Source organism: Ooceraea biroi, chromosome 1 (assembly GCF_003672135.1).
Source record: "Ooceraea biroi isolate clonal line C1 chromosome 1, Obir_v5.4, whole genome shotgun sequence".
Lineage (NCBI taxonomy): Eukaryota > Metazoa > Arthropoda > Insecta > Hymenoptera > Formicidae > Ooceraea > Ooceraea biroi.
The window spans coordinates 3,212,594-3,265,456 of record NC_039506.1 but is presented as its reverse complement, the minus strand read 5'-3'; the positions used below and the strand labels follow the sequence as shown (position 1 = coordinate 3,265,456).

At 40.8% G+C, this 52,863-nt stretch overlaps 8 protein-coding genes across 15 annotated transcripts; 4 read left to right on the top strand and 4 right to left on the bottom strand.

The window, feature by feature from the left end:
• Window positions 1-815: 815 nt before the first annotated feature.
• Window positions 816-4,822, top strand: LOC105280382 (major facilitator superfamily domain-containing protein 6). 2 transcript variants are annotated; one of them, XM_026974167.1, is made up of 11 exons: window positions 816-1,188; window positions 1,510-1,618; window positions 1,697-2,055; window positions 2,149-2,259; window positions 2,340-2,610; window positions 2,682-2,875; window positions 3,032-3,351; window positions 3,440-3,615; window positions 3,699-3,866; window positions 4,396-4,503; window positions 4,577-4,822. In XM_026974167.1, exons 2-10 carry the CDS (start codon window positions 1,555-1,557, stop codon window positions 4,464-4,466), a joined length of 1,734 nt encoding a protein of 577 aa, XP_026829968.1. In that variant the 5' UTR covers window positions 816-1,188; window positions 1,510-1,554; the 3' UTR covers window positions 4,467-4,503; window positions 4,577-4,822. The 2 variants fall into 2 exon arrangements, with proteins under 2 accessions (XP_026829968.1, XP_011339197.1); XM_011340895.3 differs by having other exon boundaries at window positions 818-1,188; window positions 4,396-4,822.
• A 722-nt stretch (window positions 4,823-5,544) lies between these two features.
• LOC105280381 (hamartin) lies at window positions 5,545-10,820 on the bottom strand. 2 transcript variants are annotated; one of them, XM_011340894.3, is made up of 15 exons: window positions 10,702-10,820; window positions 10,010-10,285; window positions 9,657-9,922; window positions 9,110-9,340; window positions 8,837-9,030; window positions 8,638-8,750; window positions 8,229-8,476; window positions 7,837-8,166; window positions 7,554-7,751; window positions 7,188-7,476; window positions 6,887-7,113; window positions 6,678-6,803; window positions 6,359-6,595; window positions 6,149-6,245; window positions 5,545-6,062 (listed from the first exon to the last, which is right to left on the bottom strand). In XM_011340894.3, exons 2-15 carry the CDS (start codon window positions 10,116-10,118, stop codon window positions 5,545-5,547), a joined length of 3,183 nt encoding a protein of 1,060 aa, XP_011339196.3. In that variant the 5' UTR covers window positions 10,119-10,285; window positions 10,702-10,820. The 2 variants fall into 2 exon arrangements, with proteins under 2 accessions (XP_011339196.3, XP_026829957.1); XM_026974156.1 differs by having other exon boundaries at window positions 8,229-8,470.
• Window positions 10,821-11,009: 189 nt separating this feature from the next.
• LOC105280380 lies at window positions 11,010-12,421 on the top strand. Its single transcript, XM_011340893.3, has 2 exons — window positions 11,010-11,729; window positions 11,963-12,421. Exons 1-2 carry the CDS (start codon window positions 11,673-11,675, stop codon window positions 12,302-12,304), a joined length of 399 nt encoding a protein of 132 aa, XP_011339195.2. The 5' UTR covers window positions 11,010-11,672; the 3' UTR covers window positions 12,305-12,421.
• A 2,597-nt stretch (window positions 12,422-15,018) lies between these two features.
• LOC105280377 (nuclear pore glycoprotein p62) lies at window positions 15,019-17,042 on the top strand. 2 transcript variants are annotated; one of them, XM_011340889.3, is made up of 5 exons: window positions 15,019-15,172; window positions 15,284-15,541; window positions 15,663-16,029; window positions 16,162-16,402; window positions 16,526-17,042. In XM_011340889.3, the coding sequence occupies exons 2-5, from the start codon at window positions 15,313-15,315 to the stop codon at window positions 16,886-16,888; spliced, it is 1,200 nt and encodes a 399-aa protein (XP_011339191.2). In that variant the 5' UTR covers window positions 15,019-15,172; window positions 15,284-15,312; the 3' UTR covers window positions 16,889-17,042. The 2 variants fall into 2 exon arrangements, with proteins under 2 accessions (XP_011339191.2, XP_011339192.2); XM_011340890.3 differs by having other exon boundaries at window positions 15,022-15,172; window positions 15,350-15,541.
• Window positions 17,033-18,322, bottom strand: LOC105280378 (checkpoint protein HUS1). Of its 2 annotated transcripts, none has more exons than XM_011340891.3 (3): window positions 18,014-18,322; window positions 17,535-17,941; window positions 17,033-17,461 (listed from the first exon to the last, which is right to left on the bottom strand). In XM_011340891.3, the coding sequence occupies exons 1-3, from the start codon at window positions 18,084-18,086 to the stop codon at window positions 17,096-17,098; spliced, it is 846 nt and encodes a 281-aa protein (XP_011339193.1). In that variant the 5' UTR covers window positions 18,087-18,322; the 3' UTR covers window positions 17,033-17,095. The 2 variants fall into 2 exon arrangements, with proteins under 2 accessions (XP_011339193.1, XP_011339194.1); XM_011340892.3 differs by having other exon boundaries at window positions 18,124-18,320.
• Window positions 18,323-18,549: 227 nt separating this feature from the next.
• LOC105280375 (myb protein) lies at window positions 18,550-44,903 on the top strand. 2 transcript variants are annotated; one of them, XM_020031995.2, is made up of 10 exons: window positions 18,550-18,909; window positions 37,000-37,186; window positions 37,841-38,005; window positions 39,071-39,386; window positions 39,520-39,841; window positions 39,959-40,353; window positions 40,541-40,854; window positions 41,050-41,142; window positions 42,693-42,818; window positions 43,120-44,903. In XM_020031995.2, exons 1-10 carry the CDS (start codon window positions 18,890-18,892, stop codon window positions 43,255-43,257), a joined length of 2,076 nt encoding a protein of 691 aa, XP_019887554.1. In that variant the 5' UTR covers window positions 18,550-18,889; the 3' UTR covers window positions 43,258-44,903. The 2 variants fall into 2 exon arrangements, with proteins under 2 accessions (XP_019887554.1, XP_019887553.1); XM_020031994.2 differs by lacking the exon at window positions 18,550-18,909 and adding an exon at window positions 24,443-25,209.
• LOC105280376 (RING finger and CHY zinc finger domain-containing protein 1) lies at window positions 44,403-49,058 on the bottom strand. Of its 3 annotated transcripts, none has more exons than XM_011340886.3 (5): window positions 48,562-49,058; window positions 48,154-48,471; window positions 47,751-48,029; window positions 47,581-47,671; window positions 44,403-47,509 (listed from the first exon to the last, which is right to left on the bottom strand). In XM_011340886.3, the coding sequence occupies exons 1-5, from the start codon at window positions 48,763-48,765 to the stop codon at window positions 47,403-47,405; spliced, it is 999 nt and encodes a 332-aa protein (XP_011339188.1). In that variant the 5' UTR covers window positions 48,766-49,058; the 3' UTR covers window positions 44,403-47,402. The 3 variants fall into 3 exon arrangements, with proteins under 3 accessions (XP_011339188.1, XP_011339189.1, XP_011339190.1); XM_011340887.3 differs by having other exon boundaries at window positions 44,403-47,503; XM_011340888.3 differs by having other exon boundaries at window positions 47,399-47,534.
• Window positions 49,059-50,584: 1,526 nt separating this feature from the next.
• LOC113562728 lies at window positions 50,585-52,317 on the bottom strand (the record flags this gene model as incomplete). Its single annotated transcript, XM_026973055.1, has 1 exon — window positions 50,585-52,317. A coding segment is annotated over exon 1 (1,527 nt), but the record flags the coding sequence as incomplete, so codon positions are not given.
• Window positions 52,318-52,863: the final 546 nt, after the last annotated feature.

Below are 52,863 nucleotides of genomic sequence, written 5' to 3'. Positions count from 1 at the left end.
ACAATCAACATGTCACAAAGTCAGTTTAACATTCTAAAAGAAGTTAAAATAAATCTTCAAATAATCATGAACTTTGACATATAAAATAATCAAATTTACTAAAATTAAATGTTTCTATCAAAAATAATTTAAGTTGAAATAATTACTATCATGTGTTAATATAACATAAAAAGTAAATGTTCATATTGTATAAACGAAAATGCTCTATCAACTTTTCTGATGAGTTATTGTAACTTCTCTTCCATGTAGTTTTCAATTACTTTGTATGTTATTTTTACATCACACTTAAAGTTACAATAACAAAAATAAATGTAAAGTATTGTGTTAATTACTTAACATTTCTAGTTTGTCAAGAAGTAACATATGACGAATGAGTTACTTTAACTTAAAATTTAGAGTGGACTTTCTGGGACATGCAAAAAATGTTAAAATTAACATTTTATTTTTTACTGTGTACATGCCTATATATTCTACTTTAAGTGCGCGTAAAAAATGCAGTTCTAAAACAAGCTAGTCTCTTACGCAGATTTATCATAAAGTTCATTAATAGAAGAGTTACAAAATCAGAGAAATTTACAACAATATCTTTTCTTCTTTCTTCGCGCATCTATACGTAACAATATAACAAGATATGCTACGAGATGTTTTTTTTTAGCTAGTTGAATAAAATGCGTGAATTCTGTGAATGATACTTGACAGATGCAACCCCAGCACAATCGGCAAGTAATACGATGCACGGTTGCAGAAAAAAAAGAGGCGAACCTGATATGCAACGTGTTCGAAAACGCATGCGACGAGGCTCGGGTATCCGTGCGCATGTTGAATATACCGCAAATGAGTTCAAACGACGGACACGAAACGCACGAGGATCAAAGCCGGCTTGTGATCGGCGTGCCAATTCCGCGAACGAGGTTACGCAACGGGCTGATAAAATGACAAAAAAGTAATCATCGTCGGAGCGATACATCTGCTCCTTATCTGCCGCGTTCGTGATTCACTCGATATCGTGAAGTACGTACTTGGTGCGCGCAGCAGGTTATTGGAGGGACCTGTCGAGTGCTGTCGAGTAACCTTCGTACAAAGTGCAAAGCTCGCGTGCAGGTTTTGGGTTAAGCGTGCTCACCATGTGAGATGGTGGATTTCGGCACGCTCAATTAGCACGCCCGTCGCATAATTGTTAGGTTCCAGGTATGTGAATCAACAGACGCGACTTTCGTTCTTCGTCGCTGCGTCCAGCGTCGCCCGTATAGGTTGTGTCGTAATGACGAGAACTTTTGTACCTCGCGTTTCATCGTATCCGTTCCCACGTCGCTGTCGTGGACTTTACATGCGTGTTACGATGATTTATTAATCCTTTTATTTAGTTTTTATTTTATATGTTATTAAATTTATTAATCAAGATGTTGCGTTCCTGAAAGGAGGTTCCTGTTATCTTGCTTAATTGACTATGACATAATTTGCTCTAATGAACGTGCACGTGACACATTACGGTTTCTCCTGCTGTTGCAGGTGCAAGTTGAATAACCACGCTGGTTAATCACACACTTTTACATCATGTTTCAAAATATAGATAAGGAATTAGTTCCCATAAAGGCACATTATTTTCTTTACAATGCTGGTAAGTCCAAGCACATGTCGATTGTTGTTAAGATACCCTCTGCTCCTCGTGTTAATTGTTGTTCATTGATATTTGCAGCAACGGGACCAGTAGTGCAATTTTTACCGCTAATTGGCAGACAACTGGGTTTTACTGCGACATTAGTCGGAACGATATACACAATATTACCGATCTCCGGTCTCATCGCGAAGCCACTATTTGGCACTCTGGCCGACAAGTTCAGATTGCACAAGACTTTTTTCTTGTTATTCCAAGCTATACTGGCGATAGCCTTCTTCACTGTTTACTTTATACCTGAACTAGACAGGAGCGCGAATATTATTCTTGTCTGTGACAAGAATGTACCATTCTTAGAGATTTGTCCACAGCACGAGTTCTCAAAGGAAACGTTGGACGGTGTGATAACGGAAAATATATATTCCAGTTCACTTTGCAGGGTACGTAAGTCCTGCAAAATTACACGCAATAAATATAGCGTTATTCTCTCATGTTGAATGAGCGACAGAAATGATAATTTTTGCTGTTTGCAGTTGTCCTGCAAGGGAACACCTAATGGCTACATAGAACTGTCTGGCAGGAATATTTCCATTAACAGCACATTCGAGTTTGGTGCAGAGTTTGACATATCACAAGATTTACTTGTAAGTTTGTTCACCGCGGACTCTTGCCTCGTTCGATGTAGGAGCAACATTAAGTTTGTTAATCAGGAAACGACTTACAGACGAAGGGCTGCGTAGACGTAAAGGTGCACAAGATTTTCGATACCACTGCGCATTTTCCAGTATGCGGTAGCCAGCTGAGGACTTCGTGCGTGGCAACGTGCCACAATAATAGCCAGTTTAATAACCTTCTGCGAGAGGCGAAGGACTCGCACAGCGATACGATGCATTCCACGTATCAATTCCAAATGTTCCTGTGGGCGGCCATAGTAAGCTGGGTCGGTATGGCTGTCGTGGTCAGTATAGCCGATGCCATCTGTTTCGATCTTCTTGGTTCGTATGGTGCACAAGTCGCATTAACCAGTGCTTTAACTGGCCATCCGTTATCACACGTTCCGCCTCAGGTTACGAAAGGAGGAACAATTACGGGAAACAGAAGATGTGGGGTAGCATCGGTTTCGGTATCTTCGGTATAAGCACGGGCTACCTGGTGGACGTTCTCAGCGAGGGCCAGAGCAAGAAGGATTACACGTGCATATTTTACATCATGCTAGTAGCCATGATCCTCGACATCGTCGTCTCCGCGACATTGAGAAAAGTATGAAATGTTTCTTCCCCACTTGCACGTCACGCGCGATCGGGCTTTACGTTTAAACTTTGAGAATCGGGATCGTGTACGGAAGTCTTCCTTACTTCCATTTATCAAGAGAATCCAAAATTGGCAGGTAATGGGAGAAAAGCAGTATCGTTACAGAGAAATGCAGAACGCTCCGCGGAACCGTCGTTATTCTGGGAGCTGTTGAACGTTGTCAAAGAAGGAAGGGTATTGTCGTTTGCCTGGTGGTGCGTAGGTGCTGGCATGTGTACAGGTGTCATATGGAACTTTCTGCTCTGGTATACCGAAGACCTCACCATCGGCTCGCACGTCGAGTGGATAAAAACTTTACAGGGCCTCATGACTGGCGTTCAGTGCTTCCTAGGGGAGCTACCGTTCAACTTTATGTCGGGCATCGTGCTGAAAAAGCTCGGCCACATCAACGTCATGAGTCTTGTGTTGGTTACTTACGCAATTAGGTAAATAAGTCCTTAATTAAGTCTTAGATTTAGTTAAATATATACGATGTTCGCGCAATTCGTTAAAGACATTGATTCAATCTCGCAGGTTTATGGCGTACAGCATCGTATCAAATCCTTGGCTGTTCTTAATCCTCGAGTTGCTCCACGGACCCTCGTTTGGCTTGTGTTGGCCGACAATGGTATCCTACGGTGACAAAGTAACACCGTCTGGCACAAAAGCTACCATGCAAGGCTTCATTGGTGCCGTTTTCGAGGGAATTGGTCGGTTATTGGTTTGACATAGCTATCAAAATTGTTCATCTTACTTAATTTGACTCGTCAAACTCTTGCATTATCCATTTTAGGAGTGGCAAGCGGCAGTTTTATATGTGGTCGGTTGATAGACGCATATGGAGGCGTCGTAACGCTGAGAATTTTTTCAGTGGGTGCACTCTTGTGGTTAAGTGTATTTTGGTTGGTGGAACTCTTAATGAGGAAGATGAAGGCCTATCCGTTGGCTCAAGGCCATAATCGTGAGTAACGATTATGTGGATATATAAATAATGAAGCAAAAAGTTAGGTGCACTGTTTTAGTTTCTGTTAATTAAAAAAAAACACAGTCTTATTAATCCGTAAACGTGCAAGAGATTATAAAATATTTCGAAACAATGTCTCAAAATTCGCGACGCATTTGAATAACAGATGCTCTAAATAATCAATTAGATCTTAATATTTTCTTCAATTATAAACGATTGGCGCAGATAATAATGAAAATAAACGTTTTAGTTAGTTTATATAAAATTTACTTCGATAGAACTTTTTTCAAACTTAATTATAAAAATACGTGTTAAATGTTAGAAAGTTATGTTAAATTGTTCTCTAAAAAGAATCTCGACTTCGGTTTGATTGGAAAAATCTCATTAAAATTCAGTTCACGAATTGTGGATGCTACATTATATACATTTGCACACATTTGTACTTTAATTTAATTCAACAGTTATCTTTTTGCATATTCAACATGAACATGATTAATAATCCGTGTTCTCCTTGTTTTTTTTTCAGATTTAGCGAATTATGCCAATCCAGATGACGCTATTCTCATGACGATAAGTCAAGAATTACAAACCTATTAACAAAAAGCTATATTTTAACGAATTCTTATTTATGTGTATATATATATCCATATATATGTGTATATATATGTATGTATGTGTATATATATATATATATACATATCGTATACATATATATATGACGTGAAAATATTGTCATAATTGGAATTGAACAAGTTTAACATCTTTCACTGATTGAAAGTGTATACTCAAAGAAGAGAACTCTTTATCATCGTGATAGCTTTTTGCAATATTGAGAAGGAATTTTCATTAGTCAGTATTATATCATAACTGTAAATTATGTTGCGTACATGTTTTCATTTGTAATATATACTTTTAACTAATATATACTTTTCTAAACTATGTATATATATATATATATATGTATATTTTCTCTTCATTTGCCTCTTTTCATGTTTCCACGCAAGAATGATAACCACAGGAATTGCAATTTAGCAGAAATATTAATATTACTGTATGACGTAGTGTGTATACATATGTACAAAACGTTGACGTGACAAGTAGATTCTGAAATTCATGCGTTACGTGAGTAAAAAGAGTTTAGTTATTCTAGTGTTCCGAAAACGTTGAGATTGTTGAATCGATAACGGTGAATAATTTCAATGATCCCTCAATCGTGCTAGACTAGAACACATATCGACGGCCATTGCAGGCTTTAGCAGCATTGTCAAAGCTGTCAAAGAAAGAGCGGCAGGAGCGCCGGAGAAGAAACAGCCGGGAGTAGCATGCCGAGCGCGGAGACAAAAATGATCAAAAGTCGGTCAGCAAAATATCTCAACCAATTTATTCACTGTGAATCCATTTTTTTCAAGAGCAGAGATATACCAATGCTAACAAACTTAGCATGCCAGTTCGATCGCAATCAGCCGATTAGCAACTTTCTTATGAATCTCGTCTACTCTATCGATAAAAAGCTACAAATAACTTTCTTCCCGTTCGTACCGCAGCACCAAGTAAGGATCGCGCATCTATGTATAAGTCTCGATATATCGTTCCCGCATATATCGTTCGTTGATGGTATACAAGGGGCAGAGGGGGAGGGGGGGGGGGTTACGTTGCAGCAGATATTTCCGTGCCGTTAGTCTTGCTTCAGTGATCGTTGAGAGACGAAACGCGATGGCGGGATGGCTCGACTATTACTTGGTACGGGTTCTATCATGGCCTGTAGGTTGGAGATCTCGCCGGTCGCGGTATCGCAGCAGTCGTTCATAATTATCCCGGCGCCCGAATGGATAAACGCGAGGCTGCCTTCGCTGGACGACGCTAAGCTGGTCGACAGAGGCGGAGATCGTTCCTTAGGCGATGCCGAGGAGGCGGGATTGGCCATGGGTGAGGCGTTGACGCACGTTACCGTCTCCAGTTTACCGTGCAGCTCCAGAATACGGCCCTCCAAGAGCAGATTAATCTCCACTTGCGCTCGATATTTTGATTCGACAGCTTCCAGCTCAAACGCGTGCTGCTCCTTGGTTTCCTGTAGGAGCCGTTGCAGATCCACCAGCTGCGCCTCCTTGCGCGCTTCCTTATTCTCTAGCTCGCTCAAGCGCGCCTTTAGCGCTTCCAGATGCGACGTTCGTGAGTCCAATTGTCGGCGAGTATCTGTAATACAAGCTCAATTAGGAAGTACTCGTGACTCGCATTTCGCGCGTACTTTTTTTCGGATTCGCCTGTACACGGAAACTTACTATTCACTTCTTCTGTATACGACTTCTGAAGCTGCGTCGCTTCTTGCTTAAACGTTGGTGAAAATGTACCTGTGTTTTCTTCTAGTCTTAATTGAGCCTGCAGGAAGAAAATAATTATGCTCGTAACGCACAGTAACATTAATTTCTTACAGATAATTTTACTCTTTTCGAGGACTACATTTGCCAATTATTTTATTCGAAAGAAATTACCTCTCCTAGAAGCACGAATTTCTTCTGCATAGTATCCAAGATGCGCTCCAGCTCTTTCCCACGATCCGCGGCTTTTAACGCCGCCTTAAGTTGTTGTCCCGCGTTGAAAAGCTCCGCTTCCGTCGAGCGGAGCTGCTGCTGTGTTTCAGCCGCCTTCTTTTGCTCGCTCTTTAATTCCAACTCGAGACACTCCAAACGATCTTTGAGCGTGTAGCTCTGTTGTTGTTCTTCGATACACTGTACGCACGGAAACCAGTTACAATTAATTTTTACGACATATTCTCGTAACAAAGGTGAAACAAGAGTAAGGAAACCATACTTTAGCTTGCCAATGATGCATAGCTTCTTTATATTGTTCTTCGGCTTGATGCGTCTCCTTCTTGTTGTGTTCCAATTGCACTTTCAATTCCTCTGCTTCTTTCTCTATCATCTTCAGACGGTCAGTCTGCAAGAGAAACAATGCCAGATCTGTCAAGTCACGTAAAACCTTGACAAACATTATTGCAGGATAGAAGAATATGAACGAACCAAAGCGAGATTATGCTCTTCCGAGGCTCGCGAATCCCTCAATTTACCGAGCAGACGACGATTACGTTCAGCATGTATTTCTCGCCGTTGCCGCTCGAATTGTAATTGCATTTGCATAAGCTGAAGTAACTGGTTAGCGCAGGTTGAGTCCACATCGTCGTCTCCTCCGTCTTCCTCTCCATCATCCTCCGCTCTCTTCTTTTCTTTCTGCCTGGCATTGTGTGGTCCTTTAAAGAATCGATATTTTACCTCGCTCGCCGGAAGCAGTAATTGCATTATATTAAATTATATGATGACTTACTTGTTTTGCTGTTGTTGCTAGAAAAATTGTTCGCTCTTGTGCAAGCCTCGATATACCGATCGAGCATGCTGATCGGCGACAGTCTTGAATCGGAAGCCTCTTGGCTAAAGTTTTGGCTACTTTGATCCAACATTCCCAGCAGCAAGTGCTCGTACGGAAACAAATCGCACGTCTGAGTGCCAATATCCTCGCATATTCTCGCCCTTCTCAACTTCACTTGCTCCGCTGTGTCCTCGCTGCTGCATTTTTTCTGCACTGCCATTTCCGGGCAAGATTTAGAGCGTTGGATCTGGAAATACGTTTTCATCGTTGTTACAAATGCAAAGTCTCGAGTGTGGCTTTCCAAGATTTCCCGAGATACTCCACCTTGCGCAACACGTTTGAGTTGGAGCGTTCCGGTGGAACGTGACGCTGGGAGTACAACCGCAACTGATAAATCTTTTGCGACAGATCGGCGAAAATGCCGTACGCGTTCTTCTCGTTTCGCGCCTCCGCGAACTGTGGTACAACATACTTGGGCATCTCAACCGCACCGTTACCATGCGAGCTGACAATCTCCAACACCTGCATCACAAAGTCACACGGTACAATACGGTTTCTACATTTTAGTTCGACGCAACAGCGAACGTATATTGTAAATTGCACGAACCTCTTGATCCTCCTGCCAACAATCGTTCTTCCCATTCTGACTTATGTCCATGTCCAAGAGCCTTCCGTTCTCCTCGCTGCTAATCACTAATTTTTGCGACTGTTGAACACTTTGTCTGTCCGTCATAATTTTATTAATTCTATGCGAAAAAAATCCGTGTGTATTCACCGCAGTATCCGCGCTTCTCACTACAATACCAGAGGAGTTTATAGGAGCGTCGATGTGTATAGTGGGCGTCGACGGCCGGGAAGATGCACCGTTGCCCAATACGTTCAGAGCGCGCACTGCGCCGGACCCCGAGGACACTTGTCTCGATAACTTTCGTAGATCCTACACCGAGTACGATTTCATTAATTTTTTCCCATGCAACGGAAGAGTCATGTTTCCCGTACCTTAACAGGAGTTGTTTCAGGGGTGGCCTCGATTGCCGCCTCGGGCGGGGAAGTACCGCTCCTATTGTTATTAGGCGTCGGCGGGGCTGAGCGTGGCTCATGAGATGCGTTTTGAAATGACGGACTATGCGGCGGCACTGCCATGCTCGGTGACCAGAATGTATCGTCCTCCCCGTTCCTAATCTCCGTAGTCGTTACTCCGCCGCAAATGTTGATCGGTGCGCAGCTGACGGAAGATTGATCTGCAACTACGTAAACGAAACGTGTAAACTATCCGTTGCATTTCTTAAAAGGAGAAAGAGTTCATCATTTAGATCACGCGGAATTAATTTCTCTTACGCGACAACAAACATAACGTAAACGTCATCTCGAGCTGAGAATCAAACATGAATATGGCGATGGTGCTCACCTAGAGGTGGAGTGCACCGAGAATTAACTACGCTTAATATCTCTTCTCGACATTTGTCTAATGTAAAGCGGCCGCATTCTATCACAATATCGTGATGCTCCATCTTCTTCCACCTATCACGCAATAAAAAGAATAATTTACCATGACAAGCCAAGTTTATGGAAAATTTTTAAAATATGTAATAAGTGCATATGTGTACCTAGTGGCTGAAATTTCCGCATCCTTGGACGCTGTAACAAGTAAAGGGTGCATACGCACAGAGTCCAACATGGGCCTAATGGTATGAGTAAACGTAGCCAATTGATCGCGCTGAACGTATTGTTGTTTCAGATATGATATAAAATTGCAAGGGTACATTGCATACAGTCTATGAAACAAGCTGTATAATCCTACCTATAAATGGTAATGTGATAAGTGATTCTGTTAGACCCGCTAGACTTACTTCGCTCATAAAATGATGGTAAATATTCACCTGCAAATGTATGAGGTACAAGTGGTCCTTATCAATGACATTTGGTACTGTGGTCGAGGTGAAAGGGGTAGAAGGAGAAAGTAAGGACGACTGATGATGATAATAAGAAGCCAGACGGCCGAATACCTCAAATATTTCTGGTAGGTATGGCCCTAGAGCAGCAGGTAACATTGGTAACAACATTACTAACAGAAGAAGGGCGCTCATAAGTGGTAACACATCTGCCTCCACCTTGAAAAATACAGTTTTGTAAAACTGTATCTATTTAACCCCTTCCAATATTTAAAGTTACTTCTGGATCAAATACAAATATATTCTAACATGTAAAATAGTCTTCATTTCCGAGTTACGTGAAAACTTTATCGGACGAACGACGATTGGCATATAAAATGTGTATTTACGTGTATATTCAGCGTAAACCAGTTACAATGTGCATTCGCTAATTATATAATAAGGTATATACGACGAATTAATAAAGATAAGCTTACGCATGTACACATAAATAAGTATATACACCAATATCCAAAAGAGGGGAGAAACCGTTTACCTTAAGTAATCTGAGTAGATCTCTGAATAAAGCATGATTGGCTAGTTTGTATAACCAAGTAGGTTGACGTCTGGCTATATGCCCAAGCAGTGTGAGTGCCTGAATTCTCTGTCCACTATTGCCAGATTTTGAAAGTAGATCTGATAAACGATCCAATAGGTGTTTGTCGTGCGGATCCCGGACTCCAGCCAATACTTCGGCAGTCCTTAAGGAAGTTGTGGACAGATAATAATCGAATAATCCATTTACCAACCAATTGTCCTTTGCTGCAAATCATCCAATACAGTTAAAAGACGTCTAAACCCGCGTCTACGAGTGAAGTAGGGTGAAGTAGGATGCAAGCGATTACTCACTGCATAAGAAATGATCATGGAATACTTTCTTGATCTCCTCAACCTCCCCGATCTTATTAGATTCTAATAGATGGAACAGATCGGCGACACCCGCGAGACCGACGCTCATCTTGACGGTGAACGGTGAACGGCTCGGTTTGCAAGGTGCTATTCTATCATGATCGTCCGATCACGCGGTGGAAGTAGAAGTCGGTTTAGTATCGTCGTCGCTTTGGGCCATCGGTTGTCTGTCATGCAAGACAGGCATCGTACGGTGTGGCAGAGATGCTAAAATACCTGCGAGAAGAAAACGGATCTGTCAAGGGGAGGCAATCCTGACTCCACCGTGCCAGGTAGGTTTTACGGTTACTCGAGTATCCCAGGCTCGCGGGCTGCTCCCGCGAATCGACAGAGCAGCACGGGAGATCGACCGTTCCGCGCAGGCAGGACGCTCGACGGCACGATCGCGCGATCAGTCGCACGCGAATCACCGTCGGATTTACAAACTGTCAGTGCATATTCTTCTTTTTTTCGGTCGACGAAAAAAAGTGTCGGCCTCGGTAACCCACGGTGTAACCGCAAAACCAACGTTCCTCGGCAGTGACCGGTAGGACAGCGGAGTCGCGCGAAACGCCGCGACGGGCGTTCATCGTGGTGCCGGATAGCCGCGACGTGCCTCGCGCGCATCCGGACAAATTGACAAGACAACTCACCCGAATTTCATCGAGTATTTCGAGCAGATTCCTGTGAGTTCTATGGCGACTCGCGAGCTCGGGTGGCGGTGGGGTTGGGGGATGCGGGAGACTTCCATGTATCTTTTCCGGGCCCGCTGCGTGCTGCCATCTGATCATGCACATTAATTTGCATAGACCTAGATCGATGCGCGTTGAAAAATCCTTGAACCGCGATCGCGACAGTTTTTTTATATAATTAATTCGATTTATAGGATATATTGATAACTGATTAATGCAGTCGAGATTGATTTTGCATGTGCGTGTATTTAATGTCATTGATATTTGTTTATTCTTCATTTTAAATTAAGTACATTCGAGTCGGACGTATTCGCATCTAGGTATTGTTATGTATCATGGCCTGGAACTGTGCTGAGAATGTGATAAGCATGGAAGCTAAGCATAAAGTTGAGAAGTTAGATAAGAGGTTATACAATGTTAAAACAAACCATTAAAGTATAGATTTTAATCTCTCGCCCAATTGTTATGGCAAATAAATAATTAAACACGATCAATTCAAAAGCTTCTAGACTCGGACTAGCAACCTGTCATTCGACTTTGAACAACGGGTTGTCACTTTGCAGGGATTAGTTGATGGCTCACGAATTGCAAACTACAAGCAAAAGAAACTTCTCTTATTTAGAATTAATTTATTATTTACATATAATAATCTCTTACATAGAATTAATTTCAAGACATATATAATATTTATTTTATATCAAATACTGTTCACTTTTAAATGCTATTTTCTTCCTAGTTTCTTCCCCGAGATTGCTTTTCGTATTGCAATGCATTGGCGCCACTTATTTGAATCGACGCCATATTCAATTTTAGTTCGCTTGACGGATATCGTAGGTATGAGGGCACTAAAAACGCTTGTCGCATGAGGTAATGCAGGTTTTTTTGTTTGTTTTATACAATAAAAAGAGGTAAACAGGTACGTACATACATACATGGAAGATTTGGTGGCCTCAGTCGAAGGTGATTATCTGGAAGATCCAACAAAATACGTAAGTATATATATTCTTTTAAAACTCTAAATTTATGTTTTTAAGTCTATATTTTTCCCAGTGTTTCCAGTGATAGAGTTCATGGATAATTATTATCTATATATCTCATTTAGAAGCCGTATCTTTCATTTGGCAGCATGCTCAGTCTCAATTCTCTCATAGAATTCTAAAAGATCACCAATCTTCAACACAAACATCCCGTTTTGTAAAGTCAACGATTTATATTTTATAAGGTCGTACGAGAAATGGAGCCGGGACCATATTATGGATCTGATGAAGAAGAGATCCTACCACATGTAGCCTCATTATCGATGCATCCAAGACCAGATATGCTTTCAACTGTTCCACCGGGGGTTAAACAAGGAGACATTATAATTCCAGCCCAATACATATATGATAAACTAAATAGTATTGAAAAGAAGATAGACTCTGTTATGAGTAGTCTTTCAGATATTGAAAAACGACAACAGGCTACACATGATATGATGATCATCCTACAACGCTCGCTTCCTCGTTACACTACTCCAGCTATTTCTCAACATCGTTATCCTATAATCGAGCGTCGCCTACAATAAAATAATATAAATATATTTATGAACTATTGGCATAATAAAAATGTGATCTAAATTGGTTGTGGTTAGAAATTGATGAATATCAATATATTTAAATTATATAGTGTTTGTTTAAAAAACAAGTTCACTGCACGTTTACTAGACTCAAGGCCCGTAAACTACTCCTTTATCTCCACCATGCTTTTCCTCAACATTCCATGAATATATTTCCTTTACTTCAAGATCCTCCTCCCTAACTTTATCGTCTTCTCTACGCGGTTTTTAAATCCCTGAATGTGACCATTTGAATGTTCCCTCTTTCCCCCTCTGCGCGGCCTGCGGCTGCGCGCACCCTGAAGAACACCGATCAACATGGCCGAATTAGTCCATCCGGACCTTTGACTATATACCTATGGACGCTAATGGGCAGCCATTGTGCGATCCAAGATCTCAGCGCCACCAGGTACCAACGGCCAAACCAAGAACTAATAATCATATATTTCGTGAACATTGTTTTAAGGATATAATATTCACATTCTCTTATACTACAATATCAAACAAAATATTCATGGTCATTGTATTAATATGATTTTTTAAATGCTTTTTGAACAGTAAAATTGTTGCACTTTTCATGTTAAATTGCAAAATAACTTCAAATTCTTTTCTTACTTACAATAAAGCATTAGGTACATGAGAATGTAGTACAATAAAGTATACTTGAAAGGAAAAAATTAAGAAAATAAAAACGTAATCTTAAGAGACTAGAAATCAGTTTTATTATACACTAGCATCCCCCGTCACGCGGGCTCCGCCCGCGATATTATGTGTAGAATTAAATAAAAACACATTTTACCCCTTCTCACCCGTTAGGGGTGGAATTTCGGAAAACCCACCCTTAGTGAGCACCTACGTACTAGTAGGAATATACCCTTAAAATTTCAAGTCGATAGATGCAGTGGTTCGGGCTGCACGTTGATGAGTCAGTGAGTGGTATTTGGCTTATATACAGGGTGGCCCATTTTAATTTATACAGTCGATTTTTTAAAAAACTAAAAGAGATACGAAAAAATGTTTCAGACAGACATGTCACGATTTCGAGGGGGACATAAGATGATACCATTGGTTTGACCTTGAATAGTCGTTTGAAGGTCACGCGAAGATCACCTTCAATTTCTTAAATTGAAACCCCAACTTTTTATTGCAGATTCTTATTCTCCATCGAAAAGTAAGTAACTTTTGTCTGAAACATTTTTCCGAAAAATGTCATCTTATGTCCTTAAAATGTCCTCAAAACTCATCTTGAAGATCATTTTAAGGACATAAGATGACATTTTTCAGAAAAACGTTTCAGACAAAAGTTGCATGTTTTCTCGCGTAGAATCCGAATCCGTAATAAAAAAAATACCATGTCTCATTAAAAAAAAATTTCAGACCGGAAGTTAGAATTCTGAAATTTTTTTTTAATGAGACATGGTATTTTTTTTATTACGGATTCGGATTCTACGCGAGAAAACATGCAACTTTTGTCTGAAACGTTTTTCTGAAAAATGTCATCTTATGTCCTTAAAATGATCTTCAAGATGAGTTTTGAGGACATTTTAAGGACATAAGATGACATTTTTCGGAAAAATGTTTCAGACAAAAGTTACTTACTTTTCGATGGAGAATAAGAATCTGCAATAAAAAGTTGGGGTTTCAATTTAAGAAATTGAAGGTGATCTTCGCGTGACCTTCAAACGACTATTCAAGGTCAAACCAATGGTATCATCTTATGTCCCCCTCGAAATCGTGACATGTCTGTCTGAAACATTTTTTCGTATCTCTTTTAGTTTTTTAAAAAATCGACTGTATAAATTAAAATGGGCCACCCTGTATATATAGACTACACTTACTGCCCTTTGAACAAAATTAGTTTTGTAAAATCTTTACGGACATATTTTACATGTAAGTTACGTGTCAATTCTTTGCCAAACCAATATAACTTTATTTTCAAATAAAACTCTATTATTGTTTTTATCATTTTATGTTTGTGATTTTCTAATAAATCATTATTTAATACGTGCGCGTCAAAATTGGTAAAAAGATTTTGGACATTTATATTTCTTATTACGTGCAAAGTCATTCTTTGAAATGCGTGTTTTATTTTCTATTCTATAAATATTAAATATTTTTTCTGTAGTGCTCGTTATTGTATGAGGTATGACCTCAATGATTAATCGACGTCCGTTCGTAAGTAAGTAAGGAGAAACTTTTCAGATTCAAGGATCTGTGCATCAACCATCGGAATTGCGGACCGATAATCGCAGAGAATTTAAGGAACCAAGTGTGAATTCTTTATTTCGAGACGATTTTTGTATTCCTGTTTTGGCTTTGTATCGTGTGATTGTACATGATTTGATACAACAATAACGAACCATTTTGTTTTCACTTAGAATTTGTCACTTATAACGCCTTCGGCAGACCAGCGCGACGCGGTTCGCGATGCGCGATACGCGACGTGCGATATCCAATGAGCGTACAGCTTTTCCATAAACACTGTACGCTCATTGGATATCGCACGTCGCATATCGCGCATCGCATGTCGCGTCGCGCTGGTGTGCCGGAGGTCTAACGTCTCACATGCGTCATGAAACCATAGAACAAATGCTTCAGTCAAAGGTATATGTACGACTATTAGTTCTTGGCTTGGCCGTTGGGACGTGGGTGCGCTGAGATCTTGGATCGCGTCTTTTACATTACCCAAGTGGCAACGTAGCAGTCCATAGGTATATAGTCAAAGATCCGGACTAGGTGCCACTAGAGAGGTGATTATCTGAGATTATTCTCCGACGCTGTAAAGCAACTATCTTCTTGCGGATGGTTTTCATATCGGAGCACCTACTTCTATGACAGGTAGAATTATATTCTGATGCGTTATAAAATGCTTCTCTGCTTCTGCCAAACTTTATGATACATAAAAGGCACATTCAACGTTTATTAAAGCATTATAATATATGTGCAAAGATTTACCGGCTTGACTTTTGGTAAACGCTATGGCCACTGGAACTGGGTTTGGACTTGTCAATACAGTTGCAACGACCACGGCCACGGCAGCTCCCTCAACTTTTAATCTTGTTAGTAGCACTGCTCCAGCAGTTGCGACACCAGGGCTCTCGTTCGATGCCTCCAAAGTAGGTTCTACTACAGCTGCGACTGCAGGATTCGCTCTTGCGACCACTACAACAGGTGGTTTTAGTTTTGGAGCACCCAAATCTATGGCAGGTATAATTTTTTGTTTAATGTGTCATGAAATGTTTCTCTGCTTTTTCTGATGATCTTTGTGACGTACAACAGGCATGTTCAGTGATCTCGTTTATTTAACACATTATGATGTATCTGTAAGGACCTACTGGCCTGACTTTCGGTACTCCAAATGCCATGGTCACTGGAACTGGGTTTGGTCTTGGCAGCACAGTTGCAACGACAACGTCTGCGCCAGTTGCTTCAAGCTTCAATCTCACCAGCAGTACAGCTCCGACAGCCGCAACGGCGGGACTCTCGTTCGATGCTTCGAAAGCAGGTGCTACCACGACCGCAACCACAGGGTTCGCCCTGGCACCAACTACGACGGGAGGATTTAGTTTTGGGGTTGGAACGCCGACAACTACTTCGGCAGGGTTTCCCTTGAGCAAAACAACTTCGGCCGCTATCTCAACGAGTTTAACACACAACACACCCTCTACTCATACTGCTTTAGGAACCACCACTACGTGAGTATCAAGTATCATGAAATTCTTGTCTCGCAATGATTAATCTGGATATACACACCGTTAAATGACGATGAAAATTCAATTAGCTAATATTCAGTCGTTCATCAAAATTGTTTCGTTATATTGTCATAGTGTCAGTTCTGCGACTGGTGTTCAACCAGGAGCGATCAATTTCTGTCAGCTCGAGGAATCGATTAACAAGTGGACCTTGGAATTGGAGGAGCAAGAGAAAGTATTTGTGAATCAAGCAACACAAGTTAACGCATGGGATAAATTGTTGATCACAAACGGCGAGAAGATAGTGACGCTGAATCAAGAAGTCGAAAGAGTGAAAATTGAACAGCAACAATTAGAACATGAGCTGGATTATGTTGTAAGTCACACGTATTATATAGACTTAAGGTTCTAATTAAATAAAAGATAAGGTTCCAATTAAATAAAATTACGATATCAAATTTTTGTTGAATTAAATTGAAATATGATGGTGATTTTCCAGGTTGGCCAACAGAAGGAGTTACAAGAGTGCTTGGTGCCGTTAGAGAAGGAGCTGGCGTCTCTTTCCGTCTCGGACTCCGATCGGGAGTACACTTATCGCTTGTCGGAGAATCTTGATACTCAATTGAAACGTATGTCCGAAGATTTGAAGGAGATAATAGAACACTTGAACGAGGCGAATCGCGCCCAAGACTCTAGCGATCCCATCGTCCAAATCGGGAAGATCTTGAACGCGCACATGAACAGTTTACAATGGTTGGATCAACAGACAGCCCTGCTGAGCCAGAAGATACAGCAGATCGATCAGATGCATCAAAGTTTTAGACAAGAAAGCGAACAAAACTTGCACCTAGCGTATAATTAATCCCCGTCGTCCGTCGCGCATCATCACACGTTGCGTAATACAAATTTCCTTATGTAAACTTGAATTGTTCTTCGAATTGTGATTCGTATGCTGCGATTACCTTTGTCGGAGAGTGAAAAGGGTGAGTGAATGAAAATGAAAACGTAAAAAAATATATATATTTTTTGCATTTCAGTAATATCCCTAACATGACTTTTTTTTTATTCCTCAAGCAGCGATGGCCGGTATAAAATAATGCAGCGTAACGTGATCCCCTATATCTAACGTTAATTTTACCATTTTCTCTTGCAATATGTTACATCTAACGTTCTGCGGATTGAGAATATCCCAGCCGAAGAACATCGCAAGTTTCTTTATGCCGACGGTCGCGAAGATATCGTCGTTATTCTGTTCTTGTCTGCTCTCCCAAACTTGCAGCCCCTTGAAGTGACTAGATACGGAAGCGTGATCCACTTCGATCTTCAGCACCAACGCGCCGCACTTGTTGGCAATCACTATTACCTGAGAACTCATATTTTTCATTCTGTCCACGATGTGGCGCAGGTACTTTAGGTGCGGGATCTCCAACGACAGCTGAAATAAGATCTCACTTTTACTTGATCCAGTTATGTACGTTTAGCGAAACACCACTCACTGTCGCACTCACATCGAATTCAGGTATGTCAGGCATCTTGTGCTCCGGCCATTCTTTGCGCGGTATGAGCCTTACTGGCACATCGTGTGTGCATTGCCGCGTGTCAACGGATAAGGAAGATAAGTCGATGTCAAATGTCAAACAGGGCTGCCGCTTGTTGGTCAATTTAAGTTTGACACTCTTGGCCTCTACCTTCAGGCTATTTAAGCTTCTGGCGAACATCGACGCATCAAATTCCAGATAGATTTCATTCTCCTGCTCGGACACTCCGCTCATGATGTATTCTACGAAGAAGTAATGCTGAGCGAGCACAGCCCAGAGCACAGGTACACGCTCGTCCCCAACGTTGAAGCACAACTCGTCCGGCGTCAATCGTAGAACGCAATATTTCGCCATCCGGGATATATTATTGACGATGCCTGAAATATAACAAATTATAATTAAACAAATTAAGAATTAAAGAGATTAAGATTAATCTCGACGAGACGGACAGTGCACGTGAGACGGATTTAAATAACCGAAACACTGCGACACGTCAACATTCGTATTTAAAATCCTCAGCATCTACGATAAGGTTAGAAACACGAAATGCTGATATTACTCGTAAAATCCCGCATGGCACCCGCATCCACCATTCTACATTTGAACTTCATTTTCAATGAAATGATTTATTATCGTCGCTCGTGTTGTGTCACGAGTATTAGCGAATGTTACTGCGATATGAAATTGGCGCGGAACTTGGCCGGCATTATGACAGTTGCGCATGCGACAGGTCAAGTGGTTCGTTCTACGTTCGGAATTTCTTTATACATCAATCTGTCAACCTGTTGTTTAAAGAACAAATATCATGATATACACTACGCAGCAAAATATGATTTAAATCATTAAAAAATAATTCCAAAAATATTTTATTTCATTATTGTCGATAATGCAGGAATCTGCAGCTGATCTGTCGCGTCGGTAATGTAGACACGAGATGCCAGCAGTCAGCATCTCTCCGTACCATGGCCCATGACAAGTTTACCCCGCGCTTGACGTGAGATAGATCGCTCCGCGTCGTCGCGGGGAGCGACCGTAGTAACCCCGCTTGTCAAGCTCGGCGAGCTTGGCGCGTAAACGGGACGCGACCGTTCAGCGAGTCCGGACGGGCGAGCGAGCGCGCGCGATCGGCGGTAACTCGCGGGTTGTTCGGGAGGGAGATCGGGTGAAGTCTCGCCTCACATCTCGCGCGCATTAGAACTTGGTGTTTTCGTCGTTCGCGAGGGTGAGACCACCGGCCATATTGTTTCGGCTTTTGCCGCCTCTCCCGCGGGGGATCACGCATCAGGCTCGGACGTTCGCTCCAAAACGATGCAACATTGAACAATATGTCTCTCGGTAGGAAGAGGTGAGTGTTATTGCGTTTGACTTGTTGCGTCGTACCGATCGACGGGATGCGCTTGCCGAACGCGCGATTCCTGTAAATTCCCGTCATTCCAGAGCATTCCAAAATGCTCGTCCCGGCGATGTACGCTCTACCCCCTACGCGGCCTGCATTTAAAATTAAATAGATCCACGTTCAAGTTTTGATCAGGAACAGGGGCGGAAAGGACACGGGGGAGGGAGGGAGGAGGAGAGAACGCAGCCGAAACAAACGGATTTACTCTCGACTGCGTTCTCTCGCGCCCTCGACGCATGACATCGCATCTTTCAGGGCGTGCGTTTTGGCGGGAAAAAGAATCTGATGAGTGAAGGGAGGGGAAGGAGAGGAAGAGAGTGTGACAAAGGGGGGTCGAGTTGAACACGCACGGACTTGCGAGCGATGACGAATATATCGAAATCAGTGATCTGCAAAATACGATGCACATGACTTGTACTTTTATCGAGGTTCAAGCCTCGTTCATTTGTAATTTGACGGAGACCGGCTGAGAGATTGATGCACAAAAATGCTTTCTCGAAGTTTCTCGTCTGCATTGTGTGCGTATGTGTGTGTATATATATATATATATATAAAATTTATTGTTATATTACGTATGTATATATTTATTTTTGAGGCAAAGAGAATTGGGACAATAACAAACTTGCCTCAAGGTGAACTCGATATTATTTGTCAATATCTCGGAGATTTATTATCATCGAGATTGGTCGTGTGATTATCATTGTATTGTGTATTTGTTCTCTATAGTCGAATAGATGATTTCCTCTTCGCGCAGGATATGGATCCTCATTCCATCTACAGAGACGTCTCACGTTGAAATATCCAGAAAATTTGATTATTGATCATCTTAACATTTTTTTAATTTTCTATCATATGTATTTGTGATACGCAATTTATAAGAGCTATTTTTTACATCTTATAATTGGCAAAATTCCCTCTGAATTTGTGTTGTTATTTAGCCCGTCATCCTTCTTTGTGTCATCTTCTTTAAAACTGTAACGTAGTACTTCCGTTCCCACTTGTTCTTTGTGACATCTCATTTTTTTACACTACTTGTCCGTTCACGTCCATCTCATCTTTCTCATTCTTGTATCCGATGACCGAGGAACGTATAGAATAACCCGCGGAAGAGGTTCATCAAAAAAGGGGTCAAAACTTTCATCCTGCGAAAGATCTTTTTACGCAAAATCCGCACTCTTTCATAAAAAGCAAGAATCGCAATTGCAAAAAAAGAATGCATAAACTTGCAATAGTGTTATTAAAATTTGTTATTAACCAATCACGTTGCAACATTATGAAGGCGTGTTCGCAAATATATTCTCGCAATGAACATTTATAATAAAAATCCAGATTTTGGCCGTCGATCGCATGAAATCGCAAAGAAACCGTATCAGGGTACGCATTGATGATTTGAGATTACGATTTGGTGGTTGGAAGGACTTGCCCAATCAAAATGTTATCTGCTACCTCTGTTCTGATTGATCAAATCCCAATCTCGACTTCGACGATCAAATTGCGACTTCAATCTCCAATACGTACCCTGATACGGGGGCTTCCCGCCTTTTGCGACGCGCTTTTGTTGCTATTATATCCGCGCGCGAGTGCGTCGACATCGTTCATCCGCGTGCGTCTGTCTGGAGACACAACAGAGCGATCTCTTCGTCCCAGGACGCAACACGCTTCCACTTATCAATATTAAGTTGCCCGTTGGGAGATAGGGTGACGTCAACCCGCGGGTTCCAGTGCCCCGCATGGCAACTGCCAGGCGAGGACAAGCGGACGCGACACTCGTGCATCGTGCCCGCCAGTCTCCTCGTAGTCGCGAGCACGTAGAGCACGCCCCTGTCTGTGCCCTATCCATGCCCTCCCACGTTCCTCTTTTCCCTCTGCCTCATCCTGCCTGTTCCTCATCTATCCACGCGTTTCGCGCTCTGCCCTCGCCGCTGTTATTTGCGTAGCACAACTTGAAGATTGTACCCCGCATCACGCTGTTCTTTTCTCGGCGTTTCCTGTGTACATTTAGCACGTTTCAATAGGCATACCTTCAAATAATTTACATAATTTTAATCAGAAATATATTCATTTTTTTTTATATTATGTGGATATTTATTTAAAAATAAAGTATCAATAAATACAAAGCACGTTAAAGCGCTGGAAAATAAAAATATTGTTTAAACATAAAAATATTGTCAAGATATCAAAATCTGTTTTGTTTTTCATGACTAGATTTTTGTCGAAAAGATGTTACTGCCTTGTTGAACAGAAATGATTTGAACTAGTCGGATGCGAGAAATTCGCACAATATGAAGGAATTCTTGGTCACTGGAGTGACCTCGCCGGCGCCGTCGACGGTCATCTCGTGCCCGCGCGCGCGCGCGGAAACAAACGGGAGACAGCTGCCCCGTTCACAGGAACACAGGCAAACGAGTGACGGTGAACCCCTCCTGGTTTTCGTCGGCCCCCATCTCTTTCCCCCGTCATGGATGCATCGCTATTCAGCGTGCGACGGTACATACGAGAACGTTGCAAGACAGAGATCGACACCCGGTGTGCGACGCATGGCACTTAAAGTTCATACGTCGAAGTCTCGTACAAATTCGATGCAGTCCGGGGAAATTATCGTACTCGAGGTTACCGCGTCGGATGTCCTGGATGAGGCAGAATAGCATGTCGTGCATCAATTTTGTGTCTGTGAAGTTGGCACGACGTTCTACAAATATCGAAAAAATACTAAGAGTTCTAATAGCACTTTTCATAGTTCTACAGTTCCTGATAAAAATTAAAAAGAGTTCCGCATTTTTTCTATTAAAAATTCAAAATTGAAAAAATGTCGTGCTAACTTCGCGAATCTAGCACGACACTCTCTCCTCTAAAGTACTAAAACGCGTTGAAAATTATTATTTTTGACTAGAGTTCCCGATAGTTCCAATCGAGATTCACATATGTATACAATTTCAGATCGATATTCCACCAATTAACAATTTTTGAATAATTTTTTATATCTGCGTCCAGCACGACACTTAGTGAAAATGCGTCGTGCTGACCATTTCCTGCAATTCTATCGACAGTTCTCGACAGTTCTGGAACAGTCTCAATTTTAACATTTCGACCATATTTCACCGTCGTAGTGCGTCTCGACGCATTTGCGGGCGGACACTCACATTAATGCATTCAGAATTACGGGATTACTGTTCAGGAGTGTGTTTTCAGTTAAATAATTGACAGGGAGGAAGTAAAAATAAATGTTTAAAACCTAGATTCGAAATGTGAAAAAGTACAACTGTGCAAAAACGACGATTGAATATAAAGTACGGCCGTACGACAATTTTACATAATTACCGCTGTCAATTTATGCAATTACCGCAATCTCTTTCACGGCTAACAGGTGATGCAGAAAACGCAGAATTCGCGCGCGTGACAATGCCGGGCGATCGTCGCCAGTTACTCGAGAAGAGTCTGCATTTTTTTGTCGATCAAGCGGGCCGCTGCTGGCGGTTCTCAGCTGTTGGACCACCACTCCATTCTCCTTTTTTACCGAATTGAGAACCCGGAAGGCGGCGAGAAGACCCGCGTGCGCTCGGGCGGGAAAAACCTGTCCGTATCACGGAACGACCTGCATCCCATCCGTCGACCGTATCACCACGCTCACACGGCCGTGTACCTGATCGTTCTCCTTCGCTCCTTTCTGTCTTCACGGCGAGCGTCTTCATCGTCGCAATGCTCCTTCTCGGAATCTCGTCACAGAACGTTCAAACGGACGGCGACGGGGCTTCGTCCTCGCGGTTTCGTGCGGCCGCGCAGGAAGTTCTTTCTTCGAGATTTTGCATATCCATTCAACCCGGCGCGCGACATATGCCGCGCTCAATTTCGAAGCGCACGACGAGTCACGCGACGAGTCGTTCTTCCTTTCTCGCGATGGCTCTCGGTGTGTGTCCTCTTTTCAGCTTTCAGATTTCTTCCGATCGCATTTAGTGCACGAACTTGCGTTTTAGAGGAGCTTCTCGGTTTGCTCTCGAGATTGTCGCTCTGCCGATTACCTGTTTGGTGATATTTTAATATTATTATATTAAATTTGATAATATTTTAATATTATTATTATATTATTCTGTGATCAAGGTTGCGTTACATGGCTACTGGGTTTTACTGATCAGCTATAATGAATGGAAAAAAGGTATTTTAAAGGTATTCCTTGGCTTTGCAAATCGAAATGGAAGTTCCTTACCAAGTTTAATATGTTCGAGAAAAGAGATTAGGGCTCGTCGAATTTCGATAATTTTTCACGATATTTTTCGAAACGTGAGAGACTCCTGCAATGATTGTGCGCTATCGATTTTGCGTTTCTTTTGCCACGGCCCGTCAAGCAGTCGATCGGTTCTTGGTTCTCAGAACCAAGAACGGCGTGATACCGCGCGGGACCTTGCGGCTTATTCCGGAGTCCGAAGCCCTTCCTCTCATTTCCTCGTCTCGCTCACGTTCTCCTTCCTCGTTCGAGTCGCCTCTTCTTCTCTTTCCAGCAGTACACCTTCTCATCTCCTTTCTCTGCACTCGTTTTTCTCGGCGTACCTCTCCTCTCGAGTTAAGCAACCTAAGGTCTCCTTTGCGGTACAGAAAGGTATCTCTGGAAGTTAACAAATTTTATTGTACTTCTAACAAAATGTTAAAAATATGAACACTTGTCATGTATTTACCTTTAAATATTATTTCATATTTGTTTATTACTACAACATTATATATAAAACGTGAAATTGTTCTTTACTCGTAAATAAATTATAAATTACTTGTTAAAAAATGTGCGTGCTCAATCTCTCTCGTTTTCTCAGTATTTTCATGTCTGCAATTTTTTTCATCTATCGAGATATTTTCGAGCGGTACAGCTTAGACTCGAAATGGACAAAGGTATATTATTTTCGCTGTCATTCTGAAGGTCTTCACAAACAAAACGTTTGGGAAAGCTGTAGAAATTTATCCTAGATTTTACCTTCATAACAGCGACTTTCCTTGCCATTGCCAACCACGTCGATTGTTATTCCGGGCAGGTCTAAAGTCGCAGTCGTCTTGCATCGTTGCATTACCGGATCTGTAGCTCATCGGTCGATCGGTCGGTCGGTCGCTCTTGGCCGCGACGCGGTTCTTCTCTTGTAAGTGTGTGTATGTAAGTGTGTGTACGCACGGTCCGGCACGGCGGCATGCATGACGTACATGTAAGCCCGTAGGGACGACCGGTGGCGCCTCCGCTCCACCTCTCACCCTTTGCACCACCAAGTCGAGATCCCGGTTCCCTCGTGCACCGCTCCTCCTGCCTCTTCCCCCCCCCCACTCTCTCTCTCTGGGGTCGCCGGCGACCCTTTCTCCCTCCACTTTCTTTCGCCGCCGTCGCCGCCGGACCCAGCGTTAAACTTTCCACTGCCGGCCTGCCGGGTGTCTGTTCAGTGCAAATCCGACCGTCGCCGTGGGGGGACAGACTCTCGATGCGTTACCGCGTAACGTGGTATCCTCGAGATACCAAACGCGAGACTATCCTAGGGCGCAAACCTCCCGCGCGGCGTCAAGCGTTACTCGACTTCTCATGATTTTTGTCTCGTCAATATCGAGACATCGGAGGTCGTGGCGCGACGCGACGCGTGCGATATCCGTTCTCTCTTCACAACACCCTCCGAGAATCGAGATAGACGATACATTGTGCGACGCTTGCAGGCCAGCTTTTTGAGTGCGAGGGAGAAAGAACATTCAGAAGGGATATACTTACAATCGTCGTACAGTTATAATTCTCTTGAAGGATGAAGACGCAAGTAACGCGGTGAGAGGCAAGTCATGAACGTGGCCGTGCAGCAGGCCTTCGGCAGTAGCCAGTTCTGGTAGCCAGCTTCCGCAGTGCGTTACGCGAACCAATTTCCATGGGATCACTGAAGTCGAGTAACAGTTGACGATCACTTTGCTTGTCACTTAATGTCGTGCATCGTACATTAGCAAGTGTACGTAGAGAAAGGAAAGAGAGGACATAATGACGGACCGTTCGTCAAGATAGCAGTACTCGTTGAAAAAAACTTTGGGGAGAGCAGAGTGAGCTGTTGTTTATCAACAGACGGTCGAAAGTGTATGTCACGTGCTGGACCACGTGCTGGACGTTTTTTCCCGACTACGTCCAGTTTCAGCCACGTGAAGAAACGCGGATAGCTTTACGATGGATTTTAATAGATTCGCGCCGAGTGGATTGTCGGCGATCGCTTCGGAAATCGCATGTCATTCGTCCTTTTATTCGCCGCCGCCCACGTAAGTATCATAATTCATCAAATGCTCATTTCTTCTTGCCGCGAGCAGGGACGTTGTGTTTCTGAGCGCGCGAGCAAGCTGCTGCATGTTTCGAGGGTATACATATTTGTTCATCGGGGTGGCAGCATTTTATTTTAATAAAAATCTGGTTTTCATAAATTATTTTGTATTACTGAGAAATCATAGAACATCTTTATTGTCGCACGCGATTTCGCCGCTCCGGAATTAGGACGTATGGATTTGTACTTTTAATTCTACTGTTCTCTAATTTATTTTAAATCCTCAAGAGAATTTTTCAGTCACGTACACAGTTTTTTACCTATGCATGTTGTTATTTTCTCTTATTTTTATCATGAATTTTATTATTGGATCAGTCGAAGAGTTCGGTTCGATTTTTAATTTTTCGAATCAATTTACATATAATAAAGACAATAATTCTAATAAACAACGATGGTGATGAATAATTTGTTTCTAATGAATAAATGCAATAAAGCAAAATTTATTGCAAAAATCGAACCAAACTTTTTGACCGACCCGATATAAATTATTAACTATAATAATAACACATGAGGGATGCAAGTGAATTTTAATATCGATGTATCTTTCGAAATTTTCGTGTATCATAAAAATATGTAATAAAAATTGCGAATATTTTAACGTGCCTGCGCGAAGTCTCTTAGATCAAACATTATTCAAGTGAGAGAATCGTACTTCAGCATGTCCGCGATATCGCATGCACATGTATGGAGGGAATGTGCGCAGCATTCCGGCAGCGGAAGTGTATAGCGTAATGTTGATATCAAAGGATGCGGCGTTATCGCGAAAGAGAGATTGTGAGTAGCCGGTCTCAGCGCCAGCTTGTTCTTCCACTGGTCGCTTCGTGCGTGGCTAAATGATGCTGCTAACACTTGGAAGAAATTGATATTAGTATTTAGGCTAAATACAAATACAGGGGGAGGGACATAGGGCCGATGAATGAGGTCATCACGATACTTAAATTATATCTCGTGTTTACTTCATATCCTTTCGTAATATCCCTGGTATTTTTATCTCTAGTTGTTTTGATCAACTGACTGCCCAACGATTATTATTCGATTTTATAAATTTATAATAATATATCATGTTTCTATGTTTTTCTTCGGATGCTTCTATATTCCGAAAATGCCATGTGTCCTCTCCAACCAGAAATTGTTTGTATTTTATTTCCTGTAGAAAATCCTGCAGGTCATCTCCAAAAGAGTATTTCAATATAATAAGGTTTTTATTATATATAATATTATAAATAATTAATATTGCAAACGTTTGCATGTAAAATTGCAAAAATTCCTTTTTGTAACAGATCTTTTGATCTTCCTGAAAAATATATTATTATATAAATATATAATATATGGTGCGATAACTATTTTGCACGCTGCTTATTTTTGCAGACCACCTGCAGACATGCTATTTTTAAAGTGACTACAATAAAATGCACAAAGGTTTATACTCTACATTTTCACAAAGCCAGTAAATTTTTGGAATTTTCGCTCTCCGAGACTTAGGTAGGTTGGCACCGTAAACCACAGAGGAACAATGTTCTTGAGAATGTGAGGTAGATTTACCAGCTGGAATGCCGGGCTTCAGGCAAGGCGAGAAAGAAGGAAAGTGTGAACATTCAAACGGTAAATGAATGAATGAATAGATACGAAAGTTCCCGCTTCTCAACTTCAAGGTTACTTGCAACATTTCTCTCTTTTCCTCTCTTGTCCAGAATATGATTATCAAACACGCTTTTCATTGTCAGTGTTAGTCGGTCGGTCGGTCTTGGATCTAAAAGAATTTGCGAAACTGTTCATCTTTTCCCGGTCGGTCGGTCGTTCTCGCAGGTCTACAGCCTCGGAAGGCAGAAACAGGGAGAAAATAAGAACGACAGAGAGACTGTAGATTGACTAAGGAGATTTAAACCTGGTTCCTGATGCTACTGAGAATCCTTCATTCATTTTATTCCTTCTTTCGATCCGGTCCGTGTCCATTTATTTTTCGAACATTTTTCTAATTTTAGGGAGTCCATGACAATACGGTAAATCGAAACAGAAAATGGCGAACAAAGAAACATTTTAAAGCAGCGGTCTAGCTGGACAGATCTTTTACGCAATTGATAGAGGAAAGTCCCCGATTATGAGATACCATATCGATTTTGCCGAATGTAAGGAAATCTATAGGCAGAATTTAAAAATGTAATACGTTCTCTTGAAGAGAATTTAATAAGCTTTAGGTTGGTGAAATGAAAAATCTAATTTAAATATTATTTTTTCTGAAAATTAAAAAAATTTGAAAAAAGAGCTTTACGCAAGATCGCGAAAGTGTGCTCCTAATATAAGATACCTTGAGAAATTGGTGTTAAAAGTGCAAAATACATCAGTATTGCAAGTAAAAAACTTTATTAGATATTTTTATAAAAATACTGCTGCCACAGCCTTCGCCAAATCTTCACGATTCCACTATCAACGCTTCCTCGTTTCTCTAACCTCCATAGTCAGATTCTATAAAAATTAAACACACAAAAATTCGTAACATAAATTCGTATTAACTTTTCTTTAACCTTAACGTAGTATTTTCTTTCTTTGTATTACACTACATACTCTTCATATTCGAGCAATAATGATCTCATATTAAGAGTACCCTGAATATCTCATTATACGAGCTACACGCCTAGCGGTTTCGCGATCATGAAATCTAACCTCTACAATTAAGCAATTCAACAAATCGCGTATTTTCCTGTTACTACGATTCTACTCTATCATTGCATACTGAATTTATTGCCAACCATTTCTTTATTATGTAATAAACAAGGTTTAAAGACTTACCTTAAGTTAAGTTCCTTTGACATGTTCACAATTTCACAAACCTTTTCTTGCAAAAGCTAAACGCAATAACGAACAATGAATTTTTCACTAAATACATTTTACACCAAGAGTAATAAGTTTATGGTGGAATTAACAGATGGTACTCACTAGTTTAGCAGAAACTCCATTATCTCATATTAGGAGCATATCTCATAATAGGGGATTCTCCTCTACACTTTTGTTCGAGAATTGCAGGGGTATGAAATTGTTGAGGAAATATTACTTGGCAATATCAATGACTAAGGCGCTCTCTAATAATTCCGAAATTTCGCTCTTTGTTGAGATCTTAGGAAGAACGTTAAATTTGTAAATCCAGCATCATCGGAAGGTCATCTATTAGCATACTGAGAAATCGACAAATGGAAAAGGATGTCGACTTTGCAAACACAGAGCAACATGAATGGTCGCTTCGAGCGGAGTGGGATCAAGATATGTCTTTGAGACTTATTGTCGCCTGCTCCTCTACAGATTTCCACGTGGCGAAGACATGAATCGGAGCCACGAGGCAGAAATGGCCATTGATACTCCAACATTTATGATAATGACTTAGGCCCCTTTCTTCACAAATAAGCCTCTCGTACTTGTACTCGTCTTCATCATTGGCTCACATGAGAGCAAATATATACGCGAAATTATTTTCGCGGTTTGTATTTCCACTTGTTCCTGACCTTACACTTTAAAGAAGATTGATTATTATTTATCGGTGCATACATTTATAGAGTAATAATTTACTAAATTATCAGATTAATGATATATACTGATAACGCCATATCAATATTATTCTATTAATACTTATCGCAGCAAAATAAGGAAACTTATTTTTATAATTGGGAAATCCATGAATTTTCGTTAACCGTATGTCACTTGTGCGCACACCAAGAGTACTCATATAAATAGATCATGTGTATTATTGTACACGCCTCGTGTGTGGTCTCTCTCTCTCTCTCTCTCTCTCTCTCTGGAGGGGCTATCCTCCGGCGTGCGTTCTTGGGGATTTCGCACGGGAACACCAGTGTCCATGGGATCTGAGGGTTATTCACAGTCATTAGAGCCGGAGTCAATGTACGAAGGGACGCTCTTCAATGGGAGGTTCGCGCGCATTTCGCCGGGCTTTCTCGGGTGTGCGATTAAGTTTCTCGGGTTTTACAATCAAATTTGAAACTGAATCACCGACGTCTGGACAGCTGCGCTGGTTGTTACCCCAAAACTCCATCGGATCGGACTAGCATAGTAGGGCAACCAGAAAAAGCCACCCCAAAACGTCAAATAACAAATTTCGAAGGGGGTCGCCGACGAGATTCGCGACCGGGCCCCTTGAGGAGGCTTCTTTTAAGATGGGACGGTTCGCGGCCCTTCGACTGCTCTCGCAGCCCGTTCTTCTTTCCTTTCCATTATTTTCGATATCGATTTAGCGTACTCGGGGTTGACGGTGCTGATCGGCGGGCAACGGGAACGAACTTGATTTGTCAGCATCTGCTCGGCCTAACAACGTTCTGCGATTCTCCTGTCTAGCAAGCATCTACATCAATTTTGGAATTTAACGGAACATTTCACTTTATATTAATTTATATTTTTTATATATATCATGTTCCTAATAAATCAAAGTATTGTTTAAGTTTTTAGTGAACACTGTTCTATTTAGTTATGCCATTCTTTAAGCACCTGATTAATTAAATTATAGCTGTTATATTATTGCATATATTTCATTGTACGTGTATATAGACGTATTTTGTTTCTTTGCTACATATTTCTCTCATTTCTTTCCTACATATGATTCAAAGTTCAATTTGATCCTTTCTTAGATCATTTCTCCGAGATTTGCGTACGCTCCACCCTCTCAGCGACCTTCGCGTAATGTTACAAAGGATCACGTTGTGTCGCTGTGCAAGATGTAATCTAATCGAATCATATATGTATACGGCGTGCATAGTATACACGTGTATAGTCGCGATGTACGGATCTCTGACCGTGTAGACTCGATTCCCACGGTGGAATTAAAGATTCACGAGTGAAAATACCCATCGCGCACTTGTCATGGGAACGAGCACCGGGTGGCTCGTCCGATGTACAATCGCTCTCGCAATGGGGATATATGGGGGTAAAAGGCGTGGTGTTACGAGGCGGACGAGGCGCACCTCGACAAACGAGAGGGATGAAGCGCGCGCGCACGTTGCCGAGGGGCTTCCCGCCTTTTTTTCACGGAGGGGTGATGGAATTTCCCTTCGTCTCGCAGACGCACTCGTCTTGTTGCGTGCCGTATCTAGACGTGTATTATGTATACTTTATATGTATCGGTGAGTGTCCTGGAATAGATGCATCAGTGAATGACCGGTTAATATGCATATATGCATGTCGGCTAAATATTATCTCAAAAGAAGTACTTTTGGGGGGTTTTAATAAGATGAATTCATTTTTGCACTAAGTAAAATGGAATGTTTAGTACGTTTACTTGTTATTCATTACACGTGACTAAGCTTGTATGTTTCAATTTTTTAATAAGTCATTACACAAAAATGAGTGGATGTGTGTTGTTTATATTTAATTACAGCAAAAAAATATGAAAATAGACGAAATCACGAACGCACGATCATGTTCACCTTGAGATATTCAGATTATAACTAATAAGACAGCATCATTAAGAATTCATCGTTGAAGAAAACTAACGAGTCTGAAAAAGTATCGTTGTTTTCGCGATGTGAGCATATGAGAGATGGACATAGCTTCGGTGGTCATTCACTGGGGACCGGTTTTTCGTCAGCGTATCTATTCCGGTCGCTGTTGGCCGGCAGGGATGAAATGAATTCGAAGTAGACACTTTGATCATCCGTATTATAATCAACAATCGTTTACAAGAGACGCGAAACCTTGAAATTTCTGCCGCAATTAGCGCAATCGCGCAGATCTATAATTTTTCCCCTCCTTTATATTGAACCCCGCGGGAACGGAGAGGAATTGCCGATCATTCGATTATCGCTGTATGTATGTCGCTATACGCGACACATGCCTGTATGAGTCACACGGTCAGGATGCACACTTACGCGCTTCTCACATGTGCGCGCGTCATGTGAGAGCGGGTGCGTATGCTCGGGAGCGTTCTATTATACAGGGGAAGTTTGATGGAGCGAGTGCGAGGGCATCGAGGCAGGTGGTAGCCAGATGTCTTTCGGTAAAGACTTCCATCCTGATGTCGTTGCCTGGCTGCCCGTACAGTCGCGTGTATTTAAGTGCACGTGTAGATAGACACGTTCGTGTGCGTGCGTACATGCGGGTATGTATGTGTGCATGTGTGCGCGCTGCATATGCATGTCGTACGTATGCCCACCTATCCACCGCGTTTTACCCCATACTCGCGCTGTGCGTGTCTGAACCAGCGTACGAATCCATCTTTGGAGCCTCTATTTGCCCTCTCAGCCTCCATCGAGCGATGATCGTTCAGGGATAGCGGCCTCATTAAAATACCTTACGCGTGGATCGTCTCTAGGCTCGTCCCGGGATTTTCACCCACGAGATATCCAATCTGCTTGTAACATTTCTGGGATTCATTTTGACTTGTTAGCTGAGGGAGTGTTGTCTGTTTTCGTGAGACTTTTTGATGATGGATGTCCTTGTGTAAATGAGTCTCGAATTAAGGTGACGTTAGAGAAATGTTTATTTAGCGATAAATGAGAAACAATATTTGGTATCTCAATCCGTGGAATGCTGATCTGCTAGCAACTCCCTAATTTCTTATTTATATATAATGCTTAAAAGGGTGTTAACTTGATATTTTTGTTATAGAGAGATTCCTTCTCTCACGTACACCATACACACACGGAAATATTAAGGCAAATGATTCTGCGATGTAATCTCATATTTATTCAATCGGCAGAGCTGTCGGACTCGTTTCATGGTAGCGAGACGGATCGTTAGAATGGTAAGAAAGTTTGGGTCTGCGGTTACGGAATTGTTATGACGAAATCAGATTTCGCCGTAGAATTACCGAACGTTGCTACATGCTTAATTACATACCTGTTACGCTTTACCGTCTCAAGAATGTCTTCCGTCAATTAGTAACGATTTATATGGTCTTCCTCTTATTAAACAGATAACTGGATGCAGTGCTACCCACTGATAATGTAGCATTAAACAATATTTGATCTGACCCACTGCGCCGGCTGGAATGCGCGTTCTCTTTCTTTCTCTTCTTTTTTTTATTCTAATGACGCTTGCGACTGGTTTTCTTGATCGCTTCTTTTATTTGTCGTCTTGTGACGTCTGATCTTTGCCTTGAGCCAGCTAAATGAAAGTAAATGAAGATACCTAACATCAGGGACCAGATAACATAAATATCATAAAAAAAACAAGATGTTTGAGACACGGCAAATAATTACGATAAATGTTGAGACGGTACATTACACAATTGGGATGCACTTTATAATTATTTTACAATGCGCGCAAGAAGAATACAAAAGACCTACATTCATGAATGACCCAACTGTCAAAGGGTAAAAGTAATCGCTTTGAGCGGCGACATTTCGACAGAAGTCGGCAAATGTCTGCTACGAGAACTCGTGCCCCGCAATGCCGAGGTTCGGGGGGCACGCGTCGCCACAAACGCCGTATCTTGGGTGATCACGAACGAGATGGTGGGACTTTTACCGGGGCGGCAGCTGACGCCGACCATGAACGAACACTCCCTGGATCTATACACCTGGTCCCGGACACTGGAAAATTGACGAAAGGATCAATTGTGTCGCGACCATCGCACGCGACCAACGCGGCGGAATCTATATTTGCGTTGACCCAATATTTCGCCCTGTGTCGGGCGTGTAACTGCGTGCAAGCTCGCACGTTTCAGCAGTAACAACTGCTGGCTTGATAAAACACCATGGCGATATCGTGCGATAAAATCTTCAAAAGATGATTTATAAACAAATTCCACAGGAGGAAAAACTAGAACAAGGAGTGCCTACGTTATAATATTTTTGCAGAAAACTGAAAAGTCCTATATGAAGTTTATTACATGAAACGCTCTCTCTCTTAGTATCACTAAAACATTTGCATTAGTCTAAGGAAATAATTTGATAAAGTGATATCACCATGAATTAACTGCAGGAAAGGGCGTTAAATAAGTTAACGATGATTGTACGGAGAATTAAATTAATTTTCCAAAGATGATTCCGCCGCAGTTTCGAATACAAGGTTTGTTTAGCTCGAACCGCATCGCTGGAAGGGCTTCGTCGGAGGTTTCGCGTTCGAAGGGATGCATCGCACGATGACCTTATTGTTGCGTGACGCGCAACAGGCGGAAGCGAGGAGGCAAAGGAGGAAGGAAGAGGAGCTAAGGGCGCCCGGTGTCGTAAAAGCGACCGAGTGAACGCGCCGGAAGAAACGCGCGTCAAAAAGAGGGGAAAGTTCGAAACTTTGGCAGATGTCCATTACCTCCGGCATGGCCATGACTTCCTCTCTCGTTCTCACGAGGAGTCAAATCGGCTGACCGCGCGGTGCCGTTTTATTGTCTCTAATATTTAGCGATGGCCCATCCGCTCTAGTAAATTCGTTCCCACGTTAAACACATGTCCGTTTCGACAGTTCCGCTCCTCGCATCGACCTCGATAAGGTCCGAAGTATTGCATACATTAAAAACTATCGATTTATTTGCATGCCGGGAATATTACCTGGAATTGTTATTGCTGATGAATGAATAATAAAATTTTACACGCGATTAAATGGTGTGTGTGGAAGATGAGCGATCAGATTTGAAGACGAAGGCTTTTTTGGCATAATCTGGAATTATTGAAACCATTGAATATCAACATCATCATATTATATTGGAAGACGATCATCTTCGAAGCTGTAAAGTAATTTATTACTTTGTTTGATGCCAGAAATACCGTTTGCGTACCTAGATAAGTAAGCAGCTGTAAGCGACACCTGCTTTTGTTGTCAGCTCCCAAGTAACAGCTACGTTTTGTTCTTTATTTATGGGCAATTGATACTCGTGAACAATAAAGTAGTTGAAGGTGACAAACTCCTTGTTCGGTAAACTTTTCACGTTTCAAGAGTCTAATATTTATTTAGAGCACGAGGTTTTCTTTACTTGCTTTTCAAGTAACACTCAGTCGTTCTTTGTTTCTGTCATCTTACTGGACAAGGACCGGGTCATTCGCAGTATTATTAGAACCGCGTTACTATGCCGGTGTGTTCTCGCGAACGGCGAAGAAAGGTCGAGGAAGCCGGCATCCTTTGGCACGCCACGTGCCTAAAGGATTTAAATTCAAGGATAGCGCGACCGTTAGAAGTTCTTCGAAGGCGAAAGGCTTTACGTAACTTGTCTCGTCCGTGTGCTAATTCGATACATCTCCGATATCATCCTCATTAGTAGAATTTAACGATAATTCTGTGGTAGTCTTATAGCGAAGATATTGCAGGTGTAAAGAAATTCCGGGTATCTTTTTCCATAATTTGTATAAGGGATCGTGGCTCGGATACCGTTATCCAAAAGGATTGAGATCACCTTTTTTATTGTTGGCTTCATGATCGTTCTGGAAAATTAAGTTTTTTTTTAGAGCTGAAAACGAAATTTATATTAAAATTCAATAATATTAGAACAAATTATTTCCAATCAATATTATTATTCTAGATGATATCAGATGATACTAAGATCACATTGATGCTTTTGTCTTGTACTTCTCATACGAATAATGCATACTGGACATTCCACTGCAGCGGCACTCCCTCTTTAGCTTCTCACAAACGCACAAGCTACACGGAAACTCTTAAATATTCTCAGGGTGTTGTTGAATGTGAATATAAACGTGTACACACCTGTAGGAGGCGATGCTCGTGCGAAGAGGTGCAAAACGATGTTACCGATATCAATGAAATGTTGATTGCAATTATTAGTCGAGCTGAGACGCGATTGATGCGATTAACATGACAATTCAATATTTCGTACATTACGGTTCTTATTTAACAAAATTTAGAAAAATGAAGCTTCTATTTATCATAGTTATATAATGTCATTCAAGGAAATGGCACTTGTTGTTAGGCGACCGCGCCGTCATGAAAGAGGCCCCTTCTTCGGCTGTAATTAAACGACAGTGTCGTTTCAGCCTGTTTGCATTCCATGGTGTTGAGCTGCTCGCCGATGACGTAACTTTGCCTTTCGTACCGCTTGTAACCATGGTGGCACGACAAACGCGTGGCGTGGCGCTTGAAATAAATCGTGGTCGCGCGCGTTCGAATTATCACACGCTGTGTTTCGCACGTTGCAAATTGTTGCACGCATTGCGACGTTGTTCTTAGCACTTTGTATAATTAGCACTTCGACGAATAATTATTTCCATGTAATACAAAAAATCATTTTCTGTATATTTTCTGTAAACAGATATATATGCAGATAAGTGCTTTTTATCTCTTTGTGATATCTCGATTTTTCTATGCTAGATACATGTGGCTTTCCACTATTCACTTGCATAATATTCATAATACGTAATACACGGGGAGTATATAATTCTGAATAAAATAGGTTCATTAGAGGTGAAGACGTCTCGATCGATGGCGGCCTCGGCAATACAGGAACGATAGGACTCTCTTCGGACCATCTGCGGCACACATATGTTTACGACACGTACGGGTACACCCATAGTGCGCTCCGCTATCGTTGCATAAGCTAACTATATTTTCAGAACGCTCACCCTGGGCTCTCCCCGGCGATGCGTGCAGCTGTTAGGGGCGAGGGAAAGGGGAAAAAGCGAGGGTGAAGCAGATTGCACAGTACATAAAGAGGAACATTCGACATTACCTTCTGTTCTGCGGACGCATTGTTGTTTGGGGACTACCAGATAGTGTGCGCAGATCACCTCTGATGAAATTAACAAATTATTTTCAGGATACCTGGGGTCGATTTTTCTTGGGCGGAAATATCGAGAAGCTCTATTTCGTCGCAGTTTCTCAATTTTATGCAAAATATTGTATAATTTACATGTACTCTGAACAACTTTATTCGGTGTAATGTGTGTGTATCTGTTAGGCATGTATATTAATAAGTCACCCTAGGAATTGGCTGTTGAACTCATATCATCATAACATCAGGGAAGTACTACTCGCGTATAATAGTGCTCGGTATCTCGCCTGGAAGTGTCATTATTCTCGATTTTGCAAATGATAATTTTATATCAAGTTTTAACAAGTTGACTGCCTTGCTAGCTTACATGAGTGAAAATCATTGTGGCATTGTAAGACGATCAACGAGAATCGCAGCCAACACGTTAAGTTTATATAATTAAGTATAATAAAAATATGTCTTATTCTTCCAACGTATAAATTCGAAATGACATTAAATTTGCCAGTTTTGAATTGTGTGCGGTTGATGCTAGAAAAGAAAGACCATTTAGTCCCACAGAACGACATGGTAAGGTAACAAGGAAGTCCCAGAATGAGGGAAGAGTTGTTCGTGACCGCAGAAACCGACGTTTTCGCGGTCAAGATTACTCCCCCAACAATGGTAAAAGTGAAATTAAGAAAGGATGAAGACAAGAGGTGCACGACAACTAAAAGGGAAGGAGACCCGGGGCAGGAAGGATATTCACCCATCCGTGATTTCCCTTCTTGGCCGTTACTTCCCGACAGATAAAAGATTATATATTATATGTACATGCTCGTCCGGCTTCCGCATTTCGTGTACTAGCCGTCGAAGTTGCGATCCATGCAAATGACCATAAATGTTATTGCAGGAGGATTTGCTTTGTCACTGATTGCTTTGTCGGATATTATTAGCTGTATTATTGTTACTTTTTGTAATTGTGTGTCTAATATATAATATATGTGTTTTACAATTCGCAATATTTACTGATTTGTTAGATATTATTTTTACCCACGATATTTGTTTCTGTTATTTTACTGGTATCGATACATGTTTCAGATCTCGATCTGGGTATGATTCTAACAGCGGCGAAGAGTCCGACAACGAATACGACACATCAATCAGGCAAGGCAATCAAGTGCAAAATCAAGCGCAAAGTCAAATACTCACAGATAGTCATGCTGCTAATTCCCGAAATCACGGACAAGGAAAACACATTAATAAAGGCAGATGGACCAAAGAAGAAGTAAGAATATCATTATTTAAAAAAGAACTAGTGTAATAATTTGTTACATGTATATGTATTCTATTCTTTTCGCATTCAACATTAGTAAATGCAAGATCGGTTTCGCAAATTTATTCTATTTTATTAAATTAGATTTTAACATATTTTTTATATATAATATTAATAAATATTTTCAATAAGTCAACATAAAGTTATATATAATAATTACGAGCATGTTAATATCACCTCAAAGTTTTTATCTCCTTGAAAGAAATTTCTTGGCGAATTTTTCGATCTTAGATTGGTTCCGGCAGTTTTTATCCCGCTTGGGCAGGCATGTATATATATCGTTACGTCGTATCGGTTCCACGTAGCATGTCGAGGGGGGGAACAATGAACAACGCGCGGATCTCAAAAAAAAAATGTCCACCCTTCGTATTTTCTGCAACGAGTTGCGCCGCCGTGCCTGGAGGCAGATGCCTCGGTTACCCCATGGAACATAGGGTGGGCACTATGCGGCTTCACGTGGGAAAGCCTACGTAGATCGATCGATCTCTTGTACTCGTATCGCGTCCGTCCTTTTTTGTTCCACGCACTTAAGCCGTGAATAAAACTGCAGTGAGTAAAGTGAAGCACTTTTATTGTATATTCGTTGTTTTTTTTTGTTTTTTATAGGATGCTTTATTGAAGCAACTAGTAAGCAACGCGGAGCAGCTCGGCACTGCTCTACGATGGGATGTTATAGCCAGCAATTTTCCAGACCGAAGCGACGTTCAGTGCCAGCAGAGATGGGCGAAGGTCGTGAACCCGAGCTTGGTGAAGGGCCCATGGACGAAGGAGGTGGGCAGTCTCTACTAACATTCCATTCCCAAACGCGAAATGTTTTCAGTTCGTCATTTTTTCTCGTCGTATCTTGAGAATCTCATTTTCTTTCATTATTCAGCATCATTGGTAACATGACACTGAATACTGAACGTGCAATTCCATGTAATTTCCAATTTGCTATATCTGCGCTTGTTAAGTTCTAGAATTGAATCGCTGATCGTTTGCAGACATTAATGCGTTTACGGAAAAGACCTGAATTCTAAAATTTGGTCAGCTCGCGTTGTTGCGAACTAACCGAATTTTAGAATTCAGGTCTTTTTCGTAAACGCAATAACGCGAGTTGACCGACATTTTTATTATATCGGTATAGTATGTGTTGTGGCGTCACGAATTGATTACATTGCGTCCGGTTTTTTCGAGGGGAGAGAGAAAACCAAGCGAATTTATCGGTGTCTACATCGTCGCACGGTGTATTATCGTTGTACGGCACTGCGCATACCGCCTACACGAGGGCGAATCGCATACACAGACGAGGCTCCGAGAGTCACGATTGCGGCTCCGGTGGGGTATGCAATAAGAAGAAGCTCGGGCCACTCGGTGATGCTGCGTCGCCGTGCCAATGCACTTGGCAACAGCCAAGGGCAAGTAACGCGGCTCTGCGAATCGAATGCGCGTACATGCAGTTATGGCGTTTCCCTTAGCGAGATACCATGCCGATATCTCCGGTTACTCACATGTGTCGAGTCTCATTATAAAATTTTTTTACCATTTTGTAACAAATATTATCCTATTTTATAAGCGAGATTATTTAAATTATTTATCAAAGTTTTGTCTAAATGTCATTAGAAAATATATAAAATAATGCATGAGTTCGTCGACGTTCTGTTCAAGTATGACTCATGTGTTTTGATATTGTTAGGTCGGTGCATACATAAGTGTTTGCCGATTTTCCAACTTTTCTTTATTGAAATGATATAATCGATACAAAAATCAAAATATTTTCCATCGTTTTCTACTTTTTCCCATCTTTCTGACACAATATGCGAATACCATATTATAAATCTCGTCTATGTGTTACAGGAGGATGAAATGGTAATTAAACTTGTAAGGATACATGGTCCGAAAAAGTGGACAGTGATAGCGCGGCAGCTTAAAGGCCGCATCGGCAAGCAGTGTCGAGAGCGATGGCACAATCACTTGAATCCACAAATAAAGAAGACCGCTTGGACGGAGGAGGAGGACCGAATAATTGTCGACGCTCACCGCAGGTTCGGTAATCAATGGGCGAAGATTGCCAAGCTGCTAGATGGTAGGACGGACAATGCGATTAAAAATCACTGGAACAGTACGATGAGAAGAAAATACGAAGGCGAGGAAGGAAGAGCTGCAATCAAAGGTAACAAAGTCGTAATAATGCAGCAACAATATAAAATTTAGCACAATATTTTTTATATTTTTAATGGAATTGACATTTAAAACTTAAGAAAATTCAGACCCGAAACTTAAAAAGAGACGAACGATGTTTGCAGGTAGGGGCAAGAGAAAAAGTGCGGAAAGTACTATTACCACGAGAGACATGCTTCTTATGGAGAACGCACCTGGTCACAGTCAGAGAACAAGGACTGTCTCGCTCAATGACGAAAGCAGTTTGATTATGACGCCAGGGAGCACTTCGCAGGCTGTCGATATGGATTGGCCTAGGGTTTATGAACAGCAACAACAAATTACAGTGCCGCACCAACAACAAGATACGTTACAACAGAACAAGCATACGCACGAGAAACGCGCGCCGTCCCCGCCAAGAAAAGCTTCCTCTCGGGTGAAGAGCGAGACAACTCAGTTCAGCACTAGGTACAATATTGCTTCTGAAGCGAATAATATAGCCCGTTTAATTTATAATAATTAATATATTTAATAATAATTTAGTCCTCCACGGACACAGTTTTTATTCTTCTCCTTTTTTTGCAGATATTTCAATCTGCAGCAATTGCAAAGCGAAATATCCAATTCGAAGAGCTCGGAGATCAATTTGACGCCGATGCCCGATTTGGAGGAAATAGCCAGCCAGCACGTAGAAAAAAAGACCAGCCCGCCTCCTATATTACGCAGACGCAGAGCCGTGCAACTGGAAAGAATGGAAGCCGCCGACAACGGTAATCAGTTATCAGACTACATCGTGATGGGTCAACAGGCGCAGACGGAAAATATCAGCCCCTCGACTCCCATCAAGGAGCTTCCGTTCAGCCCCTCGCAATTTTTGAACAGTCTGACTCCGGAAACGTCCTGGCGCGCAAGCACACCTAAAAGCAGTCCCGGTCCGCTCACCACTCCGCAACCCACTGGTTTGCGACGTAATCAAAATGGTATGTTTATCGCAAAACTCGTGACATTATTACGTATTGACAGTCGCGTATGATAAGTTCTGATTAATAATAAATAAATGTGCATAAATTTAATAATTATTCGGCTCGCTTGTAGCTCTCTTCCCGGAACTAAAGTTTTCCATTGTCAGCCGCAATCCTTTGTACAAGTCTTGTTTTGCTTTTATAGACGGCAATACACCTAGGACACCGACGCCGTTCAAAAACGCGATGGCTGAATTCGAACGGCGGAGCGGAACTGCACACTTACCCGCTACACCTAGTCGCCTGGATGCTCTGAACGAGATAATCAAGCAGGAGACCGACCGTGAGAGCCTGAATGGCACAAGCGTGATCCTTCAGGACTCAGGTTACGGCACGATACGAAGGCGGGGTAAAGAGAACAGTGCACCAGGAGGAAAACGGGCGCGCAAGGCGCTCTGCCAAGCCTGGGCCAACACGGGCCAGGATAATTCCGACATAACTTATATCGTGGAGACACCGGTACGTCACTTGATCATTCAAATCGATTACGTTTCGATAATTCACTTAGTAAATCCGAAAATACGATTTTTCTTTATCAAGCAATTTTTATCTAATAATTCCGTTTTTCGTTCGTTGAATGTACTCGCAATTTTCGATAATAAAAAAATGAAAAAGAAACGAGATAGCAATACAATTTTGCTTCTTTTTTTACAGAGCAAGAGTTTGGACACGTCTATACTGTTCTCCCCTACGTTGGCATTTGAAGATAGTATACTGAGGGCGGATACCAGTTGTAGTCCGACTAAGGTAGACCAACAACGCACCCAAATTCAAATTCATGATCAACCTGCCCTGTCCTGGTTCCATTCCCATATCCATCGCCCCTAGACACGCTAGCCGGCCTTCTAACTTTCCTTTTAACACTGTGTCTTCGTACTTTTGCATTCATATTTTTGCCTGCATCCTCGTCTCATTTTCATGCTTCTTATTCGCCGCTGAATGCGAAGTCTAAGAACACGCAGGAGACACGATGTAACTTCTCCTAACAACTTCCTACGTTTATTCTTTCTTTTCTTATGGCTGTTTATATTTCTTGGTCGCCTGATCTTGCCTAATCCAAAGATTATTCGTTTTTGTTAATTTTAGGTATGATATAATATGACTAACATAACGGCATAATTATGGTCGCTCGATTTATTCATATTAATTTATTCTAGCAATTCGTCTCTGGCCTTGTTAATTATTTATACATAATATACATAATATTATTAATATATTATTTTAGGACTACGAATTTTTCTTACTAATATATACATCGAAGAAGAAAAAAGTACGTTATTTAATTGTGAGCGTTAAGAGAAGTACTTAAATTATTTGCGTGTATATTTGTTTACTTTACAGAGAACTTTGCCGCTCCTACAAATTACGATCATTAACATTTTTTTTACTGGATAAAATAAATTATTGTTTTAATTGTGTATATATATAATCGGTATAACAACTAATCTTGTTTCGTTTTTGTTTGTTTCGATCTTGTCGATTTCGCTGAAAGTGGATTTGCATTCTAAAAACGAACCGCACGAATGTTATGTTGAATGTTATGTTAAATAAACCTTTTTTGCAAAATGAGCGAACACGTTAACACGTTCAAAACGACCTCAATTTTACGCATTTCTTTTTTAGTTATTTTAAACATGTTAACATCCTTCTATATCGATCCTTTGTCCTTAAAAATTTTAGATTTTTAGCCCTGCACGAGCATAACGTTTTTTTAATATTTATATATTCATATTAATATTTGTACATATATATATATATGTATATTAATTTATTTAATTGTTTTTTTTATAATACGTTGAGTAGTCGCATGTTAATTGCATACACTAACTGCAAATCATCCTTGTACAGGCCTGGTCTAGCGTACCAAAGCACCTCAACCTTTTCCCGAAAAAAACAATCCAAAGATATTTATACGGGGCATCCGGTCGAAAGCGACCTAATGTACGGCGCGTAAAAAATCTAAAAAGGCCTAGTCATCTCACGAATTGTGTGGATTTGAACTCTTCCTTCCTCTCTTTCTTTCTCTCTTTATCAAATCAAGAAATTGTGGCAAACTATAGATAAGCTTAGAACGAACTGTCGTGATCTCGTAATCCTCGAAAATATAAATTCTGCAAGCTCTCGGTTCTCGATTCGTCGCATTTCATGGACTGCTCGTGAGCTCAGTGAGCGAGTACTTCCCCTTCTCTTCCTTTATCTACACTCAGATTGACTTCTATGAGGTATAGAGCCGACACATAACTATTCTAAAACATTTCTCGTTCGCCGGCTGTAGCTAGTGTGTCTATCCTTTCCAGACTCCCCGCGATTCTACGTCCGTACAACGGAAGCCTAATGCGAAGAGGGCGATTACGTTTGACACGCTCGACAGTTCTTGTTGTATTCTCAGCCCTCTTCCTATGAAACCGGCAAAACGCATTAAGGTGAGTCTGGGTTTTGTCCCTTTCACGTATAGCTTATCCGCAATCATAGATAATATTTGAGTCTATTGAGTTCTGTTCTGAAATCTGATTGTCCATACATATTTATATTATTATATTACATTACAATATTAAGTCATAAGTTTAGGAGGCGACAGAGACATTTAAATTACGATATGTAAGAAAAAAAAGAAGCGAACGTAGGAATATGAAATCTGTCTATCAGGCTTTAACGATCAACTGTTGCCAATAACATTCTCAGTGTAAAATTACAATAATTAAATTTTGTTTTCGTTGCTTCTAGTCAGTACAAATGGACACACAATGGATGACAATAGTGTGCGGTCGCACGCGCGACCAGCTTGAGATGACCCATGCCGCCCGACGTTTCCTGAGCAGTCAGGGATACCTTCCGTTGCGTCCACGTTCTTTGAATTTCTGAGGAAGCGAATAACGAGAAGCAGATAACCGGCTCTCGGTCGCACTTTGTGGTACAAAAAAAGCATTATGCTATAAGCTAGTCGTAGGTGACGTAAGGCTATCATTTGTTTAAGGAACACGCGTCGTTTATCCGAGATATATATTCAAAAAGTAAATTAAACGAATTTGACGTCGGTTGACCTCGACGTGCGTAGATTGATTCTGCAGTGTGCGGCTGATGGAGGGCTTTTTGACTCTAGATGATAAACGGATACCGATGCGGACAAGATTTTGTAGATATAGACCAGAATGAATTAAATTTCTTTCGTCCAAGTAAAGCAGAAGATCGAAATCCAGCAAATCTTGCAACTCGCACGCTGCAGAGTTAAGAGCCGCTTTATTAAAGTTACTTGTTATATAGATATCGCCGGTAAATTTCGAGCGCGTCGAGTGCAATTCGTCGAATTCGCTGCCAACATACGAGAGCCACAATGTAACCGAATTTACATCCGCAGTTGTATCCGAAATTGGTTTGCTTTTTTCACCCTGATGCAAGAGACGCGAATGAAATAGAGAGAGAGAGAGGGAGAGAGAAAGAGTGAGTTGAGTTTCTCGCATCCATGCATTAGATGATGAGAAGTCGGGAACTATCACACGTAATTTTGTAATCTCATTTACAATATTGCGTGCCTATAACTCTTTTCTACGAGAGAATTATCTCGATCTGCGTAGCAAACTGAAGGAACAGATAGGGAAAAATTTAATAGCAAACTGCGCTTACATATAATATATATGTATATATTATATATTATGTTTAATATATTTAACCACGATTAATATCGCCATTTATCACATACATTGTTTATATAGAGTAGGCGGTTTTTAGACGCTTTTTAGAGTAGTGAGTTTCTGATCGCGTCAGGTGAAAATCGAGATGATTCTCTTCCATGGGACAGAACCGACAGTGCCGAAATGGCACGATCTTGCTTCCTGTTTCTTTTTTTTCATCATGAAATTTGGATGCACGTATTTGAAATGCATGTGAGGTGTGTGAATACGAACAAGATGTCGCGTTCTGTCGTCGAGGTTTTAATACACGTTTTTTTGTACACGAGTATCCGCTTCTTGTCATCCGCTTATACAGGGGTAAGTTAAAAAACCACGATAAAATTGTAGTTGATTTATTTGATACAATGGTATATTATATGTAAAACAAAAAGCATTATTGCGGTGTTATGTACAAAGAGTCTTTGTATAACTGATATTTAACTTACAAGTGAATAATAAAATCGTGATAATTAAATCACAACGGAATCTACGTATATCGTTACATGTCACAAAGCTACTCTCTGACGCAGTCGTTTGAACACATGGCGTGCAAAATGCGTTCAACGTGTCTTTTACCGTGAGATAAACATCTAACATCAATAAAAACATTATTTCGATGACACTGAAAACGGTATTGCACTAGTAAACAGTATTACAGAATTAAGTATACGATTAATGTGATCGTTGCGCTCACAAGCATTGTCCTGAAAATATTCAGATTTATTTCTATGATAAACGTTATGAGCAAACGAAGAGATGAGAATCGTCAAAGCTTTCTAAAACTATTTAATTCAGCAGTTTGCTGAAAACATCGTGAAAACGCATTTTGATCCAAAAAAATATTATATAAAATTCCGTACACATTGAATGTTTTACTTGGAATGCTGTGGAATGATAAAGTTCTGAGCCATAAGTATCGGCCTGCTCTTTTTGAACGAAAATCTAAAAAAAAATTACGCGTTAAAGTGTCGTTCGCAACTATACAATTCAATGCAATTCAGGCGTCAAGGGAAAGGCACCGAATTCAGTCGTTTATTATAAAGTACTTGAGGATTACTACTCGAACAATTAGAAACTATTTTGTATCAAATATGATAAGACAGAGCAGAATTCACATTTGATGCGACTATAAAATACTCTATCTACATATTGTACGTACAATTACAATAAAACAGATTACGTAGATTTTTGTTTAGCTGAATATATTAGGTGAATATATTACTGTACTAGAAGAATGCCTCTTAGGAAATGAGCATTCAGTATACACACACACATTAGAAATTGCTCTGGTACATAATATACTCAACGAAGATTTCCTTCCTTAATTATTCACTAAATTGATATTTTTGTTGTTGCATTAATGTGTGCCACCTGGTATGATTGAACTCATCCATGTTCTTGTCTATGACATACCTTACAAGAAAATTATTGCGACAATAGCAGTACGATCCTTTTTTTCCCGACTAGATTACGACTAAATTATGAGTAATCTCTTTTAAAAAAAAAAATCTCGGTTGCAAAATGACAAAACATGCTAAATAAGAATTTGGAAGTTTCTAAAAAGTTTACAGGAACAAAAATGTTGATTTATGCAAAATTGTTGCATAAGTGCAGACTTATGCAAAAGTGATATTGTTTGAAGTGCAATCTTAATTAGGCCATTACTTTACATATCTTAATGCAACAAGGATTATACATATGTGAATCAGCTCCGACTACTAATCCGCGGCAGGATCTTACCGATACTTAAAGTATTTAAAAAAAAAAACGATTCTCAGCAATATCGCACATTAATCAATAAAATTATATATAGTGTATAAGCGTTCATGTAAATCTGTATATATGTGAATATCGTATTTCAGGCTAGGGTGACACCACGCTACACTGTCTAATATCAAATATCAATATATTATAATGTCCTAATACCAATATCAAATGTCCTAATATAAACAATTTTGTGATATATCACATTCCTATTTACCTAAATAGCCGTCAGTCCACAACTTTTTAATAATTTCCTCAGAGTAAAGAATCTTTAGTTATTACCTATTGACGGAATCGTCATTTCAAGACTAGATCTACCTAGACACAGAAAACATGCACGATTATACAGGACGCACCGATATTTGCCACGTAAACTTTCCCGTTTCGTGGACATTTTGTTATGCTTAATTTAGAATTTAATATTCTTCGTTCGAAAAAATGGCAACAACTGCAATTCTATGTCATAAGAAAAGCTTTTTTTTTCTTTAAAATTCTGAATATATTTCGGAAATTAAAAAATCACGATGAAACGTGTACCAACAATTTTAAATTTATTCCAGATTTATGCAACGTGTGCAATATAATGCACGGTAAGTTTTAAATATCCTGTATTAAAAAAGATTTAAAAAAAGCAAGTAATAATTGTGACCGAATTATAAGTATATTAAATCGAATATTATCTATATATACTTATATATTTAACACATCTACCGTCACGCATAATTTAGCTGACTTTCCGTTCACACCAATCTTAATTATTACAATTCGCTGTTCATGTTCTTTTCTATTATTGCTGATCAGTCATTATCTTGCTAATGTAAGTAATAGCATGTTGTAATATTATTCACGTGTCCCAATACATTTATTGCATGCCAGTCACCAGTGACCGTCATAAACGAAAAGTTCAGCGACAGCCACTTGCGTCCGTCGTGGCGGTGGATGTGTTAAAAGGATGACGACAAGAGAGATAAAACATGTGGACGTTTCCTTGTGACAGAATTGCCGTTCTTTAGTAAGCTATTAAAAACCGTTCGTCTCTAAATTATGGTAAAACCGACGTGTATTATAATCTTTTACACGATTGAGTTCTTTAGCACAAACGCGTGATGTATTAAAAAGGAACGTTTATACAACGCCTTTATGTCGATCATTTCATTAACTGTTTTCAATCGCAAATTAATGAAAGAGACAATTAATGTGCGTCAGTTAAAAGGAAATCGCATTAATGAAATGATCTACATATTCAACTTAGAAAATTACAGTAGTGTGTCACGAATGATCATTGATTGGAAATAATTATGCACTAGCCTCGGTGACATCACTGGTCATTTAATAATGATAGTCCCAATTGTACTAACTTGCTATACCGGCAAGTAGTATAGTAGTAGCTATACTAGTCCCGACTAGTACGCTTGCAAGCATACCAACTTGCTATACCGACTAAAGTTTAGCCCAAAAAAGTACCAATTCAAAAAAGCAACAATAGAATGCAGAAAATGGAATTTGCTACAGAAGATCGTAGAGATAATATTCGTCTAAAGTACAAATACTCTCGTATCATCACCGGAGACTCATCTATTCCTTTCGCGACCGCGGGAACACCTTGTCTGAGCTTTGCCCTTGCTTCGGCTCTTCCTCCCCTGTGCTACTGCTACCAGCCGCTTCGCTCAGTGTGTCTGGATCTGCAAACATTGTAGAAAATTCATTCTACTCGCTTCGTGCCGGAACCAATTATTTAACAATCGATCGTCACCTGGTGATGGTGAGCCCTTTATCCTGCACGTATTATAGCTGCCACAATTCAAGCACTTCAACCCGACAATATGAAACTTCACGGTCGATTCCTAAAACAACAAGTCTCGCTGTTAACTCCCTCCCTTAATCGTCTTCACAACACAGAAAATATGAAGAAGCATATCTAACCTCGTGACAGTCTTTACACAAGATGTCGGCTTTGTAGTTCTTGTACGCTTCTGGCATTGGCGTTAGCGACACTTCCGCATCCAAGTACCGCCACAGATCTGTCATGTCCAGAAGCGATACTTGACAAGTCGGACAAGCATAGTGTCCCGAGTGCAACAGTTCCTCGAAGCACATACGATGTAGCAAATGTCCACAATCAGGAATGTGGCACGGTATGCGACTTGTGTGAATATCCTCGAGACACACGGGACAATTGGAGTGCGAGACATTTTCTATACACTGCAAAGTATTGAAACTCACTTGATGCTTATGTAGCAATAATTATCTTAAACAAGCTCTTCGCTATTCTTTTTGTCTGAATGTTTCAAATATATTTTTATTGCATGCGCTATCCTATCCTTACCGTATGCCCGTTTTGTAGTTGTACCGGCAGACACATGTTGCACTTGGCACAGTGAAAGAATCTGTCACGGCCACCGACTCTACATATACCACAGCCATCGCAGTGATATTGATTCTTGTCCTCGTCATCAAAAAGATTACACTCGAGACATGTATATTTGCCAAACTGGCAATGACAATTCTGGCAGGTGGCTTGGACCGGCTGGCGAGTGTCGCAAAGAACACATATCAATTCCGTGACTTCTTTCCTGTTCACTGTGTGCGCCTCTTGCTCGTCGTGGCAGAACCGACACGTGTACACCTTATTGCAGCAGGGAGTCTATAAAGGAACAGGGATACGTAAGAGATTTTGTACGTATCACTGGAAAAAAAAATCTATCCAGAAGTATGTACTACAAACTGAACTTACCACGAACTTGGACTTTCGCTTGTAGTGCTCGCAGCCATAATCATCGTCCGGAGTGGCCAGTGCCTCCTCTCCCGAGGTAGACGCGCGATTCACGATCGAATCCACGAAGGGGTAACTCCCGTTATCAGCAGCAGGATCCTTCGCGTCGCAGCTCGGATCCTTGTCGCAATCCGCAGCGGTGTGCTTCTCGTCGTCGCTCTGCATGCTGATGTAACTGATTATTCCTCGTCGGCCTCATCGACGGCCTCGCGCGGCCTTTTCGCTGATTAACACTGATTAAGACGGTGCATCCTGCACTCGTCTTAGAAACGACAACGCTTCGTCGTTGTCGTAGTCACCGTTGACGCGGGCTGAACAGTCGGATGGTCGTATCCTCGGACAGGCGCGCGAGTTCTCCACGCGTGACGGGAATGTCGTCCACGAGATCAATCGCTTAGTTAGACCCGTTTCGCGACACCACCGTTGATAAGCGCGACGAGCAGCGAGAAGGAGGATACCAGGAATGGAATGTCGATCTATCTAATCTGTCTAATCGGTGACTCGGCAAGGAACCTGAGGAACATCCTCGTAATCCCGACCGCGCGAGCATGCAGCACGATCACAGTTACCACATTTCGCGACACGACGACCAGTGTTGCCGTTGTTGGTGATTTGTCACCAGATTTGGTGAGTTTTAGTCTCTTTTGGTGACTTGGTGATTTTTTTTCTTTACTTGGTGATAAAGAAAAATTTTCTTCTAAAATCTGGTGATTTGTATTATATATCTGGTGAAATTTTATATGTGATTAGAACGTTCAGAATTTGGCATGTTTTCATGTTCGCTAATTGTCTCGCCATAATTACTGTGTTTTGTTTATTACTTAGCCGTACAAACTTCCGTTTCATAAGCCTGTTTGGTATCTCATGGAACTGTTGCCAAGTTTTTTAACCTCTTCATGTGAAATCAAATCTATTTAAAAAAAATAAGAGTCAGTATACACGAAGAAGAAGGTGCACCTAAAGATCAGGTATAGATGCTCATTACATAATTACATTACTTTATTACATATGTATTATATATGTATGTATATATATTACATTGTACCCCAGTGAGAAATAACTCGTCGATCGACGTCGAACCGATGTCGAATCGACGTTGATTTGACGGTTTCGACATCGATTCGGCATCGTTTCGACGTCAATCGACGAATTATTTCTCACTGGGGTATTATATTATATATTAAGGGGGTATTCTAGTGTGAAAGCGAAATTTGTATGCTATTTTCGTGAATTTTTTTGGAAAAAAGTATAAGGTTTTTTGAGGCAGGGTTTACCCTGCTTATTCATACATATTTGGTGTATGTTTCTAAATTTTTTTATTATACAATAACTATAAATAAGCGCTGCACATGATATTAAATATGAACATGAAAAAAAAAGTTGGTCCATGTTTCCCATGATTTCAGCTGTTCTGCTCATCTGAAACAAAAAAACCAAAGAGATTCTTAATTAGTATGAGTGTGGCTATAGCAGGTACCAGAATGAAAAAAAATGTTGAAAATTTAAAACATGACGTCATTGAGAAAATTAAGTTTCGATTTGTGCCATTTTTTTTCACCATTGAAAGGCTGTGGAAATTCCAAAAAACAATATTTCGACTTGATTGTGGTAGGGGCTATAGCCACACATATACTGAAGATGTGTGCAAAAGCCTGAGTCAATTGATTAACTGGTTTTTGAGATATCATGGGAACCAATTTGAAAAACATGGTTCGAGAAAAACACGTTTAAAGTTTTTCATACTGATTACATAGAGATAATGTTACTTACGATCAATCGGCTATCCAGGGCCATACAGGGGACCTTCCTCTTGTTCGTAGAAGTCCTGCAGAGCTGATCTCTCTTCCCTGCGATTCATTCTCTGGTCTCGAGAGAAGTTAGTGGAGCGCCGCTCCGAGCGGGTGATACGAGCTTCGTTCTGGGAGTTTGCGTACATCACCGCTTGCTGACCAATATTAACTCCCATCACGTTCATAACTTTTAAAATTGGCATAAATCCTTTATTGAAAATGATAACTGCCAAGAATGTTGCTATTTCAACAACTTTCACGCCAACATGGAGATGTTTTGGAGCAAAAGTCCAAATCAATGAATTGAGAGATTCATTGTTATTTTGCGTTTCTGCTCCTAAGCAACGTTCCAACAATTCATCCGATGACAAATCTTCATAAATAGGCTTAATTATCTCCAATACTTGATCAGTAAGAGGCGGATTAGCGTGATGGAAGCTTGCGAGTGTACCTTCGGCTTCAGCTTTACTCCACTTGCACCAGCTCTCTTCACCCGGAGGACAGTTTTGGTGTTGCGGCTTATTATCGGAGGAGCTTTTGTGGTAATACGTTGCCCATATTGCTTTCCGCATTTCCTCGACAGAGTCTGGGTGTCTGCGAATAGCCAATCCATAATACGTCGTGAGTTCACCAATCATTTTATCCGTTAACTTTCCAGCACCTTTACCGACGATACCTTTATTATGTTTCTTCGCATTACGAAGTCTCGTGCCCATTCTCTTTTCCGCGTGACCGACGCACTCTTTTTTTATCACAGTAATTTCATCTTCTGCATATGGATCCACATTTAAAATTCCCCTAAACGTTTTACTGTCCCCGTCTCCAATATATTTCACGTAAAGAACTCCGTGTTTCTCCTTCGATCTCACAAACATTTCAGTGATAGCGTCGATCTCCATTTTACCCGCACTGCCTTCATGATTTCTGGAGCACGTTTCTTCGTGTGTTTCATACCACTCATTATATTCAGCAATATTGTCGTCCTTTTTGTTATTCCACAAATTACACGCTTGGCAAAAGCTACTTTTAATCATAGCATCGACTACTTTGTTAGAATATTTTCCAACTAGAGTAGACACACCAAATAAAGATGAGAATCCTCTTTTTTTCCATGTTCCGTCGCCGGAAACCGTTAAATGTGTTTCAATATTTCCAGCTTCTTTATTCTTTTCCTTCTCCTCTTCAATTGCTTCTTTTAAAATGCAACTGTACACTGCAGATGCTGCTACATAGATATTTTCAAGGCAGGCATAATAGGTGTTTGCAGCAATGCCCTGACAAATGTCCATCAAACTACAAAATAAATTCAGGCCTTCTCGTCCAACACCACAAATCCGCAAAACAAAAACAATTCGACGGTTTATTTCGTATGCATTGTTAATAAATGGCGATGAATTGATGTATACTTCATTGCAGCTGCACTTTACGTAAATTTTGAATCCTAAACCTCGATTTGGCGTCTGGGAGAATTGCATATTACGTTTGCAATTTTTACAAATCACAAGAGATGCAATTGTTGAAAAAACTGCGAAAAAATTTAAAATACAGTAACCAAATTCATTCGAAACAGGGAAGTCGATATCTTTCGCAGTTCGCAGTTTTTTTGCCGACGTGCTCGTAAATTCCGAGTCCTGCTCAGCTGTGTGTTGGTTGCCTCGAAACTGTCGTTTCTTCTGACGATCCGCACGAGTGCGAGCATCTTTCCTACCTTTCTTATCCATTTTCAGGTTACTTTAGCGTAGAAATTTACAGATAATCTAACTTGTGTCCACTCGCCTCGACGTTCCAAGCCACACTGTCTTCTGCGCTGAGAAAGCAAATGCTCCTTCACAGGTAAAAACCTGTACTATACAAAGGCCCCAATTCAAATGTACGACCTTCAAAGAATAACGGTCTTCCGACCCTACCTAAAATACTAACCAATGCTCTGTTGTGTGCCGCGCGGTTCAACCGCCGAGCGCGCACCAGAGGTCATTTTCTATTAGGTGCTATTACTTTGTTAATTTTGCGAATCGGGCTAAATTTTCTCGCAGACATATTTTCCATACCATATACTTGCAAAATATGCAACAAAAAAAATCGATTTTTCCGACATGCTACACTAGAATACCCCCTTAAATGCTTTTCTTATTAATTTAAATTCCTAATATACATGTAACAATTAAGTGTACTGACATTATTATTATTTGCATATTTGCAAGCTTTGGTCTATGCAAAACTACAATAATATTTGTCAAGTCAAAATTGTCTGGCTAAGAAAAACTGCGTCAATTATGTGGTAATATACAAGCTCAAGGATATACTAAGGATTTAAATCGAGATAATATCACTGTAAGCAATTTTATATACATTCTCTTCATTTATATTCATTCTACTCATGTTTATTCCTGTACATACACACATACTTATACTTACATAGCTTTATTTCTATTCCTATAGATTGAATTTAGTATGAGTGCAAACGAGTTAGATG

Coding starts and splice junctions, on each gene's coding strand:
- LOC105280382 (XM_026974167.1), top strand. CDS start 1,555: ATGTTTCAAAATATAGATAAGGAATTAGTTCCCATAAAGGCACATTAT. Junction 2,260..2,339: donor ACATATCACAAGATTTACTT/GTAAGTTTGTTC, acceptor AACGACTTACAG/ACGAAGGGCTGCGTAGACGT. Junction 2,611..2,681: donor CATCTGTTTCGATCTTCTTG/GTTCGTATGGTG, acceptor GTTCCGCCTCAG/GTTACGAAAGGAGGAACAAT.
- LOC105280381 (XM_011340894.3), bottom strand. CDS start 10,118: ATGAGCGTCGGTCTCGCGGGTGTCGCCGATCTGTTCCATCTATTAGAA. Junction 7,752..7,836: donor GTTGGCAGGAGGATCAAGAG/GTTCGTGCAATT, acceptor TTTGTGATGCAG/GTGTTGGAGATTGTCAGCTC. Junction 7,114..7,187: donor TAGCAACAACAGCAAAACAA/GTAAGTCATCAT, acceptor GATTCTTTAAAG/GACCACACAATGCCAGGCAG.
- LOC105280380 (XM_011340893.3), top strand. CDS start 11,673: ATGGAAGATTTGGTGGCCTCAGTCGAAGGTGATTATCTGGAAGATCCA. Junction 11,730..11,962: donor TGGAAGATCCAACAAAATAC/GTAAGTATATAT, acceptor ATATTTTATAAG/GTCGTACGAGAAATGGAGCC.
- LOC105280377 (XM_011340889.3), top strand. CDS start 15,313: ATGGCCACTGGAACTGGGTTTGGACTTGTCAATACAGTTGCAACGACC. Junction 16,030..16,161: donor GCTTTAGGAACCACCACTAC/GTGAGTATCAAG, acceptor ATATTGTCATAG/TGTCAGTTCTGCGACTGGTG. Junction 16,403..16,525: donor AACATGAGCTGGATTATGTT/GTAAGTCACACG, acceptor GTGATTTTCCAG/GTTGGCCAACAGAAGGAGTT.
- LOC105280378 (XM_011340891.3), bottom strand. CDS start 18,086: ATGCTGAGGATTTTAAATACGAATGTTGACGTGTCGCAGTGTTTCGGT. Junction 17,942..18,013: donor AAATCCGTCTCACGTGCACT/GTCCGTCTCGTC, acceptor GTTATATTTCAG/GCATCGTCAATAATATATCC. Junction 17,462..17,534: donor CTGACATACCTGAATTCGAT/GTGAGTGCGACA, acceptor ATCTTATTTCAG/CTGTCGTTGGAGATCCCGCA.
- LOC105280375 (XM_020031994.2), top strand. CDS start 25,121: ATGGATTTTAATAGATTCGCGCCGAGTGGATTGTCGGCGATCGCTTCG. Junction 25,210..36,999: donor TTTTATTCGCCGCCGCCCAC/GTAAGTATCATA, acceptor TACATGTTTCAG/ATCTCGATCTGGGTATGATT. Junction 40,855..41,049: donor CTTATATCGTGGAGACACCG/GTACGTCACTTG, acceptor CTTTTTTTACAG/AGCAAGAGTTTGGACACGTC.
- LOC105280376 (XM_011340886.3), bottom strand. CDS start 48,765: ATGCAGAGCGACGACGAGAAGCACACCGCTGCGGATTGCGACAAGGAT. Junction 47,672..47,750: donor TGTGTAAAGACTGTCACGAG/GTTAGATATGCT, acceptor TTGTTGTTTTAG/GAATCGACCGTGAAGTTTCA. Junction 47,510..47,580: donor AAAGGGCTCACCATCACCAG/GTGACGATCGAT, acceptor CAATGTTTGCAG/ATCCAGACACACTGAGCGAA.